The sequence below is a fragment of the Oryctolagus cuniculus genome, chromosome 7 (genome assembly GCF_964237555.1).
Source record: "Oryctolagus cuniculus chromosome 7, mOryCun1.1, whole genome shotgun sequence".
Taxonomy (NCBI): Eukaryota; Metazoa; Chordata; class Mammalia; order Lagomorpha; family Leporidae; genus Oryctolagus; species Oryctolagus cuniculus.
The window spans coordinates 152,871,703-152,939,102 of record NC_091438.1 but is presented as its reverse complement, the minus strand read 5'-3'; the positions used below and the strand labels follow the sequence as shown (position 1 = coordinate 152,939,102).

The window sequence follows — 67,400 nt, the reverse complement described above, 5'->3', positions numbered from 1 at the left end:
TGGGTAGGGGCAGCCGGAGCTGTCACCCAGAGACCCAGCTGGCCGTGTCTCCGTCTCCTCCGTCCCCGCAGGCCAGCTCACAGCGGGCCTCGTTGGTCCTCTTGTCACACCTTCTGTTTTCAGCCATGGCGCCCTCGCCCACCGGCTTCTCAGCTCCGGAATTGTCTGGGTTTGTTTTCCCAGAGGCCAAGGCCCTGGGCGCCTAGAGAGTGGGGGAGCGGGGACAGGGCTGGCTGTGAGTCCTGGCTCTGTGCCCTGCGCAAAGCCTCAGTTTCCGCATCTGTAAAGTGGGGCTAATGGTGCAGGTGAAGCCCCCTCCTTTGATAGCTTGGGACCAGAAGGGGTTCAGAGGGAGGGTTTTTCCAGTTTTTGGAATATTTGCATATGCATGATGAGATAGCTTGGGGTGGGACCCGAGTCTCGACCCCAACTCCATTTATGCCTCGCGGACACAGGGACGCTCAGGCTGAGGGCGACGACACGGTGTGGTCTGTTGTGACCCGGCCCGTGGGGTCAGCTCTGGCAGCGAGCCAGTGCTCAGAACGTTGGGGACTTGGGAGCCTTTGGGATTTTCAACCTGCTCATGCATCCGTCGGCTGCGGGAGCCCCCTTCATCTCCACTGCCCCCATTGTCACAGGAGCACCAGGGAGACCACGTGGTGCTGGCGCACAGTGTCGGGGTGTCGCCTGGGGCCATTCCTTCAGCCCCGGGGACCAGGCCGAGTCCCTGAGCAGCAGAGGCCGGGGCCCAGTCTGCAGCACTGCCGGTTCTAGGGCTTTGCGTTTTCAGTAGGGTCGGCCTGAGGGTGGCCGCTTCCCAGGTGACCAGTTGTCCCCACCGGTGGAGGAGCAGCTGGGTCCTCAGCTTCCTGTGTGTGACTGCTCGGCTGAGCTTGGCAAAGCCAGGGTGTGGGGGCTCAGCCACGCTGGCTGCTAGGCATGGCCCGGCTGGAGGGTCAGCGTGGTCCAGGAGAGGTTCCGATGCTTCCCTGACGCTCAAGGAGGTGGGAAATCTGGGTCCTCCTGGGCCTGACGCAGGCTCTCCTCCTGGGACACAGCTTCCCTGGTGGGGCCTGGGCCCTGGCCCGGAGGCTGGAGCTCAGCCTCCCATTGTCCCTCAGTTTCCCCTACAGAGAAATGGGGGCAAGACTTGCTCGTCCTGAGTGCACTGTGCACACCGCTCGCGTACAGCAGATGCAGACCGGGGGTGGGGGAGGCTGAGTCAGCCCCCTGAGGTCTCACGCCTACAGATGGGGGCGGGGTGGGGCTGCAATCTGTCCACCCCCGGGGCCCCCAGGCGCATCCGCCTGGCCCCAGCTGTGTCGCGTTGCTGCTCCCGATCAAGAGCCATCGGCAGCTGCCCATTACCTGGAGATGAAATAAAAACAAACTCATTAAAACCTGAGCCTAAATGGCCTCCCAAGGAGGCGCCGTGAGACAAGATTTCCCTCCAACAGGTGTCCTCCAGGAAGCCCGCCCGGCCGCCCCGGCCTCTCTCTCACCCCGCCCCATCCTCCCGTCTCCTGCACCCCAACTGACTTCACAGCCCTTCCCCGTCCTGGGCGGGGCAGTGTTCCAAGCCTTTCCTATCTGCCATCGCATGCGAGCCTAGTGATTGCCATGAGCTTGGCCAAAGGAGTGTCATTAACCCATTTCACAGATGGGATGACTGGGCCCAGGGAGGCTGAGTGACTCAGCCAAGGTCACCTGACCTGGAACCTGATTCCTGACTCGGCAAGCCCGGGGCTTCCGTGGCCCCAGCTGCACCTTGTCCGCCTTCACCTGAGGCCCTCTTTGGCCACGGCCCTGGGGAGGGGTCTCACTTCCATCCTCATCAGCCCCCACCCCCGCGTGCCTCTCACACAGGGAGGGCCAGGGGAGCTGGACTGTGCTACCCCCAACCCAGCGAGGGGCCCGCAGCCGAGGGGGGGTTCCCACCAGGGGGGCTGGCAGGGGTGTGCAGCCCTGGGTCCAGGACCCCAGGCCTGGGGAGCTGTAGGTGCAGCTGGGTGCTCCCTGGGGTAGCACCTCACCTGGGTCTGGCTCCCTGAGCCCGTCTCTCTGATGCCTGTCTCAGGCTCCCCATCTCTCCGTCTAAGTCTCCGTCCCTGACGGGGGCTGCCCACACCCCCAGGGCGGGGCAGGCCGGAGGAAATGACAGGTGTTTGAGAGCAGGGCGGCCAGATCCAAAAGCGATGACGGAGCGTTAGCAGAGCACGCGCCCTGGCTAACGTTGGGGCGGACTTAGGGCAGCACGACTGTCTGCTGTTGATGGGCGCGTCGGGTCCGGCAGTGCCTTCCGGATCTTTGCCTGCTGCATCCCACAGCCTTGCCTGGGAGAAGCCGGTGTGTGAGCCCCGTCCACCTGGCAAGGACTCCGGGCAGGGGCCGTGCACCTGAGCAGGACCAGCCAATGGAGCGGGTTTGTGCGGGGAAGGGCCTGCCTTCCTCCCAGGGGAGCTGGGGTGGGTGGCCACCTGTGCGAGCTTGGAGGCGTAATTTGGCCACTCGAGCCTCAGTTTCCCCATGTGTGCATAGGAGTAACGGCGCCTCCTCCTGGGTGGCACTGAGGAGCCCAGAGCGGAGGGGTGGGAAGGCTTGGCCAGGCCCACCTTGGCGGGGCCGGGGGGATGGGTGACCTGGGAGTTAGGGTTATTCTTGTTATTGTCCTGGGGAGGTGGCGGCGAGGGTGTGGACTCGGGAGCCAGAGGGCTGCTTGCCAGCTACGAGACCTCAGTCTCCCCATCTGTGAAACGGGAGACGACACGAGTGCCTGCCTCTGATGCTTACTGGGGGTGTCGCGTGGCACAAGACACTGAAACAGGGCTGGGCCGTGCTAGAGCCCTGCCAGCGTTGGCTTCCGTAACCCCCTGGGCCATGGGGGCGCTGCTTCCTCCAGGAAGCCTTCCGGGCCTCTCCCTACCTGGATCTCCATAGCCCAGAGCCCCATCCGGCAGCCGGCAGCAATGTTGAGCCTCAGTTCCCCAGTGGAAGTGGGGAGTGGGGGGGACGGGAGGTGCACCCGCACAAGGCCGACCGCACCCGCGAGCGCAGCAGGCCCCCTGCAGGCCAGCAGCAGCCGGGCAGGTTGGTTTGCACACAGGAGCCCAGAGTGGCGGTGCCAGGGCCAGATGACGTCACTGAGCCTGGCCAAGTTCCCCAGACGGTGGCGCAGAGCTGTGGGAAGGCGTGGGCTCCGCCCCTCGGAGACCTCGTGCAAAGCCGGCTCTGCTAGTTGAGGCTGTGTGACGCCGCGCCTGTGAGTAGACCTGTCTGAGCCTGTGATGGGGGACGATTGCGCTCGCCTGGCAGGCTTGTCGCAGGCGCCTGGCATACAGCGGGCAGCCCCTACACAAGTGCAGGGGGGACCCAGGCTGTCTTCTTCCTGCCATGGAGGCTCACGGGGGCACGTGGGGAGGGAACCGCACGGGGAACACCCTCGCTGCCCACTGCCGTTCCCTGAGCTCTTGGCACCAGCTCTGCCCCAGGAGGATAGGAGGCAGCTGGGTCCTGGCCGCCCGGGAGCTTCCGGCTCTGCTGGGAGGCCACAGCAGGGGACAGGTGAGTGGGTGCCAAGCCCTGGACCTGAGCATGTGGACACAGCTGTCTAGGAGCTTACCATGAGGCTCTCTGGGGCTGGGGTAGTCAGGGAAGGCTTCCTGGAGGAAGCAGGGCTTCAGCCAAAGCTCGGACATCTGCACCATCCTCCCACGCCTCCCGCTCTTCCCAGGTCGGTTCCCGAGGGCACAGAGACGTTCGAGGTGTACGGGACCCCCGGTGTGGACATCTACATCTCTCCCAGCGTGGAGAGGAGCCGGGAGCGCGCGGACACCGGGCGCTGGCACTTTGACGAGGGGCTGGAGATCATCGTGGTCATGAATTCCCCCAGCAACGACATCAATGACAGTCACGTGAGTGCTCCCGGCCTGGGGTGGGCGGGGCCGAGATGCAGCTCCCAGCATCCTCTCCTCTGGGGTGGGCGGGGCCGAGACCCAGCGCCCAGCGTCCTCTCCTCTGGGGTGGGCGGGGCCGAGACCCAGCGCCCAGCATCGTCTCCTCTGGGGTGTGGGCAGCACAGTGGGTGAGCTCCTGGCCCCGGAGCGGACTGCACACACACACACTCTGTGTCCCCGGCACACGGGCCTCTGTTTGCCTGTCTGACGTGGGGGTACTCATCACCCCTCCCTTGGGGTGGCATGCAGCGGACACGGCCAGTGCTCGCTCCTTCTCCCAGTCCCCAGAAGCCTTGTTGGGGGAGGAGCTGTGCCGGCCTCAGCGCCCGCATCTGCAGGCTGACAGTGGATTGGGAGGGGCCCCTTCTCCTCGCTGTCCCCCAACCTGCTCGCTGATGCTGATGCCGTCAGCGTGGGAGGAGATCATGGAAGACACGGGCGCGCTGAGCTTGGCATTGGGGCCCCGCCCAGCCCTTCCCCGGGCACTGGGTGGCCATTCCCCAACAGCCCTGGAGGCAGGAGCGGCTCCCCACTCCCCAGGTTCAGGGCCACACACTGGGCAGGAGAGCCGGCAACCTCCCTGACGCCTGGGGCAGCTCCCACCATCCCGCCACCTCTGTTCCCATCGAGCCCCTCCCCTGAGCACAGCTCAATGAGCCCATTTTACAGACAGAAGGAGTGTGGCTTACCTGCACTGCCATGATCTATGAGCAGCAGAGTTGGAATGAGGGTGAGGACAGGGTCCTGGAGCAGCCTGAGAGGCCCCCTCTGGGTCCCATCATAGGGTGCTCTGTGGACGCCTCCCCACCCTGAGTTAGTTCCTGGGCCCCACGGCCGCTGGGGTTGAAGAAGGCCCGAGTCCCCTCCCCCACCCTGCCTTGGGCCAGGGTCCAGGTCCCTGCGTGTCTGAGATGAGCACCGTGGCCGGGGCAGGAATTGCAGGACGGAGCACTTGTGGCTCCTGACTCCCGAGCTGAGATGAGGCCGTCGGGGAGGGGAGGGGCCCCTCCAGGGGAGCGCTGTGGCCGCTGGGGACACAGACAGGTCTGCCCCCCCCCCCCACATCTGCCTTGGCCGCAGGTCTCCAGGCTCTGGGCGGGGCAAAACCTGTGTCTCCTTCCGTCCTCACAGCCAGCAATCACCCCCCAGCCTCCAGCTGAGATTGGGGTCATAAAAGATGAGCCCCTCCCCCCCCACTGCCCGGGATATCCATGGGGGGTCCGGGATCTGAGCCCAGGCTGATTCCAGAGCGCACAGCCGCCGCCTGCCCACTGATAGTGGAGGCCGTGTTTGCCCGGGGGCACTGCCCGCAGGCCCAGCCCTTCACACGTATCGTGTCTAAGCCGCCCTGTGGTCCTCAGAGGCAGCGGCTCTGTGGTCCCCAATTTGCATATTGAAAACTGAGGCATCTCAGAGAGGTGAAGGTCCTTGGCCAAGGTCACCGAGCCCAGAGCAGCCAGGCCTGCCTGAACCCACAGATAAGAACAGTGGCTGGGACGGTGCCCCTCAACCCTGCCTAGTAGAACTCCCCATTTCACAGATGGCAAAACTGAGGCTCACGCAGTCGGTTATCAGCAGCGCTGGGACCCAGGCTCCACAGAATCCCTCACGATGAGGTTCCATTATACAGATGGGCCTATTGAGGCAGGGAAGTTATAAACGGCACAGAGAAAGCTAAAGGAAGAGCTGGGTTGGTGTGCAGAAGTTCCTGAGACCCTCGCCCTCCCACCTACCACCCTCCCAGGCCTGTATTTTGGGGTGGGGGCTCTCGGCTCCCACTGGCCTGATGACCCTCTCTCTGCAGGTCCAGATCTCCTACCACTCCAGCCACGAGCCTCGGCCCCTGGCCTACGCGGTGCTCTACCTCACCTGCGTGGGTAAGTGAGCGACCTGGCGGGGGTGTGGCCAACAGGCCTCTGCCGGGCACACGGGGAGCTGGTTGGGAATGACACTGAACCAGGGTGCGTTACGAAAGTCAGCCGGTTTTATTGTAAAAATTAGAGAAATGCACACTTAAAAAATTCCAAGAGTACACATTGAAAAGTCAACCTCTTCTTGTCCAACCCAAGGCCTCTGGTCCCCCAAAGCCAGCATCTTTCTAGAGACGAGCTGGGCGTGCACACACACACACACACACACCTGTGTACACCTGGGACTGCCCCTTGCTTTTCCCAGCTTAAACACTGCTGATTCTCCACAAATGGATGTACAAAGTTTGTGCAAGCTGATTCCGATGCTGGAGCAATGGGGCAGGGAGCAGCGGGTGCCTGTGGGTAAGGCACGGCAGGCTCTGGCCGAGGACGTGCTGATAACGCACGAACAGGAGGGGGATTTACACAGGGCAAGGGAAATCGTGAGAAAGACGCAAGTGGAAAGCTTGGAAATAAAAATCATAGTAACAGAGATGGACAATGCTTCCGATGAGTTCATCGATAGACTGAACGTGTTGAGGAAGGAACAGGTGAACTTGAGGATAAGTTGGTAGAAGTTTCCCAGGCTGGGGTTGCCTTCGGCGCACTGGGTCAGACTTGGGACTTGGTGAAGGCGCTTGCTCGGCACCTGTGCACAGGACAGAGAGAACCCCAAGAAATGGGAACAAAGACCAAAACGCGGAAATGGGCAAACCTTGAAGGTGTAAGTTTGTGGGTGAGAGGACCTCTGTGGTCCGACTCCACAGAAGCTGGACGGACTGAGTGACGCCGAGGGCGTGGGGCTAGGAGCTCCCGCAGGAGGCAGGCGTGGGCTGCAGGGGCTCCAGCCATTAGCACCGAGGCCCGGGTGCTTTATCTCCAGGAAGAAGTTTTAGCAGCAGAGCAGCCGGGATCCAGGGAGCGTGTACTTTAAATTCTGACACGTTGCCCAATGGCTCTGCACCGAGAGTTCCGAGTTGTGCAGCTGCCAGCAGCCTGGGGAGCCCCGGCCAGCACTGTGTGCGGTCGGTATTCGCTGGTTTTGCCAGGTGATTAGGTCGACGTCTCACGTTGGCTTCCATTTGCCTTTCTTTAGTTAGTAGTGACATTGGGTATCCCTCCCGACCCCTTCACCCCCACCTTGCAGGAACACAGACACACCCATGCATGCGCGCACGCGCACACACACACACACCCTCCCGACCCCTTCACCCCCACCTTGCAGGAACACAGACACACCCATGCACACACACACACACACACACACCCTCCCAACCCCTTCACCCCCACCTTGCAGGAACACAGACACACCCATGCATGTGCACACACACACCCTCCCGACCCCTTCACCCCTACCTTGCAGGAACACAGACACACCCACGCACGCGCACACACACACACACCCCCTCCCGACCACTTCACCCCCACCTTGCAGGAACACAGACACACCCATGCACACACACACACACACACACTTCTGATGGATGATTGCCAGGCAGACCCTGGCAGCCATCACACAAGTCAGGAAACAGAAGTGACCTCCCCGCCATGCCCCTCTGAGCCTCCCTCCCACCTCCCCCGGAGGTAAGGGCTGCTCTGTGGGTAGAAGGTCGCCATGGGTGCAGTGTGCAGGTGGGGGAGCCATCAGGTACTGGGGGGCGGGGCCTCTTCCACAGGATCAGGTACTGGGGGCGGGGCCTCTTCTGCAGGTTTGGAAACTGTTTCAAATTCTTCTCCCTTCCTCCTCCCCTCCCCTGCTCCTGCAGGGACTCAGGGGAAGCTGTGTTGTCTGTGCAGGAAGACGGGGTTTGACCAATCAAAGGCTCCATTTGTGCCGCAAAGTCTCTCCCAGCTTCTGCTGAGCGACTTGAAGAAGGGGGTGAGGGTGGGGCTCACGGAGTGTGAGGACTCGCGGAAGCGGGGCTTGGAGGCCTCACGGCCAGGCGGGGCAGAGCGCAGATTCACACCCATGTCCTGGTGGTCGCACTGTCTCACACAGAGGGCCGCTTCACACCCACCAAGGTCGTCCCGGGAGTCCTGAGCTCCCAGCAAGGTGCCACAGACAGCGAGGGCTGTCAGTGTGCAGGAGAGGAGGGGCTCCAGGAAGACTTCCTGGAGGAGGCAGCATTTGGTCTGGGCCTCTGCTCTGACCCTCCTTCCCCCTCCAAGGCCTAGTTCCCATCCCAGGGATCGAGGTCACGGGCACACCCATCTCCAGGCTGTGTCTTCTTAGAAATGTGTTGTTGGTGCCCGGCCCCTGGTGGGCACTGCAACATGGCCTCTCGGGCTCCGGTGAGCCACACAGGGGCGCCCACTGCCTCCTTCTTGCAGACATCTCTCTGGATTGCGACCTGAACTGTGAGGGCAGGCAGGACGGGAACTTCGTGGACAAGGTAGGCAGCCCCTGCCCGGGGCCCAGGACCAGGGAACGGCGTGTGGCGCTGCTGTCGGGTGGGTTGGAAGAGGCAAGGTCATTACGGGTAGCCCCCTGCCACCTGACTGGTGCTGAGGTCAGGGCACACAAGCGAGAACTGGGCATGGCCGGGGTCATCTGTGACCAGGAGAAAAATCTCCACCAGAGACAAGCAGGCACAGAGGCACGCAGGCCTGGGCACAGCTCTGGGTCAAGCATTGCCAAACTTTTCCTATAAACTAGACGGGAGTTTAGGCATCGTGGGCCCGCCTGTGTAGTCTGAAAGCAGCCAGGGTCAGTACACAAGCTGATGGACGTGGCCGTGTTCCAATAAAACTTTATTGACAAAAACAAGCAGTGGGCCAGATGTGGCCCGCAGGCCATGATGTGCAGAGCCCCTGCCAAGTATGAAGCTTCCAGAACTTTGGGCTGCACGGCGGTGGCACTGATGCACTGAGAATTCGGGGGGACGGTCAGGTTGGGCTGGGCGAGCGGGGAAGCTTCTGGAAGGCAGTGCGCTGGAGCTGGGCTCTGCAGGGATGAAGACGGGGGGCGTTCCAGGTGGAGCGGGAGGAAGGAGTGGGTGGGAGGCAGAGAAACAGGACGTGGGCTGGAGGCATAGCCCAGCCAGCCACTAAAGGCAGCTCTGTGGTCTGGTGGTGTGGCCAGAGGGGGCCGTTGCCATTTCTGGAGCGGGGGTCCCTCCATGACAGGGTCCCCCCCAGGGGGTAAGACAAAGGCTCAACAGGCGGGGGGAGGGGCGCAGGTCTGGGCGGGGCCCCAGCACCTGCCCTGTTGTGCCGTCGGCAGCGGCAGTGGGTCTGGGGGCCCAGTGGACATGGGGCCATCCTGCTGGTGAACTGTGACCGCGACGACCTGAGCTGCGATGTCCGGGACAACTCTGACCAGCACGTGCGCTGCCTGGAAGGTGAGGGGGCCGGCACGGGGGTCCCTGGGCGTCCAGGGCCCCTGCTCAATTATGGCACGGGGGCTCCAACCCACAGATGGGGCCCAGGAGGCAGTGCTGGGGTCCGCAGTCCCGCCCTGGGCCGCACCTTGATGTTGCATAGAATCCATCTCAGGCTGGCCGCTGGCCCTCCCCGGCCACCCCAGGGCCAGCGGGCACTCGTGCTAGGGTGGAAGCTGGAAACGGTGGCTTCACCACCCCCCTCCTCCAGGACAGCAGAGGGCACTCCCGTTGCCAGGCCCCTGCATAACCCTCCAAGTTGGAGGGTATCCTCACCCCAATTCAGCAATGGGATGCTGAGGGTCAGAGGTCAGGACACCTCCAAGGTGCCCAGCCTTTCTGTGAGGCCCCAGCCTCTGCTGAGAGCACCCGCAGCATAGGGAGGCAGCCACGTCCCGGGGTGCTTAGCTGCTCCCATGGGACCCTCATGCACAGCCGCCTGGAGCATGGGGCTTCATGGTTTGCTCCATTTGGGGTCCAGTGCCTGCTGAGCTGGGCAGGGGGACCAGGTGCCAGGGGACAGGGCCCCCCAAGTCGCCAGCCCCCGTGTGGCTTCGCAGACCTGGAAGACATGTCCGTGATGGTCCTGCGGACCCAGGGCCCTGCGGCTCTCTTTGATGACCACAAGCTTGTCCTGCACACCTCCAGCTCGGACGCCGAGCGGGCCCGGGTCTTCCACCTCTGTGGTGAGTCGGGGCCTCCTTGCCTTGGGCAGCTCTGTGCGGGCTCCAGGGGCTGCCTTGGGGGTCCCAGGAAGAGCAGCCGGCAGTGGGCGGGGGGCGCTTTGGGACCCATCGGCTGGCTTCCCCTGCACGGCACCTGGCCTGGGGTTGTTTTCTCGGTGGGTGAATTTTAAAAACATAGTCTAAGCTCGCCCTGAAATTCTCAGCGTCGACAATGTTGGCTCCACCCATGCACAAGCGTCAGGAGCCCCCGGGCCAGAGCACGGTCCTCACTCGGCGGAGTCCGCCTTCCGGCTGCAGCCGCCCTGGGTCTCCTCCCCGCAGGCTTCGGGCTGTGTCTCCCAGGAACAAAAATGACTGTTGGTTTACAAAGTTGGCGCCAGAATCACAAAAATGCAAATGAGCAGCTAAATAACCCCTTGAAATAGCCTGTATAGATAAATGATATTTACTTATGTGTGTAGTTTTCCCCCCCAAAGATGTATTTATTTATTTATTTATTTGGAAGTCAGAATTACAGAGAGAGGGAGAGAGAGAAAGGTCTTCCATCCACTGGTTCACTTCCCAGATGGCTGCAATGGCTACAACTGGGCCAGGCCAAAGTCAGGAGCTTGGAGCATCTTCCGGGCCTCCCATGTGGGTGCAGGGACCCAAGCACTTGGGCCATCCTCTACTGCTTTCCCAGGCGCATTAGCAGGGAGCTGGATCGGAAGTGGAGCAGCCGGGACTCGAACCGGCGCATGGGATGCTGGCTCTGCAGGCGGTGGTTTCACCCGCTGAGCCACAGTGCCGGCCCCCGCCGGTGCACATGGTCTTGTAGACAAACTAGCCAGAAGCAGAAGCTCTGGGCTAGGGGCAAACGCTGTTTGGATGCCACTAAACCCTCCAAAAAGAGCTGAGCGCCAGTGTCGGCAAGGTCAGCCACACCCACTGGCCACGCCCATGCCGGCTGCCTCCCAGCTGTGGCCACTCTGGGCATTGCACACCCCTCTTGCCTTTGCCAGGGGCAGGTGCTAGGAAGGCATCATCACACCCACGTGCGGTGAGGCTGCGCATGCTCCCCGGGGCCTGCCTGGGAGTCACCGCCCCCTCGTCCCCCACCCCCGCCCCAGGTCCTGAAGACTCCTGCAAGGCCTACAGGTGCGTGCTGGGCCAGGACAAGGTGTCGTACGAGGTGCGGCGCTTCCACGGGGACGAGGAGCGCTTCTTCGTGGAGGGCCTCTGCTTCCCCGACGCCGGCTTCCCGGGGCTGCTCTCCTTCCACGTCACCCTGCTGGACGACTCCAACGAGGTGGGCGCCGGCGGGGCGGAGCGGCGGGGCAGGGGGCGGGGCAGGGGGCGGCCCTGCTGGACGACTCCAACGAGGTAGGCGCCGGCGGGGCGGAGCAGCGGGGCAGGGGGCGGGGAGGGCCCCGTGGCAATGCAAGGGAGGACCCAGACCTCCGGCCCCGCTGGCTGAGAAGCAAGGGGCCTCCCCACCCCCACCCTAGGCCCCTGGGCTCCACGTCCAGTGCTCCCTCTCCCGGTTCCCACCCCACCCCCCGCAGGACTTCTCCCAGTCCCCCATCTTCACCGACACCGTGGTGTTCCGCGTGGCCCCGTGGATCATGACGCCCAGCACCCAGCCGCCCCTGGAGGTGTACGTGTGCCGGTGAGCCTGGGGGCCGTGGGCATCCCTCCCGGGTCCCTCCACCGCCTCCCCGCCCCGGCTCTGTCCTCAGCCGCTCTCCCTGGCCTCGCCCGCAGGGTGGGGAACAACACGTGCTTTGTGGAGGCGGTGGCTGAGCTGGCCCAGAAAGCCGGCTGCAAGCTGACCATCTGCCCGCAGGCCGAGAACCACAACGACCGCTGGATCCAGGTAGCCATGGTTACGGGGCAGGGGCCCGCCGGGCGCCACCCCGGAGAGGGAGGCTGGCCTGCCCTGGCCGGGGCTCCTTAGAGATACCCAGGAAGGCCTACCCAGGTGGTGCTCCCGGCTCCTAAGCCGGCCACGCCCGGGCCACGCCCACAGGGCCGTCTGTGGACAGTGCTGAGGCTGGCGGGCCCTGATGCGGTGAGCTGCTATCCCATGGCAGAGGTGGCCAGGGTGCCGGCAGCACCAGGAGGCCCCGGAGGAGCTGGCGTCCCCTCCACTTCAAGCCCCCACGAATGCCCCCGGGGAGGAAGGGCCCGGGCCTGGACCAGACTCGGCAGGTGGGAGGGTGGTTCCCGCCGTCCATCAAACACTTCCCGCAGGTCGTGTGGCTCTGGGGGCCCCTGCAGGCACTCTCAGGGGAGCAGGTGCCCAGGGATGAAGCGCCCCACCACCAGGCTGCACAGGGCGGTGGACCAGCAGGTGCACAGGCCCGGGGCAGGAGGCAGGAGAGAGGAATGTTCTCCCTGGCCAGGGCTGGGGTGGGTGCAGAGGTGGGAGACCTTGAACGCCAAGCTAGGGAGCTTTCGTTCTGGCTGGAGACTAGACCAGCGAGGGGGGTCGGGACAGGACGCCGGAGCAAGACGGGCTGGGTTTGGGTCCTGCTCACTGGCTATGTGCCCTCGGACAAACACCTGGACCTCTCCGTTCCTCGCTGTCATCTGTCACCTGGACGTGACAGCGCCTCCGCATGGGCACATCCTGGGGAAGAGCTGGGTGCAACCTGCAGGAACTGGGGGGCCTCTCACTGCTGTGCCCTCCATCAGTGTGGGGCTATCTTGCCTCACAAACCAGGGCAGTCACCCCTGACCTGCCCCGACCTCTCGTGACCACGGGTGGAGGGAGAGGGACTGGCCAGTGCCCTGCAGTCTCTTTGTCCCACTCAGACCACTCGAGGTCCCCTCTACATCCATCCTGCCCTGGCCCAGCAGGGGGACACCCCAAGGTCACGGCCATGTTCTTACACTTGGCTCTGTCTCGCTGTGTGACCCCAGGCAAGCGCCTCGGCTCTCTGAGCCTGCAGCCCCTCCCCCAGCCAGCAGGCCTCTGACCCCTGTCCGCCCCCTCCGAGGGCTCAGCCGGCCTGCGCCAGCCGGGGGTGGCCTGACTGCCCGCGTCCCTGCCTTCCCCGCAGGACGAGATGGAGCTGGGCTACGTGGAGGCGCCGCACAAGACCTTCCCCGTGGTCTTTGACTCGCCGCGGAACGGGGAGCTGCAGGACTTCCCTTACAAGAGGATCCTGGTGAGCGCAGGCCGGGTGTGGGCGGCAGGGCCCCGCCCGGGGCCTGGCTCTGCAGGGGCGAGGGTGCGGGTGCCACGGCGTCCGCGGGAGGTGCGGCTTACACTGGTGGCAAGGAGCTCCCCGCGCTGCCTCGGGCCGTGCTCACACTGCGCAGGATCCGTTGTTCTGGAACATTCCAGGGTGGCCAGGCCGGGGCAGCCTGTGTTCTCACGCACTGGGTCCCTGGGCGGGAGGAAAGCACCCAGGCCCCGGGCTCGCCTCTGTGTGACGTGGCTGCGTCACTTCCGCTCTCGGAGGTGCAGCCCCAGGCTCCCCGTGTTTGTGAAGGTTTTCGGGGCTCCAGGGCCACAGGGAGGGGCCGGTCCTGTCGGTGATAAACGGAGCGCGATAGAGAGGCGGAGGGGCTGCTGGCCAGGACCCCGCTGAGCAGAGCGGGGAGACCTCTTCCGTGCCCTAGAGACGGGACCCCTGTCAGCCTCAGCTCTGTCTGGCCCTCGATGGCAGGGGGCGGGGGAGGCCCAGGCTGGGGCTGGGTGGGGGAGGAGCCTGTGGCCCCGTGGCCCCGGGCACAAGTCACTGCACAAGTCCAGCTGGCTGCCGTGGGGCTGGACTTGGCCGCGCAGGGAGGGGGTGCCGTGGTCTCAAGCTCCGTATCTGCTGAGGGGAGCAGGGGCCCCCAGAGCCCTGCCTGTCTCCCTGCGCCCTGGGGTGCAAGCATGGCCCGAGGGGTCCAACCTCCGGCCTCTGCACGCATGGGACGGTGACCAGGTCTGTCCACCTGAGCAATGGGTGGCCACACCCGTCCTGTCTTGAAGGAGCTCAGAGCCCAGCAAGTGGCTTCCAGCTCTGCCTTGTGCCCCACCCCCATCTGACTCCGCCTCAACTGACACTGCCCCCATCTGACTCTGCCCCATCTGACTCCGGCCCCCAGGGTCCCGATTTTGGCTACGTGACTCGGGAGCCCCGAGACAGGTCAGTGAGCGGCCTGGACTCCTTCGGGAACCTGGAGGTCAGCCCCCCGGTGGTGGCCAACGGGAAAGAGTACCCCCTGGGGCGGATCCTCATCGGGGGCAACCTGCCTGGGTGAGCAAAGAGCGGCGAGGGGGTGGGCGGTGGGAGGGTGCTGGTGATGGGGGGGAGGGACCACGCACCCCTCGAAGGGAACCAGAAAGAGGAAGCAGTGGAACCAAGGCCCTGGGTGTTGGGGGCCGGGTGTTTGACACCCACGTGGGGGGTGTCTGACGCTCATGGAGGCCGACCAGCCCTTTCATTTCATCTGATTCTGAAACTAAGGAGACGAGGCTGGTCACAGGCTCTGTCAGCCCACAGTAATAGAGATAAATTCAATCCCTAGCGGTCCTGGGAGAAGCGCCCCCAAGTCAAGGCTTGTTCATACTAGCATGTAAATGACTGACCCCAGATCTGTTCCAGAGGGCAGGAGAAGGGAGGCATAAGACAAAGAAAGTGAGGCACAGTCGCACAGAGAGTAGTGAGCTCCGGGTCGTGTGGCACGTGGCCTGGCTCTGGGCTGTGCGGCATGTGGCCTGGCTCCGGGCTGTGCGGCACGTGGCCCCTGGCTCCAGATTGTACAGCACGTGGCCTGGCTCGGGTTGTGTGGCACGTGGCCTGGCTCCGGGCTGTGTGGCACGTGGCCTGGCTTCAGGCTGTGTGGCACATGGCCCTGGCTCCAGGTCGTGCGACACATGGCCTGGCTCCGGGCTGTGTGGCACATGGCCCTGGCTCCGGGTTGTGTGGCACGTGGCCCCTGGCTCTAGATTGTACAGCACGTGGCCTGGCTCTGGGCTGTGCGGCACGTGGCCCTGGAGCGCCGGGGGAGGGTGATGATGTCATGGTGGTGGCTGCTGTGGAGTGGCCGGGGCAGCGAGCCACGCGGTGCCACAACGCTGTTAGAACCAGACTCAGCGCCCATCCGGAGCGCACCTGTGGGACTCAGAATGCCCCTGCGGGTTGCCTTCCCGGCGCACAGCAGCAGCCCGGGCTTTGCCAGCGAGGTTCGCCCTCTGACCCTGCGCTCCCCAGGTCGAGCGGCCGCAGGGTCACGCAGGTGGTGCGGAACTTCCTGCACGCGCAGAAGGTGCAGCCGCCGCTGGAGCTCTTTGTGGACTGGCTGGCTGTGGGCCACGTGGACGAGTTTCTGAGCTTCGTCCCCGCCCCTGATGGCAAGGTGAGGGGTTGGGGGCTGCGCCTGGGGAGGGGCGGGGACCCCTGGGCGGGCCAGGCCGGAGCTCAGCCGACCCCTCCTCTGCACACAGGGCTTCCGGATGCTCCTGGCCAGCCCAAGCACCTGCTTCAAACTCTTCCAGGAAAAGCGCAAGTGGGGCCACGGCAGGGCCCTCCTGTTCGAGGGGGTCATCGGTGGGTAACGGCCCCGGCCTCCTCACGGCTCGCCCGCCCCTCCCCTAAGACCGACCGTGGCTTCAGAGAGGGAGGCCCAATTTCATTTTTTGGAGAGCAGAGAGAGCGCGCGCACTCCCATCGACCACTGGCTCACTCGTCAAGTGCCCCCGACAGCTGGGGTGGGCCAAGCTGGGAGGCAGGAGCTCCATCCGGGTCTCCCACGCAGGCGGCAGGAACCCGGTGCCTGCCGGGCGCGCATCAGCAGGAAGCGGAGCCAGGTCTCGAAGCTGGGTGTGCAACACAGGTGCTCTGATGGGGCCTGCGGGCGTCTAAATCCGCAGGTTGCACGCCGGCCCCCGGCTGGGCAGCTTTAGAGCAGGGCTGCCCCCCCCCAGCTCCGCGTGGGGCTCCTCACTCCTGCCCCTGCACGCCAGCCTTCCCCACCACCGCTGCCTGGGCCTGAGGCAAAGCAAGGCGAGGGCAGGCGTGGGCGGGCATGGACGGTGTGGGGACACGGCGGGCTGCGGGGGTGTCCCCAGGACCTGCTCAGGAGGCTCCGAGCTTGGGGTTTAGCGCCCTGTGGTCCCGGTCTTGAGATCCTAGTGTAGTGACTGTGTTTCATTAGTGAGCGCTGATGGATGGGGCGGGGGGTTGCCTGCTGGGGGCGCGCAGCCTCTGTCTCCACCCCTACACCCTACGGGAGCCCCGAGCAGCCCCCCACCCTCAGCAGGGGCCCGGACACTGGCAGGGCTGGGGTGGGGCCCCTGGGTGGGGCCTGGCATCTCACCCAGCCCTGCAGGGGCATTGGCCGAGCAGCTGGGGAGCGAAGAGCTGCTTGCTCACCCCGCCAAGGTGCCCAGCACATCCGGGCATGGGTGGATGCTTGGGGCAGGAGCCTGGGCTGGGAGCGGGGCTGTGCCCACGCACCAGGACCCTCCCCCACACCTGTCTCAGAGTCCAAGGGAGCCCCGATGTCCAAGAGAACCGAAACACCATGATTGGGTTAAGAAAGAAACAACCACTACCTGCATTTGCATACTTGGGGGTGGTGCTTCTGGTCCGGGTGGGATTCTGAGCAGAGGGCTGGCCGGCTGCACTCACGCTCACTCCCTTTCCTGCCCTCCCCCAGGGCCCTTCCTCTCTGTTGGGGACCCCAGGGGTCTCTGGTCTGGAAGAGATTTTCTTAGTCCCATGGGAGGCAGACAGGAAAATACCAACACTCCCCGGGTTTCCAGCTTCCCAGGGCCCCTCGCTGTGTTTGCTGAGGTCCCTGTGCCTCTCACCACACAGGAGCCTGGCAGGGCAGTGGGGGAGCGCAGCTCCCGAAGGGACCACGTCTGATCTTGAAAACTCTCCGATCCGAGTCTGATGTGCCGGCGGGAGTGGGGGGAAGGATCCTTGGCCTTCCTGGGAGAGCCACGTCTGCAGGCAGGGGGGTCCCGGGTGCAGGCCCGGCAACGTTATCCCAAGCTGCCGGGCTAGGGGGCGAGCAGGGGCCTCCCAGGGGGCCACAGGCAGAGGCTAGGCCCAGGCCACGGCTGTGACGTCACGCGGGCTCCGAGGCCAGTGTTCCCGATCAGGTACAGGTGCACCTGCCCCATGCTGTGTGTCTCATGCATGCTGCACTGCCTCTCTGGTCCTCGCTGAGCCTATGAGGGTCTCTGTCCTCACCCTCCCTGCTCCCTTCATACCTTAGCATGGGACACTCAGAGGCCCAAGCAAGAGTGTGTGCAGCTGGGACCGGACCCACCTGTGTGCCTGGAGTGTGCACACGGCCTGGGGAGCCTTGGCCTTGGCCTGGTCAGGGCCTGGCCATGGGATGTGCTTCATGTATGGCCAACGTGAGCCGCTGGCTCATGTCTCCCTTCCTGGACAGCCCCGCCTCTGGGGGAGCCCTGCAGGCTGGCTGGGGAGCCCCCTGCCATGCAGTCATCCCCTGCTGGTGTAGGAACCCCAGGCCCCCACCCCCTGCTGCACACCCCCACACTTGCACAGCGGCCCAGCTGAGCTCTGACAGGCGATGCCCAGGGAGGTGAGAGGCTGTGACCTTGGCCTCCGCCTGTCTGCCGCCCAGAGCAGGTGACCTCCATCTGCCTTCTCTCCGCCCCATCCCCTCTTGTGTCTCTCTCGCTCCTGCACAGGCGACAGGCGGGTCAAGACCATCTCCATAAACCAGGTCCTCTCCAATGACAACCTCATCAGCTTCAACAAGTTTGTGCAGGTACAGGGGCCGGGGGCTGCGGACAGAGGGGCTCGGTCCCCTCCTTGAGCCAGAGGAAGTGAGTGTGTGAGCCTCACGTGTGGGGGAAGACAGAGGCCAAGGGCGATGAGCCACAGGTTGGGGGGGTGGTCTACAAGGAGCCCTGTCCCGGTGGCCGAGGGACGGGTCAGGAAGCCCGTGGGCTGTCCACACTCGCACGCCTGAGCTCTGGGCGGAGGATGGGACAGGGTGCGACTGGGCAGCAGTCAGCCACGGGGCTGGAGCACCCACGCGGGGCCCTTGGGTGTCCCCAACTCTGCCCCCCGCCCCCGCCAGAGCTGCATTGACTGGAACCGCGAGGTGCTGAAGCGGGAGCTGGGCCTGGCCGAGCGTGACATCATCGACATCCCGCAGCTCTTCAAGCCCGAGAAGAAAAAGGCCGTGGCCTTCTTCCCTGACCTGGTGAGGCCGCGCCCGGGCCGCGGCGCCTGGGGGAAGGCACTCGGGCCGCTGGGCTGCAGGGGGTGGCGGGGGCAGCAGGGCTTGTGTGGCGCCCAGCAGGAGGGCTTCTCTTCTCCTTGGCTGACCACCAGGGGCCAGGCCTGGCTCGCGGCTGCCAGGGAAGCGAGCCACTTGACCTTGGTGGCCTCAGCTGGGGCACAGGGGCCCCTTCTCCCTTCCTCCCAGCTGGTGGCGGCCTGCCCCCCTCACTTAGCTCCGGGTGCCCTGTGGGGGCTCGGAGACGAGAGAGGTTGGCCCTTGATCTCCAGGAGCTCCCGGTCCACTCTGTGGGAGGGGAGGGCTCTCACCTCTCAGGGGACCATAAAGTGGGGTGGGACAATGTGTGTCCAGCCTCAGAGATAAGACTGGGGATCCAGGAAGGCTTCGTGGAAGAAGTGGCCTTTGATTGAGCCTTGAGGACTGTGCTGGTGCCTCTAAACCTTGTGCTTGCCTCTGAAATGTGTGGGCAGCTGGGACTGCGTCCGGGGGTCCTGCTGCACACGGCAGGGGTCGCCTGGCTTCGCCCCACATCCAGAGGAACTCAGCTCACCCCCCCGACACCCGGGGTGGGGTCGGGGGTGGGGGAGCCTTCACGCCACCCTTCCTTCCCCTTTCAGGCCGGCTTGGCTCTCTCCTTCCTTCCTGTCCCCTGGGGCCACTTTGTGATTGGTTGTGGGCCCCCAGCAACTTGTGCAAGGGTTCAGGCTCTGGTGTTGGCAGGAAGCAGAGGCCACCCAAGCTGGCTTCGGCCAGGGGGAGATTGGAGGATGCCGGAAGCGGAGGCCGGGGCGGCTCAGCAAGGCCTCTGGGGGGGCAGAACCCGCTCTGGTCTCTGTGTCCGCATTGCTCCCTTCTCCCGCGCTCCCCCCGCAGTTTGCCTTTCGTGGCTGCTCTGTCCCTGGGCACACGAGTGACCGTGGCTGTACCTGCCAGATCCCGAGGCTCCCAGGGTCAGCTTCCCGTTCCCCAGAGGGACAATCTGATTGGTCCGATTTGGGTCCGCTGGCCGCCCTGGTCCAATCAGCTGCAGCCCAGCAGGTTGGGATTCCATGGCGCAGACAGGGCGCCGGCAGAGAAAGTCCTGGTGAGCTCTGCAGGGGCTCCCAGGCTCTAGAGCTCCTCCGGCCCCCGCCGAGCGGCACAGGGCGAGCAGGGCAAGCAGCGACTTCCAAGGTCGGGGCTGGGGGCTTGCAGGTGCAGCTCTGCCTCCCTCCTGCCACAGGTGAACCTGCTGGTGCTGGGCAAGCACCTGGGCATCCCCAAGCCCTTCGGCCCCATCATCAACGGCCGCTGCTGCCTGGAGGAGAAGGTGCGGTCCCTGCTGGAGCCGCTGGGCCTGCGCTGCACCTTCATCGACGACTTCACCCCGTACCACATGCTGCACGGCGAGGTGCACTGCGGCACCAACGTGCGCCGACAGCCCTTGGCCTTCAAGTGGTGGCGCATGGAGCCCTGAGCCCACCCCTGGGGCTGACGGACACGGAGGCAGGCTCCCGGACGGCACGCATCGAGAGACCCCCACCCTGCACCCACACAGCCCCGTGTGGGACGCGCAGGGCCGTCCTCGCTCAGAACCCCCTTCCCCAGAAGAGTCCGTGCCTCGCCTGCCTCCCATCTGGTTCTCAGACCCCCAACGCCCCTGGCCTCCCCATAAAAAGGACCTCGTGTCTGTGGCCTCTCCCGTGGCTCCACGTGACCCACGGGGACTCCCCAGACACCCCCGCCCCCACTGGCAAGTCCTCCATGTGGGGACACGCTCAACTTTGGGGTCAGAGGGCATCCATCCATGCATCTCCCCAGCCATGCTGGCCTGTGGGTCCTGACAGGCAGCACCACGACCCCGCTGTGGTGTGATTGCCCCCTGCTCTGCAGGGGAGGGACCTCGAAGCGAGATCGCTGCACACAGACAGGAGCGCGCCTGCCTAACGCTGCCCCACAGGAAAGGACCTGGGGGTCCGTTAGGTCCACGTGCGGCCGCGGTTCCCACGGCCAAGCTCCTGACTGATGCTGAGCCCCGCACCCCCACCTGCACCTGGCACGAGCCTTCCGCAGACACGTGACCCAGGCCGGCAGTCACCGCTCAGCCTGACAGACGCCCCGTCTCTGACCTGCAGAAGCCAGCTTGGAGCTCCTTGGAGCTGGAGGGGCGAGGGGAGTTTTTGGAGACTGGGGGGGGGGGGCTGTGGACGAGGGGGGAAAGCATCTTCCATAAGGTGCGGGGTGCGGGGCGGGCCCCGGGGAGCAGGGCCAGGGAGGCTGCGGTGGCCGTGGTGCCTGCCTGTGCGGGACCTGGTCCGGGGCCCTCTGCAGAGCTCTGCCCCATGGGAGAGGGGGCCCGGAGGGGCCCATGAAACAGCACAGATCTGGGAAGAGCCACTCTGCGTGCAGGGGAGTGGGGAGCCGGGAGGGGGCTGGTTCTCTCGAGCTGTGCGTCCGCCCCTCGTGGTTCTGTGAGTGTCCAGCTGCGTTTCCATTGACGGCGAATAAAGCGACAGCACCAAGTGCGTGGTCTGGGTCTGGTTCTGCCTCCTCCCTGGGTCGAGGGCAGGCAGGCAGGACTGAGGGGTTTCCTGCCCATGCCCCCCGAGGATGCGGGGCGGAGAAGCCCACATCAGGCAACAGGGCGCAGGGTTGCCCCATCTCGGTCACGGGTGGAGCGAGGACTGCCCTGCCCCTGCCCCAGATGGCTCTGAGCAAGCGCAGGGGGCAGGGGGGGCGGTGGACAATGGGGAGCCCTGCTGGGGTGCCCTTAGCTGCACCCTGCTTCCCACCCACAAGGAGCAGGTTCATCCCTCTGTCCACCGACTCACGGCCCCCGTAGTCTCTCCCGAGATCCAAAACACAGGAACGTTCCAGCTGGTCTGGGAGGGGGTTGGAGAAGTGCCCCACTCCCTCCCCAGGCTGCCTTCTCTCTGTTTACATGGTGAATTCAGGACAGTGCCACTCACCTGCCCAGACTTCGACAAAAATAACCCTCCCACCACTGAGGGGGGCCGGGAGAAATGAGCGACTTGGGCGGAAGGTTTGGGGTGGCCGTGACTCTCAGCCGGGCCTCGCGGGCTCTGGGCTGGGGGGGGACCCAGCCCCGGGACGAGCAGAGCAAGAGGGGTCTCCAGCGGCAGGGGGTTGCTTCCTCATAATCACAAATTGCCAGGAAGTCGGTGGCTTCAGCCGACACCCGTGGATCGGGCTGTAGTCTGGGGGCCAGAGCCTGGCATGGGTCTCGAGGTGAGAGAGGGGCTCTGTGGGGTGGCGCTCCAGGAGACAGTCCGCTGCTTGCGCTTCCCACACTGGGGGCTCTTCCCTCCTCTGCCTCTGACCCTCCTCCTCCCTCCTCCATTTGCAGGCGGCCTTAGGATGACCTTGGGCCCCATGGGGGGAGCCAGGCCGTCCATGCTCTCTAGGGCAGCTGCAGGGAAGTCGCGCCCCGGCCGTAAGGGGACGCACGCCCAGGGCCTGGGACTGGCACGCGGGCAGCTCCAGGGACTGCTGCTCCCTGACCACAGCTGGCCAGGCCCCGGCAGCCTCGCTGAGGGACACCACGCAGGGACCCTGTGACATGCAGCGGGGGCCCCTGCCGAACCGGAGAAGGGGTCCTCCCTCCAGCGCTGCTGGTCGGTGCCGCACCCTTGGGGGCGCTGGGCTGACCCTGGGAAGCAGGGGTGCAGCCTTAGTGGTTCCTCAAAGTCCTAGGGGCTTCCCCCAAGCCTGGGGCCGAGGGGGTCTCAGGCCCAGGACCCCTAGCTTCTTGTGGGGGTACTCTCACCCCTCTGGCTCCTCCTACACCACAAGTGGACTTGACCAGGCCTGCGGAGACTGGGAGATGCCCCGTGGACCGTCCCCTCTCCTCACTGGCTGCCTGGAACCCCTGGGAGCTGGACCCTGGGATCCGGAACAGGTAAAACTCAGCTCTCAGCCCTCAGTTTCCTTCTCTGTAAAATGGGCACAGCAACTGCCTGCCTCATGGAGCCGACTTGCTGGGAATGAGTCAGTGCTCACTGCGCTGTGACCCCGCCTGCCCTCTCCCCCGCCCTCTCCCCATGGTTCTGGGAGGGCACTGGGGGTCAGGGAAGGGAGGGCTGCCCCTCCCCTCTGGCTCGCATCCGGGCTGTCCCGGGCGAGGCTCCGGCCCAGACAGACAGCCAGGCGCTCGGAGCCCTGACTCACGATCAGGAATAAGTAACCGCAGGGCTCCCAACCCCGTGGCCTCCTGTGCCTCTCGCAGCCCCGGAGGGTGGGAGCGGCTGCTGGGGGCCGCGAAGGAATTCCAGATGGCAGGACAGAGTCAGCGGGAGCCCCCGCTCCCTGCACAGCCAGCCTGGTCGTCGCAGGCCCCTCCAGTGGGACGCCATCTTGCTCGCTCCGCCTCGCCAGCAGGCACCTGCCGGCATCGCCCTCACTTTATAGGCCGGAAACCGAGGCGCAAGAAAAAGATGGAACTTGCCTGGCTGTTCAGGGGGCAGACAGGTGGGAGCAGAGACACGAGACCCCCAGGCCCGCCAATGGTTCTCACCCCAGCCGTGCACTGGGAACTGGCCGGCAGATGTTAAAATCTAGGAGACCAGGCCCCGCCCTCTGAGACTCTGCCTGACACTGGGACATTGCACAGGCTGCCCAGTAGTCCTTAAAAGAAAAAAAAAGTGAATCTTTTTTTAAAGTTTTTAAAAAAATCTTTATTCATTTATTTGAAAGGCAGAGCTACAGGGACAGAGAGAGAGGGGTCTTCCATCTGCTGGTTCAGTCCCCGATTGGCTGCAACAACCGGGTTGGGCCAGACTAAAGCCAGAAGCCAGGAGAGTGTTCCGGTCTCCAACGTGAGTGCAGGGCCCAAGGACTTGGCATCTTCTGCTTTCCCAGGTGCATTGGCAGGAGCTGGATCAGAGGTGGAGCAGCCGGGACTCGAACCAGCGCCAGTGGGTTTTAAACACAGCGCACGCGAGATTTCCCAGCAGCGCAAAGCACTGGTTCCTGGGCCCCCTCCAGCCAGGGCTCCCGAGCCAAATCCCTGGGCCTGGGGCTCCGTCTGTTACAAGCGCCCAGCTGGTTCTGCACCCTGTCCATGGTGGAGGATGGATGCCTGCCGCCCAGGCTGGGCCACTCCAGCCCTTGGACTCTTGGGCCATGCATGAAAAGGGAATGAACAGGACGTAAGCCCGACTGACCGGGAGGTGGCGTGGAGCGAGAGAGAACACGAAGCAGTGTGCCACAGATGACGTCCGCGTGGCCACTGAGCACGGAGCCAGCTAATTAATCTTTTTTAAAAGTTAAAATTACCTGTGCTTTGGACAAAATACCATGGCTACACTCAGAAATCAAAGAACAAGTTCAGGGTCAGCATCCCATATGGTTGAAGGTTCGAGTCCTGGCTGCTCCACTTCTGATCCAGCTCTCTGCTATGGCCTGGGAAAGCAGTGGAAGATGGCCCAAGTGCTTGGGCTCCTGCACCCGCGTGGGAAACCTGGAAGAAGTTCCTGGCTCCCGGCTTCAGATCAGTGCAGCTCTGGCAATACTGCCAACTGGGGAGAGAACCAGCAGATGGAAGACTCTCTCTCTCTCTCTCTCTCTCTCTCTCTCTCTCTCTTTCTCTCTCTGCCCCTCCTTCTCTCTCTGTGTAACTGACTTTCAAGTAAATAAATAAATCCTTTAAGAATTTAAGAATTCATTTAAGAATGAACAGGTACAAGTTGAAGTTTTACTGAGAGTGTCAGGGACAAGATGGCCTGTGTTACAGCAGAGACCACCCCCAGAGACGCGTCCACCCGGAGCCCAGAGCCCAGCATGTGAAGTGGTCAGCGAAGAAACTGGGCACTAAGTACCCCGTGAAGTACTTCACGTGATGGCGAGGGGCTGGGAGCCACAGGGAACTGCCCCAGATGGTCACCAGTCACCGGGAGGCTTCCCGGAGGCAGCGTCTCAGCCCAGTCACAGTGAAGGGTGAAGGAGGGGAAGGCACTGGGGCACACGGAGCACCAAAGGCCCAAGTGGGACCGGCTGCCTGCGCTCTGAACCCCACCGAGGGCTCCAGGGTGGGGCGCAGAGCTGGAGGGGGCGGCCCATCAAGGGGTGGTCCCTGCCTCTGGGGTGTGGGAGCCAGGGCGAGGCCCCGGTAGTCTGCACGTACAGAATTCTGTTCTCCACCCCCGGAAGTGCTCATGTGGGGCTTGGGGACAAGGGGACCCGTCAGACGGCGGCGGAGCAGTGCGGCCAGGGAGAAGCGGCTGTGTCCCATGCACTGTGTGACACAGGAAGCCACAGGCTCCCTGATGGTTTGGAGGCGGAGCCCAGGGACACAGCACCCAGACTTCCAGATGTATTTGATATCAATCTATGATGAAGTCGATCATGGATACAAAGATGCTGTATAATGTCTCTGTTTTTAAAGATTTATTTATTTATTTGAAAGTCAGAGTTACACATAGAGAGAGAAGAGAGGCACAGAGAGAGAGAGGGGTCGTCCATCCGCAGGTTCACTCCCCAATTGGCTGCAGTGGCCGGAGCTGCGCCGATCCGAAGCCAGGAGTCAGGAGCTTCCTCCGGGTCTCCTAAGCAGGTGCAGGGGCCCAAGGACCTGGGCCATCTTCTCCTGCTACGCCACAGCGCCGGCCTCTGTATGTTTCTGGATGATCTGCAGACTCGTTCTGAAACGAAAACGCATGTAGTCAGCATCGTCCAGCAGAACTCAGGCCTCCCTGCCCGGCGTCCGTGCTAAGAGGAGGATCCGCGGTGACGCCTCCCAGCCCTCTCCCGTCGGGGCGCCGGGCTGCTTTCATTTTCTGCGGTAACCAACAACGCTGACATCATGATCCTTGGAGGGCTCTGAGACTCGTGGATCTCTCTAGAATGCATCCCTGGGAGGCTCTGGCTTTAACGGTGGGAATGGTGGTGCCAGGGTGCGGCGGGTAGGGGGAGGGGAAGGACCAGTTGGGGAGGAAGCGGTCTCTCCAGTGGCCAGCCGCTCCAGCAGACGGACAGAAAGCTGTGCGATGGCCGGCAGAGTAAAAGCGTGTTTCCGTGGACGGTCTGAGGCGGCTCGGGTCTGGACAGCACGTGCGGGTGGTGGGATGGGGGGAGGGTTCCCCCGGAGGGCCCCCCAAGTCGCGCAGGGACCCAAGCTCTGCTTCTTCCAAGTGTGGCTTCACGGTCATCCAGGCGTTGACTTTGGAGACAGTGAACCTGCCTCTTAGCCCTGGGCCAGAAGGCAGCATCTGGGTGCGGGGGGCTCCGGGAGTGTGGTCCTGGGCCCAGCAGCCACCCCGTCCCCCTCCCCCTTCCCGTGTCAAATCCACAGTGCGGATGAGCAGCAAGGGGTCTTCCGCGGCCCCGGGGCGAGGCACCCAGGGTGCGGGCGTCAGTTCCCACTTGCATTTCGTTCCTGTGCTCCACGGGTGTCACCGCTGGGGGGGCTCCGAGTCGCCCTCCCTGGCACAGCAGAGCCGGCCCCGCCCCCGCAGGCTCCTCTAGGTCTGCCCCTCCCCCCGGGGCTCCCAGGTGCTGCATCTGCCTGTGACCCGGTGATGGGCAGTTTCCTGGAGAGACGGGAGTGAGGCATTGCTCAGCGAGAGCCGGGAAGAACGTTCCCGCGGCGGGCGCTGGCTGGTGCAGGTGTGTGGGGTGGGGATGAAGCCACGTGGGTCTGCCCACGGCAGATGATTGACAGCACTGCCAATGGGTCTGGAGCCAGGGGCCAACTCTGAGGCACACGCCATGGAATTCATGAGATGTTTACCGCCCAGGCACCACGTGGCATGACCGTGGCTCAGAGCCGCTCACGCCGCTGGGGCAGGTGTGCTTCCGGGCTTGGCTCCTTGCCGGCTGTGTGACTCTGGCGAATGACTTAAGCTCTCTGAACTTTGTGCTCCTGGTTGGTGGGACGGGAGAAAGTGTGCATCCCAGGGTGCGGTCCTGCCGTGAAGGGGCACAGACTATCCAAGGAGCTGCTGGGCCCAGTGCCAGGCACCCAGCAAACCGGAGCGGGGTGACCGGCCCAGAGCACCAAGGGCAGCTCTGTTTGGATCCGTGGTCTTGGGTTTTCCACATGGCCACCCACGGAGACTTTTGCCTACCTTTTCTCTTTGCTTGAGGTTGTTCGTTACTTGAACGGCAGAGTGACAAAGAGGGAGAGAGCGAGACCTTCCATCCACGGGCTCAAGCCTCCAAATGGCTACAATGGCCAGGGCTGGTCCAGAACTCCATCCGGGTCTCCCACGTGGGTGCAGGGGCCCAAGCACTCGGGCCGTCTTCCGCTGCCTCCCCAGGCGCATCAGCAGGGAGCTGGGTGGGAAGTGGAGCAGCCGGGACTCAGGTCCTCAGCCCACAGCGCCAGCCCCTTCTTGCCCACTTTTTCTGGACGATAAACCTTTGTCTGAGCTGCAGCTGGACGCATGAGAGGTCGGGCTGCAGAGGAGCCCTGCTTGATTGACAAGGCAGGTGTGTGGGTGTCCCCTGGTTGCCCCTGTGGTGTGCCAGCCGCCGCTCCCCTGAGACTCAGGCTGAGACAAGCAGGGGCAAGCGTCCATCAGGCCTGGGGCGGGAGAAGGGCTGGGCTCTCTGTGCCCCGAGGGTGTCGCCGGCACCCGAGGCTCAGGCGCCCCAGGATTCCAGCCCTGACACCCCTGCAGGGGCGCAGGGAAACCCCCCACGGAGCCACGACCCCGAAGCGGAGCTGCCTGGGAAGAGCTGGGGCCGGCGTTAGGGAGATCGGGGTCCTTTTCTGGAACCTTCTTGGGTCTGCAAATGCGAGTCAGCAGCCTGGGAGGCTGCAGGTCGTGTGAATTATCTGCTTCTCACTCAGAAATGACAGCTGCCAGGGGCGGTTCCCAGGGCCCGGTGAGCAGGGAGATGGGCGGGGCGGCACCGGTCAGAAAGAAGCTCTGACCTGCGGATCCCCGCCCCAGAGGGCGCTGGGCAGCGGTGCAGCCATCAGATTTATTTACTTTCAGCTCGCTGCATTTTGATTCCGTTGACACATTCCTGAAGGGAGTTGAGCAGCACACTGGTGTTAAACAGCAGAATAAAGACGCATATGACCACGAGGATCAAACCACTGCACGTGGTGGAGCTCGGAACTACACTCTGAGCTTCCCAGCAGCCGATGTGAGGAGGGAAAGAGTCGGTGCCCCAGTTCTCCCGCCAGAGGGCAGGCAGCCAAGGTGATTCCCACCGTACAGGGGCCTGTAGAGGGACCCAGACCCTCAGCACCCTCGGCCACCTTGCTGGGAAACCCGTGAGAGACTTCCCACGGCTGAGCCTGTCTGCTCACCTGTAGGAGGGGAGCGAGGCTTCCCTCTGGGTCCGGTGAGGACAGAAGCCGTGCCTGGCAGACCGTGGCACCCGGCCAGTGCTGATTCTTGCGTTTCCGTCAGGTACCCTGTCCACCCTTCTCCAGGCAGCTGGTGGGCCTCGCGCCTGTTTCACAAGGACACAAAGCTCCCTACGAGTGTCTGGCCCAGGGGCTGACCCTGGGAGAGAGCAGGGGCGGAGCCTGCTTCTGCGAAGCTCACCGCCGAGCAGGGAAGCGAGGCAAAGCAACACACAGAGCTGGGCCGGGACAAAGCCAGTGTCCGGAGCTCCTTCCAGGTCTCCCACGTGGGTGCAGGGACCATCCTCCACTGCTTTCCCAGGCCACAGCAGAGAGCTGGATCAGAAGTGGAGCAGCTGGGACTCCAACCAGAGCCCCTATGGGATGCCGGCACTGCAGGCGGCGGCTTTACCTGCTATGCCACAGCTCCGTTCCCTAGCCAATAGTCATTTAAAAGGGGGTGGGGCTGAGAATGGGAAGCGGTGTTTTTAACCTGATGAAGAGATCCCTGCGGCCGGAGATGGCATTGGTGCGATCGCTTTCAAAACCAGTCTCTTGCTAAACCAGTCTCTTGCTACGCAGCAAAGTTGAAACCAGCCGAAGGCTGTGCCAGAAATTCTGCTCCTGGGGGCGGGGGTGGGTGACCTCCAGACGCTGGGGAAGCCGTGCTGGGGAGGCGTGAATCCGCAGAGCCGCCCTGGTGGGCTCATCCAGAACAGATGCCAACGCCCCTCACTCCCAGCAGCGGCCACAGCCCAGTTCTGGATCACGGGGGCGGGGGATGTCAGCAAGGAGCAACCACTCACGGCCTGTGGCCCCCCACGTCGCCAGGACGAACCTCACACAAACTCGGTGCTGAGTGAAAGAAGCCTCAAGGGGGCAGAGAGCCTCCGGGGAGGGTGGGTGCGGGGTGCAGCCTGTAAACCTCCCCTGGGGATGCCTGCGTGACCGCTCCGAGCGCTGGGTCCAGTCCTGGCTCGGCCCCTGATCCCGGCATCCCGCTAACACACCCCCTGCAAGGCAGCAGGTGCGGCTCGGGTGGCTGGGTCCCTGGCACCCAGACTCAGCCCAGCCCCGTCCCAGACAGCGCAGGCTCTGGGGAGTGAACAAGTGGAAGGGAGATCTCTCTCTCTCTCTCTCTCTCTCTCTGCCTCTCAAATAAGTTAATCAGTAGGTTGTGAACAGAGTTTTCATTTACACGAAGACCACAAATGGGCAAAACTAAACAATAAAGTACTCCAAACACAGCCTGGCCCTGTCCCCAGCCCCGAGTCCTGCCCCCGGATGACGTCCCCACAGGCACCTGGTGCAGGTGGCCAGGGCAGTCCCGGAGGGCAGCTCGGGTGTCCGGCCGGCAGGACCCCAAGTACCCCGTGGGTCCTGGGGAGCCCTGAGCACACCCCTGCTTTCCCCGCGGCGGGCTGGCGTCTGAGCCACCAACATCCGGGGAGCAGCGACGACCCGTTCAGGCACTGGGGGTGCAGCCGAGACAGACACAGCCTGCTCCCAGGGCCAGCAGGGGCAGACACTGAAGGTCGCTGTGGCCGGATCAGAACGCTCCGCCAGGGACTGCAGAGAGGCCCTGCAAGCAGACGTGCGCCCAGGGAACGCCTCTCAGCCGGCTGAGGACGCCGAAAACTTGGTAGCTGCTGCCGCGTCCACCAATAGGGAGCAACTGCACGATGCCGCCGCCAGAGCGCCCACCAATAGGGAGCAGCCATGCAAGGATGCTGCCTGAGCGCCCACCAATAGGGAGCAGCCGTGCAATGACACAGTCAGAGCACCCACCAATAGGGAGCAGCCGCGCGATGACACAGCCAGAGCCCCAGGTGCATGTGGGTCCGCACTAGCGCTGGGTCCAGCTGCCTTTTCTTCCACTGCCCTTGGCTCCTGCCCATCAAAGCCTATTGCCAAGTGTGTGTCTACCCATGGTGCACCTGCTCTCCGTGTGTGTGTGTGTGTGTGTGTGTTTTACATACCTGGGTTTTCGCTGCCCCCGGAGAACAGCAGATAATGACAGATCCTGCCTTGTCTCCTCTCGTGGGTGCTCGCTCTGGGTCTCGGCGGAGGCCTTGGGGCTCATCCCTTGGCCGCCATCCCTCTCCATCCACCCTCAGTCCCTAGGGGAACTGGAGGTGTTGACTTCTAGTCACTTCCTGCCTGGTCTTGTCTCCTGATTTCCAGACTCTGTGTCCCGCGGCCCTCCAGGGCATCTCGGCACTGACTCACGCTTGCCCCAGCTGGAACCCAACTCCCACTCCCCTCGCGGCCGCCACTGCCCCTCCCGCAGCCCCAGGCTCAGCTGGGGCAGCTCTGTCCCTCCTGGGGCGCAGGCTCCTGGACTCCTCTCTTTCCCTTCCACCTCCCCCACCCTGGATCCAGCCCGTCTTCACATCCTGGGGGGCTACACCATCCCCAAATGTCCAGAACCTGCCGCTTCTCACCTCCCCCACGGCCCCACCCCGGCCCGACCCCCGTCATCCCTCACCTGCACCCTCCCTGGTCACACAGCAGTCCCGGCGTTCTGCCCGCACACGCCGTGGCTGCTCCGTGGCTGCACACACAGGCACACAGACAGAAAGACCTCTCTACTGCTGCTCCACACTCCAAAAGCCCCCCACAGCAGGGCCGGGGCCAGGCCAACGCTGGGGGCCGGGAACTCCGTCCAGGTCTCCCAGGGGGTGGCAGGCGCCCAAACATTTGAGCCATCACTGCTCCAGAATCTGCACCCGCAGGAAGCCGGAGTCAGGAGCCAGAGCTGGGATTCGAACCCAGGAACGCAGATGTGGGAAGCAGGCGTCTGAGCGCTCGGGCCCTCCCAGCTCTGGCTCCTGACTCGGGCTTCCTGCCACTGTCCACTGGAGACTCCCAGCGGCCCCAACGCACACAGCCAGAGAACTTGGGCTTCTTGGACCTACTGTGTGCAGGAAGGCCTGTGGACCTATCAGGGCATCAGGCAACAGGAAACAAGCAAGCCCCGGCTGAGCTAGGGCAGGTGGGTGAGGTCCTGGCCCCCTGCTGTGGGGCTGTGGGACCCTGGGTGTTGTTTACCCTCTCTGAGCCTTGCTGGCCTCGTCTATGGCAGGAGCACGGGGTGAGGGCCCAGCCCACAGGCACACCGGCGAGCACCAGGACCCGGACCCGAGCCTGCCCGGTCTCACGGTCCCGCTCGTATGAATGAGCAGATTCTTCTCTTCACGCCAAAACAAACAAAAACACAAACAGGATCTGCAACCCGCAAACACTCGGTGCTCATCCCGGAGGGCCAGGCACGCCTCCCCCGGGGCTCCCCGTCTGGACCTGCCCTGTCCTCAAGACGCCCAGCGCTGTGACCCAGAGAGGGCCCTGAGGCAGGCGGGGCGGGGCACACGCCAGAGGCCCCGGCGCTCAGTAGCCGGGCACCTCGGACAGGTTACTCTGCCTCGCTGAGTCCCGATGTTTCCCTCTGTAAAGTGGGTCGCAACAGCACCACCTGCATACTTGGCACTGGGATGACTCTGCCGCAGGGACAGGCAGCTCGTGGCCCTCACACTCTGGCGCCAGGCACCTTTGGTTTAAATTCTGGCTCTGCCACTTTCTAGCTGTGTGACCGCTCTGTGCCTCAGTCTCTCCCTCTGTGAAGTGGGTATAACTGACCACGGCGAGCTGCTGGGAGGACGGAATGGGGGAGGGGCTCACGGCAAGGAGCTGGTGCGTGTGAAGCGCACCGGGGCCCCGCACAGGGAAAAGACCCAGAATGCTGTGCGGTCGCGTGCAGCCCAGCCGGGAGACGGGTCCCACGCCTGGCCGGTGTCGGCCTGCGAGGCCACGGCCATGGCCTCGGCCTGGGCTGTGACCTCTCCCCGCCTGTCTTGCCTTCTTTCCTCTGACACCGCTTGGCGTAATCAGGCACAGGTGCACGGGATCCAGGTGTTCATGGCCCAAGGCAGGGGCGGGGGGCAAGAGGACTGAGCCCACCCCTGTGGCCAGGCCCTCCGGGCCCGCAGCCTATCCCAGGGGCACCCATCGGGGCTCCCAGGGGAAGCCCCAGGGCAGAGGGGGACTGGGAGCCCGCAGGACCCGAGTGGGGAGGGGCTGGGCGGCCGCCGGCACACCACAGGTGCTGACTCACGGCCTCCGCTGGGCGGTATAAAGCCACCAACCCACGGGCGAACGCAGCCGCGAGGACGATGGCCCAGGGGACGGTGATCCGCGTGGCCCCGGAGCAGCCCACCCATGCCGTGTGTGTGCTGGGCACCGCCACTCAGCTCGACGTCCTGGGGTGAGACGGGGCCTCCGGGATTTGGGGCCGGGCGTGATGCTGCATGAGCCGGTGCTGCCAGCCTGGAGCATTCTCCTGGCTCCGGCTACGGCACAGCTGGAGAGATAAGGCCAGTGCAGCCCTGGGAGGTGCCGGCTCCCGGCAGTGGGTTCTCGGTCATGGGCAGATGCAGCTCCGCAGGGGGCCTTACCACACGTGAGCCGTTGCTGGGGAGTAGTCAGAGCTACGCCCCTCTTGCTGTTGAGACAATGGAAACTTAGGGTCACACAGCAGTGGTACCCCAAAAGCAAGACTGGGACCTGGGCTTCCCACCCAAACCTGGTTCACAATGTGTCTGTTACCCCACATCTCTCCGTAGCTGAGGGAGACACGAGACAGGCGCTGGCATGGGAGAGACTGAGGAGGAAACTCTGGCGCTCTGGGTGACCTTGGGCAACTGACTCAGTTTTCCCATCTCTGAAATGGGAACAATTCCTACTTTATAGGGGGTTCAATGAGAAAAAAAAAGTGAAAATGTTTGAGTACGTAGCTCAGGGCTGGGCGCATCCCCGCTAATTGTTCATTCATTCATTCATTAATTCATTCAGAAGTGCCAGTTGAGTACCTACTGGGTGCCAACCCTGTGCCAGGCTCTGGGTTGCCCAAGTCAGAGGAGGAACTCCTGGGAGTGCGTGTGGCCACCGCTGCTGTCCTTGCTGGCTTCCGTGGCCGTGCTGGCTCCCCCCATCCCAGGTCGGGCACTGTGGGCCACATGGTACCCGCGGGGGTGCCCGGGGCCTTGTCTTTAGCAGCGTGCAGTCAGCAGTGTCTGCTACCCCAGGGCTGGGGCGGGGGGGGGGGGGGACTGAGCCAGAGAAGGAAGAAGCCCTGAGGCTGCAGGAGGGGACGGAGGGGCCAGAGCTAGCCCGGGCCCCCGACGGCGTGCCCAGGCTAGCCCTCCGTTCAGTCCTGCCAGGTCCAGGTCACTGCTGCTTTGTCAGGACAGGGAGTGGGGGGGAAGTTGGGCAAGGAGGCACCGGAAGGGTGGGGCTCCCCGAGGTCTCGGCCGCCCCAGAACCCTTCCTCCTCCCCCGGGGCCCGGTATTGAGCGCTGTCACTGTCCCCCCGCACCTCCCGTCACAGCGGCTGACGGGGCAGGCGATGCTGCCATTCCCGCCGGACAGGAGGGGACACTGAGCCTTGGTGAGGCGAGGGGACCGACCGGAAGCCACAGAGCCCGCACGTGGGGGAAGCAGGACTCAGACCCGGCGGCCTGGCCCCAGGGCCCTCCTGTGTCCCTGGCCAGCCCTTCCACCACTCCCGACCACTCCTAACGCGGCCCCAGCCAGTGCCCCGCGCGCTCCCGGGCTGCTGTCACTCTTCCCAAAGGCGCGGGGCGGGGGGGGGGCAGGCCACACCCCCTCTGCACGGCCTCCGACATCCCCCACGTGTGCCCCTGCCTTGCCCGGCCATTCTCTGCCCCCCCAGGGCTGGTTTCCCAGCAGCAGGAGCAGACGGTGGGGTAGGGGCACTGCCCCCAGAGCTGCTCTGACCAGCTGCGTCCGTTCCCAGCTCTGCTCGGCCGCTCCCCGCGTGGGAACATGCGCACAACGGCCTGCTGACCTGGGAGCAAGATCCACCCGGCCAGGGCTCAGGGAGGCCTCGTGCCCACGGCTGGGTGTGGATTCTAACCCTTGTAGAGGCTCTGCAAGGCAAACAGCATCAGCATACCCATTACAGGGATGAGTAAACCGAGGCAAAACACCTGCCAACATCAAACTAAGACGGGCTTCAGACTCACCTGCGTCCCCCAGCGCGGTGACAGCTCCCGGCCGGGCAGAGTTCCTCCAGCCCCCACAGCACGGGGGACACAGCACAGAGGCCGGCGGGCCCTCCCCTTCCGCCCAGTCGCTCCCCAACAGGAGACTGCGCAGTGTAATCCCAGGAGCGTGGACAGGTCTGCTAGGGTCTGTGGGGCTCAGTTTACCCATCTCTGAAATGGGGGAATCAACACCCGCTGCTGAGTGTGGTCGAGATTGGGTTCCAGGGTCTGGTAGAGCAGTGCGGTTTCCGGGCAAGGCTGCGGGAGTGGCCGTGGCCGCCGACACACATGGGGCGCCTCCTGCTGGCAGTCGTGGGTCCCGAGACAGCAGGTGCCTGGGCCGAGGAAGGATGTTGGAGGCTGGCAACAGAGAGGAAGCCGGGCTGTGACACAGGGGTGCCCCCGCCCGGGAGAAACCCCCAGCCCAGGTTTAAGAGCCGGGCACCAGGCAAAACGGCCAAAGGAGAGATCTCAGGGCTCAGAGTCACTCTCCCGGGCGGCTGCCTCCCCGCCGGGCCCCGCCCCCTGAGCCTCAGTCTCCCCTCCTGGCCCAGGCGTGGGGGCGGGGGGGTGCACTGGAGATTCCGGCCACTCGCTCCACCCCTCTCAAGGAAGCCCAGCAGACTTGGAACGTTGGCGCGTGTGCTGTGGCCTTGTGGTCCCCAGGCTCACTCTTCCCACTGTTCCGGGAGCCCCTGGTTCATTCCCCTGTTGCAGGAAACGCAGGGCGTGTCCCCGTGGGCCGTGGCGCCGGAGAGGCCTGCCCGGCACCAGCTCTGTCCCGGCACTGGGCTTTGTGAGACCAGTGGCACGGCACCAAGGCAGTGAGCTTCCAGGCTTTGGCAGGGAACAAGGGCCTCTCTCAAGTCCGTCTGGCCGGGCGGCTGCGTGATATTCGGAGGCACCTGAGCAGAAAGGCGCTGGGTTTGCGAAGGCGACCCTGGCCCGCAGGCCCCGCCCCGGGCACAGGCTGGGCAGCCCCTCCGTTGGAAGTGACTGTCCCTGTCCCAGCAGCGTCCTGCGTGGGCCCTCGGAGCCTCACAGCCACCAGGAGACCTGAGACGTCCACATCATTCCCGGGTGCCGAGCAGGGAGGGTCGTGGCTAGGTCAAGGTCACACAGCTTGTGGGCAGCAGCTCAAGGTCATTGCCACTCCCCATCCTGGGAGAGGCTGCAGGACCGTGTCCCCTGAGGGTGGGACCAGGGGCACCTGCAGTGACGTGGGCCCCTGGGTGGGTCTCGTTGCTGTGCCTGCAGGGGAGGGGGATTTGCACTCTCTGCCAGTGCTGGTGCTGGCCGTCTCCCTGAGCCCGGGAAGCAGGGGACCACCCTCAGTGTGGGCACCAGGCTGGAGGCAGGTGGGAAGACCCCGGCCTGTGCTGAGGGGACAGGAGGGCACACATGCTGCTGCAGAAGGAATTGGGGGACCCCAGACCCTCCAGCTTGCCTGTGTCCCCAGCACAAGGTGACATGGGGGGGGGTGTGAGCACCTGCTGATGGACTGATCCAGTGGCAGGGTGGGGGTGGGGGGCTGTGCCTAGCACATAGTAGCTGTTCTTTAAGTGTTTGTTGAGTGAATGAAAGACCGCTAAACTTAAGCATAGGGTCTTGTTGACCTTTGAACTCCATTAGTGCTGGGCACATACAAGGTGCTCAGTTATCTTGAGAGGGAGGGGGGAGGCATAGCGGGGGGAGTGGTGGCGAGAGAGAGAGAGAGAGAGAGAGAGCAAGATCGAGCACACCACTAACCCTCACAAGGGCGTGGTCTTGTCCTGTTCCGTGGTCCTGCTGGAAGAAGCCTCCCCGGCCTTCTCTGGTTAAACAGCCCCATTCCGGGGCGTGGGGTGGATTCAACAGGGGCGGGAGGGGAGAGGAGAGAACTTTCCAGAGCCCCGAGTCCGCTGGGAGCCACGCCCCTTGCCCATGTGTTGCCCGGTAACCTCTTGCTTTAAAACCCTGGGGCCATGGCTGCCTTCCCATCGGCCCCCACCCTCTGACCTCAGAGCCCGCGGGCGCTGCACCTGTCAGCTGCACCGGGCGGTGCCCTGGCCTGCAGCCCTGCCCCCATTCAAACAGCCTGGCCCACCCACATGGTTCCCCGGCAGGGCCCCTCCCTCACCCTGCTGGCTCCCTGCCCGCTGCCCACGCAGGCGCATTTCAGCTGGGGCCTTGTCCGCAGAGGCGGGGTCTGGCTGGGCCCCTGCCCCATGGCTGCTGCGCTGTGCGGCTGACGGGGGACAGAGCCTCGGTGTGCTGTCTGTATCGTGGGGGAGGGACGCCCGCGCCGGGAAGGCTCAGCCAGACGCCGGGAGCACAGGGCCGGGCACACAGTAGGTCTCAGCCCGCATCTCTCCAGCCTCAGTTTCTGCATCTGTAGAAGGGGCTGGCAGAACAGCTGCGGCACAGTCGTCCCGGGGACACAGGTGGAGACATGTGCGAAGCCCTTAACACCAGGCCTGGTGCCGAGCAGCGATGGTGGCCAAGGAGGCTGTGCCGCACCACACAGCGCCCCACGGCGGGACTCAGCAGGGGTCTGAATCAGGACCCCGCCTCTTCCCCGCTGCTCCTGGGACATCCCCAGCAGCCCAAACTCGCCTCCTCCCGCTTCCCGAGCTTCGAGTTTATTCCACGCGGGACACACTTGGGCTGTGCCGCTCCCCCCTGCAGAACCTCCCGCAGCTCCCGGTTACCCGCCAACTGAACCCCAACTGCGGCCGAGCTCCTGGCCCCACCCCCACCTTCCAGCTGTGTCACCTCTGGGCTTCCTCCTCTCCGCCCACCTGTGTGGCTCCCCCTGGTGGGGACAAAACGTCACGACGAGGCACAGATGCCCACTCACACTTCTCTCAGCTTCCCCTCCAAGTCAGGGAAATTCAAGAACTCCCATTAGCATCTTGTCCGGCGGCCCTGTGCACCCCCGCGGGTGTGTCAGGGTCACCTGGGCAGCGTGTCACAGCCCAGATCGCCGGGCGCCACCCCTATAGGTCTGCGGGGAGCCCGAGAGTCTGCGTTTCCAACACATTCCCAGGCGAGGCTGAGGCTGCTACTCTGAGGACCTTACTTTGGGGGCCACTGGTCCTTGGGGAAGAGCCCGATGCGGGCCCCAGCCAGGGGTGTGCAGCGTCACAGCGCGGGGTGCAGAGAAAGGGGCAGTGAGGCCGCGGGGGAGCTGGTGCCAGCCACTGCTTCTCCAAGCCTCGGTTTTCCCAGCTGCAAAATGGGACTCCCAGCGCCCCACCCCAGGGCGATGTGCAAATGCAGGCGAACGGGCCGTGCTGACAAAGGTGACCAGCTGACCGCCCGCTGTGGGTTTCCCTGCGAAGGCAGCGGGCAAGGCTGTCAGGATGGGCGAAGGCGCCGAGCCCACGGTGGCCCGGGGGGCGACCAGACGCGCAGACGCTGAGTTTCCAGAGGGAGAGCGCTCTGTGATGGACGGCTGGAGCCATCGTGATTCAACTCCACGGCGTTTGTGCTTGAGCTGTGACAACGTTTGTGTATTTTCATGACATGGCACAAACGGGCTGCTGACCTTTATTTTTTCTGAATATTTTGAATGTTTATGTATTTATTTGAAATGCAGAACAGAGAGAGAGGGAGAGAGAAAGAAAGATCTTCCATTCACTGGTTCACTCCCCAGATGGCCACAACAGCCAGGGCTGAGGCAGACGCAAGCCAGGAGCACCATCCGGGTCTCCCACATGGGTGCAGGGGCCCAAGCACTTGGGTTATCCTCTGCTGCTTTCCCAGGCGCATTAGCAGGGAGCTGGATTGGAAACGGAGCAGCCGGGACTCAAACCGGCGCTCCAGTGAGAGGTGTGGCCTCGCAAGTGGCGGCCCTAGAGCAGGTCACGTGCTTTTCCTTGGGCAGAGTCTGCTTTGGGTTCGGGGGTTTATGGTTCCTGTCTTCCAAGCAGGGTTTTGTCTGAGGTCCCGAGATGGAGGGTGGGTTAATTACTCCCCACCCTGTCAAATTGTCACAAATTAGGGACTGCGGACAACACAAACCGAGTCCCTTGTGGTTCCCTGGTCAGAAACCCAAGCCTGGGTCTCCTACTGCGGCAGCGCACCACCTCGGAGGTCTCCCGCGGCCTGGGGTTTGCACCTGTGGGAAGGGGCGGCGCCCACTGGGGAGAGCAGGTGGGCCAGGCCCTCTCCCATGGGGCCGCTGCCCTCCCTCCCCCGTCTCGCCCGCAGCTCTGCCCCCGAGGACTGCACGGCCTTTGGCATCAGTGCCTCCCCAGGGGTGCTCGTGGACGTGGCCCACGGCCCCCCAGCCAAGAAGAAACCCAGCGGCTCCGCTAAGTGGCCCCTGGAGCCGGGGCTGGAGGTGACGGTGCGCATGACGGCCGTCAGCACTTTCACAGACGACCACAAGGTGAGTGTGGCAGCCGTGGGGGCCCCGGCCACAGCGTCCTCGCCGACACCCACCTGGGGCTGCCCGGAGCCCATGGAGGCCAAGGTCTTGGCGAAGTTCATCCACACAGCACGTGTTTAAGGAGCACGTGCCCAGGCGAGGTCCTCGTGGGGCCAGGGCTGATGAGCGTGTGTGTGTGCACGTGCATGTGCACGTGCGTGTGCACACGTGTGTGTACATGCGTGTGCACACGTGTGTGTACATGTGTGTGCACGTGTGTGTGAGAGATAATTCAGGTGCAGGCAGATGGCCCCAGGGCACTCTGTCCTGCATCGAACTTGAACCTCCCCCAGCTCTCAGGGCCTTGGCAGGGCCAGGCTCGCACTGGAGACTCCAGGGGCCCTGGGTCCTTGGCCCCGGCCCGCCTCCTGGTGGCTCCAGCGTTCCGTGACCTGCGGCTGTGTCGCTGGGTCACGGTGGTGGCCAGGCGGGAAGCACAAGGCAGAGACAGGGAGCAGAGTTGATGGAAGCCTGCGGTCCCGGGGCTGGGGGAGGGGCCGTGGACAGCACGTGCCCCCCCCTTCCCGGCTGGGGGCTTCTGTCCCCGAGCCTTGAGAGCGTTGACGGGTGACATGGCCATGAGGCTCATGAAGGGTGTTTGATTGACACCTGGGCGGGGCATACTTCGGGCTCTCTGCTTGTGGCTACAAACCAGACTTTCCGGGCTGGTGCGCTCCCACGGTACCAGGATACTCCAGCCACAAGTTGAACTGCAAAGCGGGCAGTGCTGGGCGGTCCCGGTGGACAGCAGGGCCCTGGGTTTCACCCTTGGAGGGGGTCTCGGGGCCTCTCCCCAGTCGCTCTTGTGGGATCTTCTGCCTGGCAGCTGCATCCCGCCTCCCCTCCCCGAGTAGCCCCCTCCCCACTCTGCCACGAGCACCCTCGCCCACCTGCACCGAGCAGGATGACCAGCTCATTTCCAGGTCCTTAACCCAAGTAAGGTCGCAGTCACAGGGGTCAGGGACAGGAATGGGTCTGTCACCATCCAGCCTGCCACACTGCCTTTGGCCAGAGATGGGGTCTGGCTGGGGGGGGAGCTCCCAGAGAGCGGGGCCAACAGCCACCTGCTCCTCTAAGGCCACACAGGCTCCTCCCTGGAGGCACGAAGTTGTCACCCACTGCGGTGCAGTCAGGGAAAACTTCCTGGAAGAAGTGGCAATCGGAAGGCGGGGCAGCCCTGTGCCCACCCTGGATGAGGAGACGGGAGACCCAGGCCGGGGAAACAGGAAGTTCTGTGTGGGGAGAAAGGGAGGTCAGGGACACAGGAGCTGCGACAGTAGGTTTGGTAACAGGGGCCCATTTCCCAGTGTCCTCGGCAGGGAGCGAGGCCCAGGGGCTTCTGGAAGACCCCGCTGCTGGCAGTGGTGGAGACTGAAGGTGGGGAGAGCAGAGAGGTGGCCATGCCCCGGAGAGCCCCCGCCCCCCACCAACCTGCTCCCGAACGCCCAGTGGACCTGGCCTTGCCCGGAACCCGGGTCCTTCCGCTCGCTACGGCTGCTCCTGGGCTTGTCCCCCTGCTGTTGAGCCCTGCTGCCACCCCCGGGGTCTCACTGACCCACCCCCACGCAGAGGGCTCCTTCCAGCTCCGCCCCCCGGGGAGCCTCCTCTCCAGCATCAGTCACTCGAGCTGTCTGCCCCGCCCCCGCCAGCCCACAGCCTGGGACTGCTCTAGCCCACCCTGCCGTCCCCGCGGCCCCTCCGGAGCAGACACAGAGCAGGGGCCAGTGGGTGTTTGTTGACTGACTCAGAGAAGTCATTAGCGGTCTCCTGCTGACCTACAGGTGCGCATCTCCTACTACGGATCCAAGCCGACACCGGTCCAAGCTCTGCTCTACCTCACCGGGGTCGGTAAGTGACCCCCAGGGCCCTCTCCCCAAGAAGCCGCAGTTAGGGTCTTTACACGGAGCGGGGGGAGGACAGCTCCGGGCCACTCATGCACGGTGGCCAACAGGTGCTCCGTCCCCGCCAGCGAGCCCCCGAGGCAGGCGGCCAGTGTGGGGGGCATCGGTGGGGCTTCCCGGGGCAGCTTCCGGTCTGTTTCTCTGACCAGGGAGGGCGTGTGGATTATCAACGTCTGAGCCTCTACACCTTTGCGACACCTCAAGTATTTACAACCAGAGCAGGTGACGGGGCAGGCGCCCCTTGGGAGACCCACATCCCACATCAGAGCGCCGGTCCAGGCCCGGCTGCTCCACCTCCAGTCCAGCTCTGGCCGATGCGCCTGGGAGGGAAGCGGGTGATGGCTGCGGTGCCTGGGCCCCGCGACCCGCATGGGAGACCCAGGTGGCGCTCCTGGCTCCTGGCCGTGGCGAGCATCTGAGGAGTGAACCAGCGGATGGGAGATCCCTCTCTCCCCTCCCTCCCTCTCTCTCTCTCTCTCTCCCCCTCTTCTCTCTCTCTTTCTCTCTCTCTCCCTTTCTTTCCCTCTCCCCCTCCCTCTATCTCCCTTTCTCTCTCTCTCTCCCTTTCACTCCCTCTCCCCCCCGCCTCTCTCTCTCCCTTTCTCTCTCTCTCCCCCCTTCTCTCTCTCTCTCTCCCCCTCTTCTCTCTCTCTTTCTCTCTTTCTCCCTTTCTTTCCCTCTCCCCCTCCCTCTCTCTCCCTTTCTCTCTCTCTCCCTTTCCCTCTCTCTCTCCCTCCCCCCCCCCTCCGCCTTTCAAGATGATGCAAATGAAGGACTAATTCTTGCAAAGTGGGTGAAGTTCAGCCCGAGTCTCCTGCCGGTCCCTACCCGGGTGTGCGCGCATGCGCAGCACAGAACCGCTCCGCGTTCCGCGGTCACATTTCAACAACTACAGCATCACAGCATCACTGCATCACTGCAGGGGCTGCACATTTAGTCCTTCCAGCAACGTAACGGAACTGGTGCGGTTATGATCCCATTTTCCATATGGGAAGAACGAGGCATGACAGGGAAACAGACCTGCCCAAGGCCACGCAGCTGGTTAGTGAAGAACCTGGAAGCCCCGGCCGCCCTCTGCTGCTCTGATACAGGGTCACCCGGGACAGATCATGGCAAATGGAATTTTTTTTTTGGACAGGCAGAGTTAGACAGAGAGAGAGAGAGAGAGAGAGAGAGAGAGAGAGAGAGAAAGGTCTTCCTTCCGTTGGTTCACCCCCCAAATGGCCACTACTGCCGGTGCGCTGTGCTGATCCGAAGCCAGGAGCCAGGTGCTTCCTCCTTGTCTCCCATGCGGGTGCAGGGCCCAAGGACCTGGGCCATCCTCCACTGCCTTCCCGGGCCACAGCAGAGAGCTGGTCTGGAAGAGGAGCAACCGGGACAGAACCAGCACCCGACCGGGACTAGAACTAGAACTAGAACTAGAACCTGGGGTGCCGGCTCCGCAGGCGGAGGATTAGCCTAGTGAGCCGTGGCGCTGGCCAGCAAATAGAATTGAAAGTTTCTTTTGGTATCAGAAATGTCTGGAATGCAGAGTCACTTCACACAGGCATTTTCCACGGATTCTCCGCAAGCCCCTTGCCCGTGGCCATGGTGTCTGAGAGGCCATCAGGGTCCATCTGATGTGGGCCAGGGTCACAGGGCTAAGCCGTGGGGCGCAGGGGCCTGGGTTGTGGGAATGGCGCATTCTGATGAGGGAGGATTGACATGTGACACCGGCCTTGTCAGCCGGGCGGGGCTGGCATGGCCACCACCAGGCCAGGGCTGCAGGGGGAGGGGCTAAAATCCTTCCAAGCTCCACTCGGAACCCCCACTCGGGGGCGGGGGCAGGGACCAGGCACGCAGGGTCCAGCTGATGGCACAGTGGCCCCAGGAGCTCTGCTGTGCTGAGTGGCAGCCAGGCTGTGGGGACAGGGGCAGGCGGGGCGGGGGTGGGGTTCATGAAACTTCCTCTCCTCTGACGGACAGGGAGAGGGGTCCCCACCCTGGGGAAAGGGCCTGGCCGTCTGGGGCCAGGGTGGATGCCCCCGCCCCGTCTGCTCACCAACCTTCTCCCCTTCCTTGGTGGGATTTCAGAACTGTCCCTGCGCGCCGACGTCTCCCGCACAGGCAAAGCGAAGCCCACCAGAGCCGCGAGAGGCCAGGTACCAAACCATCTCCTCAGAACCCGCAAGGGGCCTGGGCGCTCCGCTGGGCTCGCCCAGCGCACCCCCTTGTGGCAACGGGGTGAAAGGCGGCATCCCCTGTTAATTGTAAAGAAATACAATTTAGGGAGAAAACAGAAAATTCGCACCTCCGGCACCGTGTGGGTTTAGTAATTTCCCATCTCTTTCTCAGGGTCGCACTGCCATCGACTGTGGGTTCAGGGCAGGCGCTGTCCCGCGCCACGGGGACTTTAGCCCAGTTAATGCCCCGCACAGAGCATTTGTGGCACCCCTGCCCTCTGGCCCAGAACGACCCTCATCCCCACTCCCCACCCCCGCCTAACAACTGGGGGGGAGAGGTGAGAACCCGGGGTGGTGCCTATGGAAGTGAGCGACGGTGCGGGAGGGGGAGCGGTAGGAGCTGGGGGCGGGGAGACCGTGGCCCGGGCTGCAGACGGGACACAGCCACCGCTCACCTGCAGTCCTCGAGGGCGTTGGAGAGCGTCCCTGAAGCCCCAGGGTTAGGCTGGCGTGCGGTGTGCACTGCCGGGAGCTCTGTTCTGAGAATCAGGCCGGTCAAGTCCGGCTTACTGCCCTGGGCCCCCTGTCTGCATTTTGGGTGGATCTGTTTGGAGGCAGCACAAATCCACCCTGAGAGCCGGTGAGCTGCTGAGCTGGAGGGGGAGGGGCTGCGGCCGGGTCCTCAGTGCGCCCGTCTCCCCCGTGCCCGCAGAGCTCCTGGACGTGGGGCCCTCGCGGGCAGGGCGCCATCTTGCTGGTGAACTGTGACAGAGACCACCCGACGGCGTCCTGCAGGGACTGCGAGGATGAGGACGTGTGGGATCATGGAGGTAAAGGCTCGGCCTGAAGTCGGGCTGAGTGAACCTGTGCGGGTGATAGGTGAGGCGGTGGGCCAAGGTCCAGAGAAGGCAGATGACCCGCCCAAGGTCACACAGCAGTCGGGGAAGCGCCGCGGCTGCGTCTCCTGACGTCTCCCACGGGCGCCTTCTTCCATGCCCTGGCCGCTGCCAAAACCAAACTTCCGGTCTTGGGTCAAGCTGAGAACCCGCCACGTAGCCCGCGCCCCGAGCCCTTCCGGAGGACTGACTCCTCTGACCTTCGACACCAGCTGCACAGACGGGGAAACCGAGGCACGGGGCGGGCCGGCAATTCTCCCCAGGTGTCAGCAGACCTCGGACCCGAGCCCCGGGCCTCCTGGGGTCTCAGGCCGCCTCCTTCTCGCCCCAGACCTGAAGGACATGTCCCTGGTGACCCTGAGCACAACGACCCCCAAGAACTTCTCCGCCACCCACCAGCTGGTGCTCCACGTGGCCAAGTCTGAGATGGACAAAGTGAGGGTGTTCCAGGCCACCCGTGAGTCGCCCCGGGCTCCTCCCCTTCCTGCCCCAGCCATGGGGGGCCGCCTCTCCAAACACCTGCTCCGAGAGGAATTCCTGAGCACCTACTGTGTGCCAGGCTCCAAGAACAAGGGGCAAGCAGCGAGCAAGACAGAAACACCTCTGTCCGCTTCCTTGAGAAGGGAGACGCTTGTCACTGTTCTCTCGCAATCAATCTCTCTCTCTCTCTCTCTCTCTCTCTCTCTCTCTCAGCCTCACACACACCTCTTGCTCATAGAGACTTTTGAATGCAAGGAGACTGCATGTGTCATGCAGGCACTTGTTCTGGAACATTCTGCCAATCAGAGACAGCTGTAACTGGCAGCTCAGGAGTGCCTGCTGCTGAGCTCCGGGCACAGGCGTGGAGCCACGAACCTGCCGGGGCCGCGTGGGGGGCTGGGAGGGAAGATGGATAAAGGCGTGGCGTGGTGTGGAGGGGGGGGCCGGGAGAGGGTGGTCAGGGCAGGCTTCCCCCACGAGGAGGCCTCCGGGCGGACGCAGGCGCAGGAGCGGCCTGACGCTCACCCCGGGGAGGGGACAGAGCTGCAAGGCCCTGAGCAAGGCAGGAGGCCGGTGAGATTGGAGCCCAGTGTGCAAGGGCCAACCTGGTGGGCGAGGGTGGAGAGAGAGGACGGGATGGGGGTGCAGATCAGGCGGGTACGGACCATGGCCACCACGCCGAGGGAGGTGGGAGAGGCCATGGTGGAGTTTCTGCAGAGCCAGGGCTCACTCCAACTCCAGACTCCATGACAGAGTCTCCCCTTCTTGCCTCAGTCCAGGCATCCCCTCCTCCAGGAAGCCCTCGGGGCTTCCTGTATCACTGCATGGGCAGTCTGTGTTCCGCTCTACCTACCTGTGTGCTCCGCAGGGCAGGGTGGGAATCTGACCCCGGGTTTCCCCTACTCCTACCCGAGGTCTCTCCTGAGCCCTGGCGGGAACAGGTGCTCCAGAATGAATGAATGAAAAATTGATGTGCACTGGACTTCCTATAAAGTTAGGAATGGCTCTGGCGCTCCCGACCCTGGACCCCCAGCCAGGGGAGCGATGTCCCAGCTGCGGCTTTGGTCCTGGGGGAGGCTCCAGCTGGATTGTGCTATGAGGGCCCTTGGAGATGACACGGGGTGCCCAGCATGGGGACAAGGAGGAGGCCCCGGCACCAGGCCTGTGGGCCTGAGCCTCGCCGGTTCTTCCCCAGGCAGCCAGCCGCTGTCCAGGTACCGGGCGGTCCTGGGGCCCCAGCAGCCGTCTCACGTCCTGGAGCTGCCCGCCGGCCAGCACCACACCGACTTCTACGCCGAGGGCCTCTCCTTCCCCGACGCCGGCTTCCCGGGGCTCATTTCTCTCTGCGTCTCCCTGCTGGACACGTCCAACCCGGTAGGCCAAGCCTGCAGCCCAGATCGGGGGCCGGGCTGGGGAGGCGGGCGGTGCTGCCCCCCACCCCGTGCTGTGACACCCCCCTGCCCCGCCCCTCCCACGCAGGAGCTCCCTGCAGCCCTGGTTTTCCAAGACCGCGTGACCTTCCGCGTGGCCCCCTGGATCATGACCCCCAACACCCAGCCGCCTCAGGAGGTGTACGTGTGCAGGTGAGGCCCCGGAGCCCAGCTGGGAGCTCACGCGCAGGAACGGGAGAGTCTTGGTCCTGACCTTGACCCACTGAGGGCCTCCGGCTTGCTTGGGACCCTGCTGGCCAGGACGCAGGCCGGAAGCCGGTGAGGCTGGGCTGCCACCCCAGGGCTGTCCCTGTGGCCTAGCCGGGCCGGTGCCCTCCCAGCAAGGTTCCTGCTGATGAGTGTCGCTCCCCTTCTTCATGGAGGAACGACACTAAACCCTGCCTAGGCTTCATATCCGAGTCACGGCACCATTATGTCGCTCCCCGTCTTCGTGGAGGAACGACACAGGACCCTGCGCTGTTCTTTTGTCTGCTCGGCCCTTCCTGGGTTTGCTGCTGGTTCTTCCCGGGTTGGCTACCGACCCTTCCACCTCCGTGGAAGGGTGGTTCCCCCTGGCCACTTTCCCCACTTCCGCGGGGGAGCGGCACACCGCCGGCCGGCTCTCTCGGGGGCTGCACAGGTGTTCCTTCAGATGTTCCCCTTAGATGTTCCTGGTGCATGTTGTCTCTCTCCTCCTTTATAGTCCTCCTCCACCAATCCCAACTCTGCTACCCACACGCCGAGCACGCTGCTCTCCTCCAATCAGGAGCAAGATCAGCTCCTGCAGCTCAATCAAATTGGCGAGAGGCAGCTGCGTAGAAGTTGTTACTCCCTTCTCAGCGCCATATTGTGGGAGAGCAGATGCACAGAATAAGTCTTAATTCCAGTAACCTAGTCTAGTCCGAGTTGCTCCCCACAGATGAGGGCTTAGCGAAATGGGACCAACCCAGCAGGGGGCTCTGTTCAGGCTGAAGCTGCCTCCAGAGCGCCTGCGCGGGCCCCTAACCCCCCCACCCCCCACCCTGGGGCCCGAACTCTAAAATCCAGAGCCCCAAGGAGCCGCTTGTCCTCTCTCCCTAGGGTTTTGGAAAATGAGGACTTCCTGAAGTCGGTGACAGCGCTGGCCAAGAAAGCCAGGTGCAAGCTGACCGTGTGCCCCGAGGAGCAGAACATGGACGACCAGTGGATGCAGGTGTGCGCCCCGCCCCCCCCCCCAGGTCAGCCGCGATGCCAGCTCACAGCCCCCGTGGGGACGCCGCCCTTTCTTTAAAAAAAATTATCATTTATTTATTTAATTTTGAAGACAGGTGACACACACACACACACACACACACACACAGGTCTTCCATCTGCTGGCTCACTCCCCAAATGGCCACAGTGGCTGGGTCTGGGTCAGGTGGAACCCAGGAGCCAGGAGCTTCTTCCGGGTCTCCCACGCAGGTGCAGGGGCCCGAGCACTCGCGCCATCTTCCGCTGCTTTCCCAGGCCACAGCAGAGGGCTGGATGGGCAGCGGAGCAGGTGCCTGAGGCAAGCAGCGGCTCTGCCCCTCCCTCTTCTTCCCAGAGCCTCCGTCACCTGCCCTCCCGCCTCCCTGTCCCTCCACCCTCATGCTGGGCTGAGCTGTGTGAAGTGGCCGCTGAGCCCTTGTCTCTGACCCACAAGGACGGAAATCCCCGATGGCTCCATGTAGCCCTGGTTCAGAATCGCGTTCAGGTCCAGTCCCACCCCCGCCCGCCTGTGGAGGGGACAGGATTCACACTCGGTTCCTGTCTGAAGCTCCCCTGTACCCACTTCCCACCACAGGGGTTGGCCCCTCGGGGGGAGCAGGAGGGGGCGCTGCCCTCGCTGGCCTCCCAGCCTTGGCCTTGCAGCCCTCCCCCCAGGACATCTGGGTCCCCACAGACCCCCCCACCTGCTAACACTGCCCACTGCCCAGCCTCCTGGCTCTCAAGGACAGGGCCGGGTCTCCCTCCCTGCGGGCCCCGGCACCAGCAGGAGCAGGAGTGAAAGTGCGCAGCAAGCTCCCGGCTGCCCCCCCCCCACAGGCTCTGCTTGCTGGGGTCAAGGGTCTCTTGCCCGCAAGGGTGAGAGCCTGGAGGGCTCTCCGACCCCGTCCCGGTGCCGTGGGCTGAGCCTCCTGCCCGGTCTCCCCCTCCCTCCCTCTCTCCATGCAGGACGAGATGGAGATCGGCTACACCCAGGCCCCACACAAGGCGCTGCCCGTGGTCTTTGACTCCCCGAGGGACAGGGGCCTGAAGGAGTTCCCCATCAAAATCGTGATGGTACCTGCCGGGGCGGGTGTGGGAGGGACACAGCCTGATGGAAATAACACACATGCACACGTGCGCGCACACGCACAGGCACAGGCACACAGGCACACACATCCTGCGCACCTGTGGATGGGGAGGTGGGACACAGCCTGCTGGAAATAACACACATGCACACACGCGCGCACACGCACACACAGACACACACACACATCCCACACACCTGGGGATGGGGGGACACAGCCTGCCGGAAATAACACACACACACACACACACACGCATGCACACACACTCACACACCCCATGCACCTGGGGGCGGGGGGCACAGCCTGCTGGAAATAACACACACACTCAAACACACACATACACGCAGACACGCACACACGTACCCCACGCACCTGAGGGCAGGGGGGACACAGCCTGCTGGAAATAACGCACACACACACACACGCACACGCATGCACACACTCACACACCCCATGCACCTGGGGGCGGGGGGCACAGCCTGCTGGAAATAACGCACACACACACACACACACGCACTCACACATACGAACACACCCTGTGCACCTGGGGGGGGGACACAGCCTGCCAGAAATAACACACTCACATGCACACACACACACACGCACACACACACACACGCATGCACACACACTCACACACCCCATGCACCTGGGGGCGGGGGGGCACAGCCTGCTGGAAATAACACACACACACACACTCACCCTGCGCACCTGGGGGGACACAGCCTGCCAGAAATAACACACTCACACGCACACACACACACACGCACACACACACGCTGAGCGGCTCCGGAGGGCGGGGTTCCGGCTCAGCGGGGCCCTGCAGGTGGAATTTGCTGTTCTGTTGTTACCTTGATGAGATCCGTCTCTTCCCAAAGCACCTGCCACCCACGCGCTGGGCGTGTCCTCGAACAACTCCACGCAGGGGGAGGTGGGTGGGGCTGGGGCATCCTGGGCCGCGGGGGTGGGACAGGACAGGACCCTCTCTCTCCAGCCAGCTGGAGGCCCTGTCTTTCAGGTGGGCTTGGCCTGCAGGGGCTGCGTGGGGAGGGAGGTGGGGTTTCAGGATCTGTGGTCACTTGCTAGGTGACTTTGTCAGCCCAAGTCTCTAGATGTCGGGGTGGGAAGTGACGTATCGCTGAGTCGTGCTTGGCTGGCCTGGCGGGTCCATGCACACTCAGCACAGACGGTTGTTGTTGTTGTTGTTGTTATTATTATTAGCTGTGCTTCCTGAGCACGCCTTCTGTGTCATGCACTGACTCACTGTAATTTGACCACCTTTTACGGAGATGCTATCAACAGGCCCATTTTGTAGATGGAAAAACTAAGGCTCAGCATGGAAAAGCTGGAATTCACACGGGGCAGTCTAGCTCAGGCTGCATAAGGTGCCCCCGCCTGCCTCCCTGCTTTCCCAGGAAGAGCCACGCTGGCTCTCGGCGTCCTGGGGCAGTGGAGGAAGGGGTGCAGGATCGAGGTTTGTAGGCGGAGCAGCTTTCCCAGGTCTGCACCCCAGGGCAGGCGAGGCAGCCCCGCCCACACGCGGGCTCGGAGCGAAGCTTTGGTTTAACTCAACAACTTGTCCGAGTCTCACCTTCTCCAGCCCAGCCCGGTGCTGAATCGTGGAGGCACAGAGACTCTGCCGAGTCGGGGCGGGGGGTGGGAGGGGAGGTCAGGTTCACCCTGGATCAAGAGCAGGGTGAGGGCCCGGACACCTGCCTCCAGGAGTTTGCTCCCTTCTCGCTGGTTTCACCCCCCCCCCCCTTCAGAGGCTGTGTTACTGTGTCACCGTATCACCTACTTTGTATCTTTTTTTTTAAGATTTTATTTATGTATTCGAGAGGAAGAGTTACAGACACAAAGAGGGAGAGACAGAGAGAGAGAGGTCTTCCATTTGCTAGTTCCCTCCCCAGATGGCCACAGAGGCCAGGGCTGGGCCAGGCAGAAGCCAGGAGCCAGGAGCTTCCTCTGGGTGTCCCACATGGGTACAGGGGCCCAAGGGCTTGGGCCATCTTCCACTGCTTTCCCAGGCGCATTAGCAGGGAGCTGGATCAGAAGTGGGGCTGCCGGGACAAGCACTGACGCCCATACAGGATGCCAGTGTCACCGGCGGTGGCTTTACCTGCTACACCACAACGCCGGCCCTGGCCTCCTGTCGTCACAGCGCTGTGGGAGGTGATAGCGAGTGCTTGGTGAAAGAGTAGGGGGAATCTGAGGGGCTTGCAGTACCCGACGGGGGACAGGGGAGGGAGAATTAGGGAACAGTCGGGTGGGCCTCGGCGACAGGCTGACACTGCGGCAAGAGCTTGGCGGAGGCCAGGAGCTGGCTGCGCAGTTCTGGGCAGGCTGCGCCATCAGTGCAAAGGCCCTGAGGTGGGAGCCTCTGTACAGGGGCAGAGCGAGTGGGTGGAAGAGCAGGAGAGGTGAGGGTTCGGGCGGTGTGGGAAAGGGATGGATTTTTTTTTTTTTTTGGTATTTCTCCTTTCTTATTTCTATAAACAAAACGGATTTCATATATGCAGTTTTAAGGCCATAATGATGCTCCCCACCCACATTCCCTCCTTGCTTCTTGTTGGTTTTCCTTTTACTTTTGTGCTAACCCACTTCTAATGTACTTTCTTTTCTTTTTTTTTTTTTTTTTTTTTTTTTTTTTTTTTTTTTTGACAGGCAGAGTGGACAGTGAGAGAGAGAGACAGAGAGAAAGGTCTTCCTTTGCCGTTGGTTCACCCTCCAATGGCCGCCGCGGCCGGCGCGCTGCGGCCGGCGCACCGCGCTGATCCGATGGCAGGAGCCAGGAGCCAGGTGCTTTTCCTGGTCTCCCATGGGGTGCAGGGCCCAAGCACCTGGGCCATCCTCCACTGCACTCCCTGGCCACAGCAGAGGGCTGGCCTGGAAGAGGGGCAACCGGGACAGAATCCGGCGCCCCGACCGGGACTAGAACCCGGTGTGCCGGCGCCGCTAGGCGGAGGATTAGCCTAGTGAGCCACGGCGCCGGCTTCTAATGTACTTTCTAGTCACAAACTCAATCCTCCACTGCATAAAAAACTCAACAAGTAGCAAGGCGAAAAGCCACTGTTGCCAGGGGTCTGGGCGAGGGCTGGCAACAGTAACCAGACCTCCGGCCTCACTCACCCACCGCCATTGCGTTTCCTGAACTCTGAGTTTTGTCCTTTGTGGGAGGAGACCGGGGGTCGGAGAGTGATTGCAGGTCTCCCGGGGCGAACGTCCGGGCCCTGGTTGTGGGGGCCCCACGTGGAGGGACAGCCCCTCCCGATCGGCCATTGCACTGTGAAAGCCTCCCAGGGTCCCCAGGCTTGGGCCACGTCCGTCCGGTCGCTGGCGGTGCTGGACGACGGGGACCCAGCTCAGCTGCAGGCTTCCCCTGGGCTTCTACTTCAGCCGCAGTTCATGCATTTGCTTTTTCTGTGTAAGGTGTGCTGACTCCATGCATTTCACAAATGCAACTTGAGGCACGTGCCCACCCTCCCCCACCCCGTCTTCCTCCTCCCTCTCCTCATCCCATTCTTATATTTTGCTAAGATGTATTTTCAGTTTATACACGCAAGATTAACTCTATACTAAGTAAATAGTTCAACAAACAGTATGGCGGGGAGGGGAACCTGTTTTTTGACCAGTGCCGAGCCATCGCATCTCAAAGTGTCAGTTTCACTTCTGTAGCTACTTTCAGGGGCTCTGAGTTATCACAGGTCAGGGAGAACATATGGTGCTTGTCCTTTAGGGACTGGCTTATCTCACTAAGGCTGGTGTTGTCCAGCATCCATTTTGTTGCAAATGACAGTATTTCTTTTTTTATTTTAATCGCTTTGTGGTATTCCACGGGGTACGTATCCCATCATTTCTTCATCCAGTCTTCAGCTGGTAGATGTTCAGGTTGATTCCACAGCTTGGCCGTTGTGAACTGAGCTGCGTGAGGGGCAGATCTGGTGGACCTGCCGGCCCCTCTAAGGCCATCAGTTAGCACCTGAGATACCAGGAGTCACCGCAGGGTCTCACTCAGCAGAAGGCTGAGATCTGTCCAGGGGAGCAGCCGGCAGGGGCCGGGGCAGAGCGGGCGGCGTCTCAGCAGAAGATGGGGCAATGCGGGGAGCAGGGCGTCTGGGCAGGTTCCTGGGCAGAGCCCCTAGCAGTTCCTGGCCACTGTGAGAGACAAATGAGGCAGAGGTTACTGCCAGGCTGTGACCGGGATGGGGGTGGGGCTGGGGGTCGGCAGGTGTACTGGGGTGGGAGAAGACAGGTGGACCTCATGTGTGTGTCTAACCTTTGGGAGAGAGGGAGCCCCACATGTGAGGACTGTCCCCGCGTGGGAGAGCGGCCAAGGGCAGACAGTGGGCTGAGGATGTGGGCCGACTCGGGGGCTGCCCAGACAGGGAAACCAGGTGGGCACCTCGCCCGCCGGGCCGCAGAGGCTGGAGGGTGCGCCAGGAAGATGGAGGGAGAGGCCCCGGCCAAGACTAGAGATGAGAATCCCCCGGGGTGGGTGGGTGGGGTGAGCAGGACAGCTCCCCCCATCCCACTGCCCCCCGCCCCGTGCGCCAGTGAAGCAGGTTCCAGCCCTTGGCCTGCACAGCTGTGGAACCCTGGCGTGGCGGGGGAGGGGAGGAGGCACTGGTTACTGCAGCCAGAGCCCAGAGCTCCCCTCCGGAAGCCCCTGCTGGCACACTCAGGGGTCAGCCAGCGTCCCGGGCCCTACAGAGGCCGCCACTGCCCCGAGCTCAGCTTCTCCCCTGCAGAGCAAGGCTGGGGCAGGCGGGGGCCTCGAGGGAGGCAGGTCCTTTTCCTACCCGCTGACTGGCCTCACCGTCGCCAGCAGTGACGCGGCCAGTGGACCCTGGCGGCCGACCCCCACCGAACGCCTCCTACGGCCGCCTCCACCCCAAATATTCCCCCGGGAATATTTGCTCCAACTCCCAGCACTTCAAAACACTCGTGGAAAAATGGAATGAAAAGATAAGCTTATTTGGGTGTAAAAAAAAAATAAAGATCCGAGCATACTTCTTTTTTCCACGAACTTCCTGAAGACCCTCGTACGTCTCCATCTCAGGGACCAAACTTCGGCTATGTGACACGTGGGGCCGCAGAGGAGGTCACGGGGCTGGACTCCTTCGGGAACCTGGAAGTGAGTCCCCCGGTCACGGTGGGGAAGAAGGATTACCCGCTGGGCAGGATTCTCGTTGGGAGCAGCAGCTTCCCCAGGTAAGGGGGCAGGGCCGGGGCCGGGGGGCGGGCCCGCAGGGAGGGCGCAGGGGGCTTCTGGGAGTTGGAGGGGAACCCGAATGCGGCCCTGTAGACCTGAGTCCCACGTCCAGCTCCGTGGCTCACCGCTCGGCCAGCAGTGTGTACTGGGCCAGGCGCCAGGATCGCAGCCCTGCACGGAGACAAGGCCCCGCCACAGCGCTAGTGGGCGAGGCAGGTGGCAGAAACAATTGAAAGATGATTTCACACAGAGAGGAAAACAAGGAGGGGGCAGAGCTAGGGTAGCGGGGGTGGGAGGGAGCCCTCTCGGGGGGAGGGGCGCTTGAGCTGAGGCTGCGATGGGAAGGGCATGGCTGCGTGGAAATCTGGTGCAGCGTAGGCCTGGTGTGGGAAACAGCGTGTGCAAAGGCCCTGCGGCAGGGAGGAGCTTGCTGTGCTGGGCAGGCCAGGGTGCCTAACGCAGAATAAGCAAGAGGAAGAGCAAGGGGGTAGCGCACACAGGGCCGGGTCTGAGAAAGAGGCTCAGGGAGATGCAGGGAGGTCCCCAAGGTCCCCAGGGCCCCAGAGGTAAGAAGGAGTCACCGGCCCAACCCCGCGGTGCATCACCAGCGTTCGGTGACTCAACAGGCAGCAGTTTCTGAGGCTGCGCTCTGGCTGTCCGCCTTAGGGGAGGGGCCAAGCCTTGGTTCCCCTCCAGGAGCCTGGAATGACAAGTCCTTTTTTTTTTTTTTTTTTTTTTTTTTTTTTGACAGGCAGAATTAGACAGTGAGAGAGAGAGAGACAGAGAGAAAGGTCTTCCATCCGCTGGTTCACCCCCCAAATGGCCGCTACAGCTGGCGCTGCGCCGATCCGAAGCCAGGAGCTAGGTGCTTCCTCCTGGTCTCCCATGCGGGCACAGGGACCAAGGACTTGACAGTTTCTTTCTTTTTTTTTTTTTTTTGATAGGCAGAGTGGACAGTGAGAGAGAGAGACAGAGAGAGAAAGGTCTTCCTTTGCCGTTGGTTCACCCTCCAATGGCCGCCGCTGCAGCCGGCGCACCACGCTGATCCGATGGCAGGAGCCAGGATCCAGGTGCTTTTCCTGGTCTCCCATGGGGTGCAGGGCCCAAGCACCTGGGCCATCCTCCACTGCACTCCCTGGCCATAGCAGAGAGCTGGCCTGGAAGAGGGGCAACCGGGACAGAATCCGGCGCCCCGACCGGGACTAGAACCCGGTATGCCGGCGCCGCAAGGTGGAGGATTAGCCTATTGAGCCACGGCACCGGCTGACAGTTTCTTTTTTTAAGATGTATTTGTTTATTTGAAAGACAGAGTTAGAGAGAAGACAGAGAGAGGTCTTCCACCTGCTGGTTCACTCCCCACATGGCTGCAACAGCCAGGACTGGGTCAGGCTGAAGCCAGGAGCCAGGAGCTCCATCTGGGTCTCCCATGTGGGTGCAGGGGCCCGAGCACGTGGGCCGTCCTCCGCTGCCTTCCCAGGCCACAGCAGGGAGCTGACGGGAGGTGGAGGGCACTCTCCCCAGTAACACGCCTTCCCCTGCCCCCGCAGCGACGAGAGCCGGGAGATGCACCGGGCCCTGTGGGACTTCCTGTGCGCCCAGCAGGTGCAGGCCCCTGTGAAGCTCTATTCAGACTGGCTGGCCGTGGGCCACGTGGACGAGTTCCTGAGCTTTGTCCCTGCGCTGGACAGGAAGGTGCCACGCGCCAGCCACGCCTCCTCGCTGGGTCCCCCTGCACAGCTCCGTGCTCTCCCTGGGGAGGGGGCGTGCCTGACTCAGCAGAGGGGATGGGGGAGGTGCTGCCCCTCCCTGGGAGCCCCAGTGGCAAAGCTGACCTCTGACCCTTGCGTTTCTGCCTGCAGGGCTTCCGGCTGCTCCTGGCCAGCCCCCGGGCCTGCTACAGACTCTTCCAGGAGCTGCAGCGGGAGGGCCACGGGGAGGCGCTGCTCTTCCAGGGCCTCAAGAGTGAGTGGCCAGGCCGCCTGCTTCTGTCCGCCCCCTCCTCTGCCTCCTGCCGCCAGGCAGCAGCCTCCGGGCAACGATGTGGGCTGAGCACGCGGGCAGTGTCGCTCCCAGCCAGGCAACAAAGCAACCAGGACACGGGGCCCAGGGGTGGGGGTCCTGGAGGAAGTGAGCCCCAAGCAGGGGCCTGAAGGCCGAGCTGTCACCGGCCAGCAGGTGGAGTAGTTTGGGGAGGCGACAGAAGCCCCTGGGTCTAAGGACCCCGGGGCCACCCGGAGGGCTGGACAGTGATTAGGTTGATTTTCCCAATTAAGTCCGTTTAAAATATTTTGAAAAATCATCATAGACTGTCTTACCCTACCACGGTGCAGCACATTAGCAGTAAATTCTGCGTGTACCTCTATGCCCATGCCTGTTGTCCAGCCCGAGAGAAACATTGTCAATGAGCAATCACACCGCTAAAATGTGACGTTAACGGCATCTGCCCCGCGGGTGCTAGGCGTCACCTGGATGTTAGGGATGGCTACCGCCGCCTTTTAAAAAATGGTGTTTTCGTGCTATGTCCATTCTCTCCATAACTCTGCTTAATCTGCAAGGAAGACAGACAGGGATCTTCCATCTGCTGGTTCACTCCCCTAGAGCCCCGGACAGCCAGGGCTGGGCCAAGGCTGAAGCTGGGAGCGGGGATTCTGTCCAGAGAACTCGCGCCGCCACCTGCTGCCTCCCCAGGCGCAGAAGTGGAGCTGCGCCCACACCCAGGCACCGCGCTCGGGGAGGCCAGGCCGGCATCCTGAACCAGATGCCCGCCCCTGCCCCCATGTTCTGGACGGGGACACTGAGGCCCCGCTGCACCTGCTGGGACTGGGAACGGCCCTCTGAGGTCACTGGCTTTGGCTTTTTTTCTTTTTCTCCAACAGGAAAAAAACAGCAGCAAATAAAGGAGATTTTGTCCAACAAGAAACTGAGGGAGCACAACGCCTACGTGGAGGTACCGCAGTGAGCCCGGGGGTCACCGTGGCCCAGGGGAGACAGAGGCGCAGAAGCAGGGGGGCGGAGGGAGGGGAGGAGGTTTACAGGGTCCCCCAGAGCCCCAGAAACACGGCTCAGTCCCTGGGAGCCCCGCAGCTGCCGCCACTGCCTTCCTGACCCCGGCCCTCGACCACCCTCGGCCCAGGGCCTCGCCCCCCGCCCCCCTGCAGCCCCCTACCCACCGCCCCTCCCGCCCCCAGAAGTGCATCGACTGGAACCGCGAGGTGCTGAGGCGGGAGCTGGGCCTGGCCGAGGGCGACATCGTGGACATCCCGCAGCTCTTCAGGCTCGTGGGGGGCAGCAGGGAGCGCCTCAAGGCCGCCGCCTTCTTCCCCAACATGGTGAGGGGGGCGCCCTAGACGCCGGGGGTCTCCCGGTCACGCACTGCTCAGGGGTGGTTCCGGCACAAGAACCCTGGACCGGCGGGGACAGGGTTCAGAGCTTCCGGGCCGGGGTGGCTGCCACTCGTGAAGGGCTAGAGTCGCCCTTGGCCGCGACAGGTGCGAGGAAGGGCATGCACGTGGGGCCCTCGGCTGGGCGGCCCCGGGGGACCTCTGCAAGGAGAAGGTGGTACCACCCCTTCCCCGGCTGGGTGGGACCCCAGCTGCAGGAGCACAGATGTGAGGGTCACACCCCCCCACCCCCAGTGCCCAGCCCGGTCACAGCCCCCATCCCTCTCCCGTCTCCTCTGAGAACACCCGAGGGCCCTTCGGCCGCCGCCTCCCCCAGCGCTGGGCTTGCAGCCCCAGACCAGCCAGCAGCCCCTAATGTGGCAGTTTGCAGACTGGGTTCCCCAGGGCTCCGGGGTGCCTAGGCGGTGCCTCAAATCCGGGGCTCAGGTTGTCTGTGTTCCATGCATGGAAGCCCTGCAGAGGGTCCTGTATAGGATGGGGGTCCCATGGCCCTCTCCTGCCCGGGCTGAGCCTAGCGCCGGCCGCGTATCACCTGCAGCACGGATCTATCCACGTGTATGATTTGTGCAAACATTACCGGGTTTTCCAAGAGGTCTTAGGAAACCTTCAGTCTAATAAATGCTTTCGGCCGAAATAAAACAAACAAATAAATAAATAAGTAAATAAAGGGTCCCTGGGCTAAAAGAAGAGGAGAGCCCCTCCCCCACCCTTTGAACTCCCTTGGCCCCAGGCATCTCGGTCCCCTCTGGTTTGGCCGAGCCAGGCTTCTGGTGCAGGAACGGAAGTGGGTGCTGACGGCTAGGGGAGGGCTCCTGGAATGACCCACGGGCCAGGCCGAGGGCTGGCTCTGAGCCGCCGGCGAGGCCCCTGCAGGGAGCCTGAGCCAAGACCCGCTGGCTCCCCGGTGGTCGTGGAACAGGCAGGGGAGTGAACCACGGGAGCCTCTCAGCTCGGGCCGAGCCGCCACGGAGAACGAGACGCCCTAAGGACTCGGGAGGGCGACCCTGCACTGACTGTGTCCCTGGGCACGCCGGCTCTTGTTTACTGTTGCCATGGAAACCAGAGTTTGGGGATGCATGGCAGCTTCGCAGCGGGGCTGGCATCTGAGTTGGGCTTGACCAGAAGGTGGTCAGCGGGGGAGAGACTTGGCACCAGTCCTAGAACAGCGGGCTGGCCCTTTTCCCATGCAAGACTCAGTTTCCCCATCCACACAGGTCGGGGGGGGGGGGGGATGCGCGGACCACACCCCAGGCTGCGGCCTCCCTCCCGCCGCAGGTGAACCTGCTGGTGCTGGGCAAGCACCTGGGCATCCCCAAGCCCTTCGGCCCCATCATCAACGGCCGCTGCTGCCTGGAGGAGAAGGTGCGGTCCCTGCTGGAGCCGCTGGGCCTGCGCTGCACCTTCATCGACGACTTCTACTCCTACCACGTCCGGCACGGCGAGGTGCACTGCGGCACCAACGTGCGCCGGAAGCCCTTCGCCTTCAAGTGGTGGCGCATGGAGCCCTGAACGCGGGGCTCGCCAGGCGCCCTCCTGCCCCTGCCGCCCGAGGTGGCCGGCGCCCTGTGGCGTGGCGCAGCTGGAGCCCCCCGGGGCGGCTCACTTCCCTTCTCCTGGCTCCAGCCCCGAGCCCCCCCCCCCAGGTTCCCACGAGGGTCCCCGCGTCGCAGACTCAGCTGTGCTTGGAGGAGCTGCAGGGAAGCTGTCCGTCCCTGTGTGCGCCACGGCCACCCGTCGCTCCTGTCACTCACCACGAGCTCGCTTGGCACCGCAGAATTGCCAGGGTCTCGGAGCCAGCGTTACCGAGTGTGCCTTTCGCTCCCAGGCCTAGCGCCGGTGGATAGAGTCTCTCGTGAGGGGCTGGCATTGGACCTAGCAGTGAAGGTGGCTGAGTCCTACATCAGAGTACGTGGGCTCCGCTGCTGGTCCACGTCCTGCCTGCAGCCCCTGGGAGGCGCTGGTGACGGCTGAAGCTACCCACGTGGGAGACCCGGATGGAGCTCCCGGCTCCTGGTTTCAGCCCCAGCTGGGTTCAGTGCTGTTGCATTTAGGGCATAAGCCAGCAGATGGGTGCATCTTCTTTCTCTCAAATAACATTTTTAAAATATATTTTTTTAAATCTTGCATAAGGGGGTCTAGCACTGTGGTGTACTAGGTTAAGCCTCTGCCTGTGGCACCAGCATCCCATATGGACAGCGGTTTGAGACCCAGCTGCTCCACTTCCGATCCAGCTCTCTGCTGTGGCCTGGGGAAACAGTAGAAGATGGCCCAAGTCCTTGGGCCCCTGCGCCCGCATGGGAGACCCGGAAGAAGCTCCTGGCTCCTGGCTTCGGATCGGTGCAGCTCCAGCCATTGTGGCCATCTGGGGAGTGAACCAGCGGATGGAAGACCTCTCCCTGTCTCTGTCTTTCACTGTATGTAATTGTGCCTTTGAAATAAATAAATAAAATATTTTAAAAATATCGAACGTGGTCCTGGTTGGTTCTGAGCTCCCTACAGAAACTCAAGAAGGGAAGAGGGGCCCAGAACCCGTCTTTGAAATCCTTTCCCTGACAGCCCCACCGAGGCTTCGCCCGCGTTAATGTGGCTGTGTCAGCACGATGCACTGTTCTGTATTTGTCAGAATAAAGATAAAACACAGGCAGCCGACTGGTGGGCAGGTGCCTGGGCCTCAGGTCGCTCAGCGTACCTGGTGGGGCGGGAGGCGGCGGTGGCAAAGCCCTGAGGCCAGAGATGCGGCCTGGGAACCTTCTCCCAGTCAGGAGCTCCTTTGAGAAAAGCACAGCCCACGGCCAGCGCCAGGGCACGGAGGGGTCGACGTCAGACATTCTCTGCCCCGCTCCCTATGGGCTCCACTCTGCCAGCAGAAAGCATCCCAAAATGGGCCTTGTCTGGTCCATGAGCCCTGGCTTCGTGAGCCCCAGCTCTGTGAGCCCCCGCGCCGTGAGCCCCCCAAAGCAGGGCCTGGCGCCCGCGGGGGGCCACAGGCTGCTGTGTGTTTGTTGAACTCCACCCACCAGAAAGTCCCAAAACTGCAGGTATTGCAACACCTGAAGCTTTCTGAGTTGCCAAGAAAACACTCAAAATTTTTCAGATTTGGGATTTTCACATTAGGGATACTCGACAATCAAGTCCATGCCAATATTCCAAACTCTAAAAAAAAAAAAAAAAAAAAAAAAAAAAAAAAAAAAACACACACACACACAGATTGGAAACACCTGTGGTCCCAAGCGCAGACGCTCAGCCTGCGAGTTGCCTTCTCGGTGTCCCTTTTGTCATTGTCCCGAAAGTCCTAGTGCGGCAAACAGAACTCGGGGACTCAGGACCTGAGAGCAGCCCGGGGCCCCGCAGTCAGAGACGCTCAGAGAACACCCAGAGACACGGCGGTGCCCATGTCGGTCCCACAGCACGGACGCTTCTGGAAAAGATGGGAACAAACCACCCTGTCCTCACACAACGCCACAGTCAGCAAAATAGCGTGGAACTGACACAGAGACAAACGCACCTGTGGGGTAGAATAGAGCCGAGAAACAACCCCCAGGATGTGGTCGGGGTGGCCAGCGAGGGCGCCAGCAGAGGGCAGTCTGTCAGCAGACAGCGCGGAGAAACCGGACACCCACGCGATGAAGAGTGAACTTGAACCTTCACCTTGTACCATGCATGAAACTGACAAAAATGGATCAGAGACCCAAAACCATCAAACTGCTAGAAGAAGGCACACAGGGGCTTCACGGGCCTGGTGCTGTGGGCAGCAGGTAAAGCCAGCACCTGCAGCACCGGCATCCCACATGGGCGCTGGATCAAGTCCCGGCTGCTCCACTTCCCATCTAGCTCCCTGCTAAAGCACCTGGGAAGGCGGCAGAGAATGGCCCCAGTGCTCGGGCCCCAGCACTCGCGTGGGAGACCTGGGGGAAGACCCTGGTTCTTGGCTTCAGCCTGGCCCAGCCCTGGCTACTGCAGCCATTTGGGGAGTGAACCAGCGGACGGAAGACTCTCTCTCTCTCTCTCTCTCTCTCTCTGTGCCTTTCCTTCTCTGTAACTCTTTCGAATAAATACATAAATCTTTACCAAATTAAAGAAGCTTCTTGACATTGGACTTGGCAAGGATCCCTGGGCTCTGACACTCGACGCACAGGCACCAAAAGCAGAAGGGGCAAATGGGACTCCGCACATCCGGCTTCCACGTGCAGGACACGATCGACAGAGCTCAGTGGTCCCCGTGGGACAGGGAGAAGCTTCTGCGAGTCACACATCTGGCAAGGGCTTCAGAGAACAGAGGAAGAACTCCTGTGACCCGTTCACAACGCAATAACCCAATTAGGGGCCGGCGCTGTGGCTCACTTGATTAATCAATCCTCTGCCTGCATCCCATATGGGCGTCAGTTCTAGTCCCGGCTGCTCCTCTTCCAGGCCAGCTCTCTGCTGTGGCCCGGGAGTGCAGTGGAGGATGGCCAAGTGCTTGGGCCCTGCACCCCATGGGAGACCAGGAGAAGCACCTGGCTCCTGGCTTCGGATTGGCACAGCGCCAGCCGTGATGGCCATTTCGGGGGTGAACCAATGGAAGGAAGACCTCTCTGTCTCTCTCTCTCTCTCTGCCTAACTCTGCCTGTCAAAAAAAAAAAAAAATTAAAAATGGGCAGAGGGCCTAAACAGACATTTTTCCAAAGGTGATTCACCAACGACCAACAGTTCCTACGAGAAGCTGCTCCACATCTCTACTCATCAGGGAAACAGCCGGAAGCCGCAGCCGGGTGCACCTGACGCCTCTTAGTGTGGCCGCAAAGGGGCCTGCTCCGCGGTGCAGTGGCTAAGCAGCCTGGCCTACACTATGAGTGCCGGCAGCTGCTCCACTTCTGATCCGGCTCCCTGCTGATGGCCTGAGAAAGCAGCAGAAGATGGCCCAAGTGCTTGGACCCTGCACCCACCTGGGGGACCCAGAAGGAGCTCCAGGCTTCTGGCTTCGGCCTGGCCCAGCCTTGGCCATTGCAGCCGTTTGGGGAGTGAGCCAGCAGATAGAGTCCACCCTCCTAACTCTGCCTTTCAAATAAATAAATAAATCTTTAAAAAGAAACACATAAAAAACTATGCATGAATTTCAAAACTTTTTTGCAGCTAAATAGACTTACCTTCTGAATGCCTCTCTCCATGAACACTTTGAAGTCCCCGGTGTGTTTCCTGACTTCGGGGAGATTCAGGGGGCGGCGGGGCCACGCCCCCTCCAGGGGCTGGGGGGAGCCCACTCCTGGCCTGCCCGGCTATTCCTCCAGCCTCTGCCTCCCTGCTGGTGGCACCTTCTCCGTGGGTCAAACCTCCCCCACCTCGCCCTAACAAGGACCTGTGTGGGGCCATCTGCGGCCGGTCTGGGGATCCCAGACCCAAGAGCGGCGAGCAGACTTCACCAGCTGCCCACAGCCGTGGGGGCGGGTGGAGAGGGAAGACAGCTGCCCTAAGAGGGCGGGTTTTCGGCCTCGCGGCTGGGACACCCACGTCCCACATCCGAGAGCCGGGGTTCGATTCTCAGCTCCCCGCCGCTGCATCCCTGGGAGGGCTCCGGTAACGGCTCATGTGCGTGGGTCCCTGCCGCCCATGTAGGAGACCTGGACGTGCTCCTGGCTCCCGGCGTCGGCCCCCGCCCCGTCCTGGCCATCGTGGGCATCTAGAGGGGAGTTCTCTCTCATGAGCACAAGCCCCTCGGTTCAGCCGGAGAGCCCCCTGGAGCCCCTGGGTGTTACTGGCTTGGGGTGGGGGAGGTCATTCTTTCCACGAGTATTTGTTGAGCCGCTGCTGCATCCCAGGCTGTCTCAGTGGTGAACAGGAGGCCCCCAGGGCGGGGAGCAGGGCCCACTCTGGGTCTCTCCACGTCCCTTCTGTGCCCTGCTGGGCCAGGGGCTGAGCTGGGAGTTCCGTCCTCCCGCTGTGCTCACAGCCCTGGCACAGGCAGGGCTGCCCGAGGGAGACCCCTGCCCAGACAGACCCAGCCCCCTCCAGCCTCCCCCTGGCTGTGTGTGGGGAGGGGGGGAGAGGAGGGAGAGACCGTCCACACATGCGTCCCTGGAGCAGACAGCTGCTGAGAGCCTCCTGCTGAGTTTCACCGCTTCCATTCGCTGAAGGGTTTTTTTTTTTTTTTTTTTTAATAATTTTTTGACAGGCAGAGTAGACAGTGAGGGAGAGAGAGAGAGAAAGGTCTTCCTTTGCCGTTGGTTCACCCTCCAATGGCTGCTGCGGCCGGCGCACTGCGCTGATCCGATGGCAGGAGCCAGGTGCTTCTCCTGGTCTCCCATGGGGTGCAGGGCCCAAGCACTTGGGCCGTCCTCCACTGCACTCCCTGGCCACAGCAGAGAGCTGGCCTGGGACAGAATCCGGTGCCCCGACCGGGACTAGAACCTGGTGTGCCGGCGCCACAGGCGGAGGATTAGCTTAGTGAGCCATGGCGCCGGCCCGCAGAAGGGTCTTACCAGGCAATCCTCTGCCTCTGAGAGAAACAGAAACAGCTGACCTTGACCATGAAGCCGAGAACTTCACACCTCCAAGAGGGCGGTTTGGGGAACTTAACAAGCCCAGCTGACCTCACGGCCCCGGCCAATGCCCAACCAACACCCCCTGTGCTTGTGGCGCGCAGGTAACCTGGAACCGGGAACAACGCTCCCCTACGAGCCGGCCCAGCCCCAGGCAAAGTGCTCGGCCGCGAAAAAGGGAGGGAAGATTTCTACTGCTACCGAGAGGACCCCTCTCCACCTTGTGCCGCGAAGTGAGAAGTGCGAGGGGTGGGAACTCACACGGGCGCGCTTGCCCGGCTACCCAGACATCTGGGAAGACAGAGAGACTGTGGACACAGGAGGCTGAGGACAGGGCAGGAGGGAGCCTCTGTGTGTGCCCTTTTTGGAATTTGGAACCACGTGAGTGTGGCACTGGCTCAAAGATAAGCATAAGGGGCTGGCGCTGTGGCGTAGCCGGTTAAGACGCTGCCTGCAGTGCCGACATCCCGTATGGGCGCTGGTTCGAGCCCTGGCTGCTCCATTTCTGATCCTGCTCCCTGCTAAGGCGCCTGGGAAAGCAGTGGAGGATGGCCCAAGTCCTTGGCCCCTGCACCCACTGACTCCTGGCTACAGCCTGGCCCCTGTGTGGCTGTTGTGGCCATTTGGGGAATGAACCAGGGGATGGAAGATCTGTTCTCTCTCTCTCTCTCTGACTCTGCCTTTCAAATAAATAAATGTCTTGAAAAATTAATTTAAAAATTAGGAAACAAGTATAAGCATAACCCAAACTTAAGACACAAAATGAACAGTCTGAGGTGAACTGGGCGAGTTCCTCGCACAGGAAGCAGTCCTGTTTCTTCTCTCGTTGGTGGCTGAGTTAGACGTCCGTGTGCAGTACAGCGTGAGACATGACCTGTGTGTACGGGAGGCTCAGCAAGCTCACACACGTCGTCACTTCATCAATTCATTCTCCCCTGGTGAGACTGTTAAAAACCTACTTTAGGTTGGCTGGTGCCGCGGCTCATTAGGCTAATCCTCTGCCTGCGGCGCCGGCACACTGGTTTCTAGTCTCGGTCGGGGCGCCGGATTCTGTCCCGGTTGCCCCTCTTCCAGGCCAGCTCTCTGCTGTGGCCCGGGAGTGCAGTGGAGGATGGCCCAGGTGCTTGGGCCCTGCACCCCATGGGAGACCAGGAAAAGTACCTGGCTCCTGGCTTTGGATCAGTGCGGCGCGCCGGCCGCAGCGGCCATTGGGGGTGAACCAACGGAAAAAAGGAAGACCTTTCTCTCTGTTTCTCTCTCTCACTGTCCACTCTGCCTGTCAAAAAAAAAGAAAAAAGAAAAAAAAAACCCTACTTTAGGGAGGTTTTAGTGCGGCAGTTAAGACAGCTCTTGGGACACCCACGTCCCATATCAGAGGCCTGGGTTCGATCCAGGCCTGGTTCTGCTCCCACTTTAAGATTCCTGATGGTGTGCGCCCTGGGAGGCAGCAGGTGACGGCTCAAGTACTCGGGTCCTTACCCCCCACAGAGGGGACCTGGCCAGATTTCCTGGCTCCTGGCTTCGGCCTGACCCACACCTAGTTTTGAGGGCATCTGGGGAGTAAAGCAGTGGCTAGAAGGTCTCTCTCCCTCTCTCTGGTACATAAAAGAATCAATAACTTTTTAAAAAACCTACTTTAGAAAATTTTAACTGTCCAGTACATGATAAGAACTCCTATTTATGTGTTCCATGGGCTCAGCAGAGAGGGAGAGCAGCGGTGAGCCAGGGGCCAGGCAGGGCCCAATTCCTTCCTCCGCCTGCACCTGCTCCACCCGCCTCCCGACACAGCTGCGAGCCGGGCGCTCACCTCAATCACCTGAGGGTGAGACGCAGGTTCCTGGACCACGCCCCACACCTGTTAGTGGCTTCCCGCTCCCCGCAGCATCCACCATGGAGCTCACCCTCACCAGTCCAGCCCCGAGCCAGGCTCCCCACGACCATTTCCAGGAGACACGAGCCCTAGGGCCATCACTCCGGGGAGTGGACCAGGGAGGTGCCCAGCTTCCCAGAGCCCCTCTTGCCCCCCAGCGAAGGCCTCAGGCTCCCGGATCTGCAGGTTCTGCACCGCCCCCAGCCACCAGGAAAGCTCAATGCGGGAATCCGCCCCACCTGGGCAGCTCCCGCCCCTTAACAAGGGGGCGGACTGGAGCAGCCCTGACCCCATAACAGGGAGGGCAGAGCGAGGCGGGAGCCCGGGTCAGCTGCAGGGGTGTCAGCCTGGAGGGCCGGGCCATGTCTTTCCAGAACACCCTCCGCCTGTCCCCGGACAGCCCTGTTCACGCCATTTGTGTGCTGGGCACAGAAATCAATCTGGACCTCAGTAGGTGAGGTGCTGGGGGCTGCGCTTGGGTTGGCTGGGGTCGGGCCCCACCCCAGGCAGGGAAGTTGCGCTCAGGGACCCCTGGGCCCGGGGACTGGGGGTCTCTTCTCTGTGTCCCAGTCCTGCCCCACTCGAGGTGCCTGGTTTGGGCGCCCCTGCAGGACCCTGCCCTCTCCTCCTTCTCGGGGGGGAGGAGGGGACTGAGACCGGCCCTGGGGGGCAGCAGGGAGGGTCTGGCGTGGAGGGACTCACTCTCGCAGCCCCCCAACCCTAGGCTTCCTCAAGGTCACGGCTGGTGCCCATCTGCTTTTCCCTGGAGGCTCAGACAAACGTCTCCTCCCTCCTGGGAGCTTGAAGGGACCCCCATGAGGATGGCGTCTGGGCCGGAGCTTGTGGGAAAGAGGACGGGGGTCCCACCGGGGGTGGGGGAGGAGCAAGGCTGGAGTAGGGCCCCAAACCGCCCTGGCCCCGGCACTGAAGGAGAACGCAGGCCAGGGCCATCCCCCCGCCCCCGCGCCAGCCGCTCTAAAGGCTGAGGGCGTAAGCCTTGTGCGCCCCAACGTGTGTCTCCCTGCCGGGCAAACCAGGGCTGCGCCGGACAACTGCGAGTTTTTCACCGTCAGTGGCTCCCAGAGGGTCCTGGTCAACGTGTGTGACGTGGTCATCACCGAGAAGGAGGCGGCCACCATCTGGCAGCCCCTGTCCGACAGCACGCACGTGCTGGTGCAGATGGTGTCGCCCAGCCCCGCCGTGGACGAGGACAAGGTACAAGGCAGGGGGAGGGGTTCCTAGCGTGGCTGACAGGATCTCCTCCACGGGAACTGAGGGCCGTGGGTCTGCGACAAGCGTGGAGCCAGGCCGCTCTTACTGCTCTACAACACACCTGTGAGGTGGGCGCTGCGTCTCACAGATGAGGCCCCGGGTTGGGGGGTGGCAGGGGAGAGGCCGCCGGGGCTGGTAGCAGCAGGAGGGGATTCAAGTGGAGCGGGGCTGACCTGCACGGCTCCCCTTCCCGCTGCTCTTAGTGTGGCTGAAGGCATTCGCTTTGATTCACCAGACCGAGCACAGCGCAGCCACACCTCAGTGCCTACTACAGCCGCTGGCAGCTGGGACTCGGTCCAGGTCTCCCACGTGGGAGGCAGGAACCCAACCTTGAGCCATGACCTGCTGCCTCGCGGGGACTGCACTAGTGGGATGCCGGGGCGGTATGGAACCCAGGCACCTGGTACCTCCTGCAGGGCAGCCGCGCAGGAGGCTGCCGGCTTCCCGGCTAAGGCAGCCGTTTCTGGCTGTGGGGGCTCTCGTGAGACTTGAGACCTGACGTCTATTAACTGCGTGCTGCATACCAGATCTCTTGAGTTGCATTCCAAGGAGTTGGCATCTACCTCCAACTTCCATATGGAGAAACCGAGGCATGGGGTGCCATAGCGTGGCCCCAACAGCATAACTGGAGATGGGCACCTCCAGGATTTGAGCCTGTGTTCTTTCCCCTGGATGAGCCGTCGCCCTGTGAGCACCTGTGCCCCCTGACAAAACAGGCAGCTGGTCGCATCGTGGGCAAGGTGCCAGCCTCGTGCTCCCGCGGCAGGAGCAGACCCAGCCTTTGCTGCCGACTTGAGCCCTCAGGGCCCCCACAACACCCAGAACCCAGGCCGCACCCCGGTTCAGACGGACCCTCTGGGAGGTGGAGGCGTGGCCTCAGCTCTGCAGGTGATTCCAAGGTGGAGCCCGGGTGAGAACACCTGAGGCAGCTCCAGGCTGGGGGCGGGGGTGCTCGTGGTGCAGAACCTGCAGCCGTTGTCTGCTGGCCACTGTGCCCTAGGCTGCGATGACCGATGGCCGATGGCAACGCTCCAAGCCCAGGGCAGGCACCTCTCCAAGGGGACCCAGAACTGAGCATCTCGGAGCCAACACCTGAGCCCAGACCGCCCGAGGGCCGCGCTCAGCCATGATCAGCCCAGGGCTCGGCCTCCAGCACCAGGAGCGGCTAACGATGGCCTGGGATGCTCAGCCTTTGAAACAGGTCACATGAGCACAGCCCTAACTCATGCCTGGGCCCCTGGCTCATGGCCAAGCCCTCAAGGTCAGGGCCAATGGCTGGAGGAGAGGCCTCTGTCAAGCAGAGGCTGATGTGGGACCCAGGGAAGACTGAGTCCACCTCCCGTCCATCTTCATTTTGAGTGAGCGGCTTGTCCCCACTGCCCACCTCCTGGGGTTAACAGATGGGATCCCAGGAGGGTGTGGCCCTGGCGCCCAGCAGCCTGGGTCCCCACACCCGGCCTGGGTGGCACAGGGCCAGTCTCTCACCACCCCCACCCCCGCCCTCAGGGCTGCTGGTTCCCCTGGTTGGGTGGGAAGGGGTGGCAGGGCTTGTGTGAGGTTCTAAGTGCCTGGGGGAGCTGCTCCCCTCCAGGGCCACGAGTGCTGTGGCCCCTGTGCCAGCTCGCGGCTGAGACATCAAGCTATCCTTCAAACCCAAGGTTGCACGCCTGGGCCTAGGCGCGTGGCCAGGACTCTGTTCCTGCCCTCTGCCCTCCGATGCCCCCCTGGATCTGGGCGCTGTCTCCGCAGGTCTTGGTCTCTTATTATCGGCCTAAGGAGGAGGAGCCGGCGGCCACGGCTGTGCTGTACCTCACTGGCATCGGTGAGTGTGGTTCCTGCCAGGAGCCTGGGGCCCAGCCCACAGCTGGAGAGCAGGGGTGAGCTTTGCAAGAGCAAGGAGATGTCCCCTACAGTCCTAAAGGAAGGTCCCCACCCCTACATCCCCGCTCAGTGCTGTCTTTCCCGACCTCACCCAGGGCCAGGAAATTCCTCGTGTGCCTGTCGGCTCCCCACCTGTCATGTCCGGTACCTACGCTCTGCCTCTTCCTGTTAC

At 63.1% G+C, this 67,400-nt stretch overlaps 3 protein-coding genes and 1 long non-coding RNA gene across 4 annotated transcripts in view; 3 read left to right on the top strand and 1 right to left on the bottom strand.

Moving 5' to 3' along the window:
• Window positions 1-20,642, top strand: part of PADI3 (peptidyl arginine deiminase 3) — a 25,410-nt gene extending 4,768 nt beyond the window's left edge. The window contains exons 2-16 of the mRNA XM_017339320.3: window positions 3,731-3,911; window positions 5,758-5,830; window positions 8,195-8,256; window positions 9,087-9,204; window positions 9,804-9,929; window positions 11,039-11,217; window positions 11,474-11,577; window positions 11,673-11,784; window positions 12,974-13,081; window positions 14,013-14,164; window positions 15,122-15,266; window positions 15,355-15,457; window positions 17,581-17,660; window positions 17,976-18,101; window positions 19,363-20,642. Of these exons, the coding sequence (XP_017194809.2) occupies window positions 3,731-3,911; window positions 5,758-5,830; window positions 8,195-8,256; window positions 9,087-9,204; window positions 9,804-9,929; window positions 11,039-11,217; window positions 11,474-11,577; window positions 11,673-11,784; window positions 12,974-13,081; window positions 14,013-14,164; window positions 15,122-15,266; window positions 15,355-15,457; window positions 17,581-17,660; window positions 17,976-18,101; window positions 19,363-19,596 (1,903 nt within the window). The 3' untranslated portion in view covers window positions 19,597-20,642. The remainder of the gene's footprint in view (window positions 1-3,730; window positions 3,912-5,757; window positions 5,831-8,194; window positions 8,257-9,086; window positions 9,205-9,803; window positions 9,930-11,038; window positions 11,218-11,473; window positions 11,578-11,672; window positions 11,785-12,973; window positions 13,082-14,012; window positions 14,165-15,121; window positions 15,267-15,354; window positions 15,458-17,580; window positions 17,661-17,975; window positions 18,102-19,362) is intronic.
• A 3,869-nt stretch (window positions 20,643-24,511) lies between these two features.
• On the bottom strand, window positions 24,512-29,651 carry LOC138850438 (uncharacterized). The gene is made up of 2 exons (XR_011390192.1): window positions 27,400-29,651; window positions 24,512-26,411 (listed from the first exon to the last, which is right to left on the bottom strand). It is a non-coding gene; the product is annotated as an uncharacterized lncRNA (long non-coding RNA).
• A 1,919-nt stretch (window positions 29,652-31,570) lies between these two features.
• PADI4 (peptidyl arginine deiminase 4) lies at window positions 31,571-58,152 on the top strand. Its single transcript, XM_070077042.1, has 16 exons — window positions 31,571-31,699; window positions 37,695-37,875; window positions 39,696-39,762; window positions 41,889-41,956; window positions 42,690-42,807; window positions 43,205-43,330; window positions 44,549-44,727; window positions 44,833-44,936; window positions 45,864-45,975; window positions 46,959-47,066; window positions 52,137-52,288; window positions 53,837-53,981; window positions 54,149-54,251; window positions 55,166-55,236; window positions 55,478-55,618; window positions 56,966-58,152. The coding sequence occupies exons 1-16, from the start codon at window positions 31,608-31,610 to the stop codon at window positions 57,197-57,199; spliced, it is 2,001 nt and encodes a 666-aa protein (XP_069933143.1). The 5' UTR covers window positions 31,571-31,607; the 3' UTR covers window positions 57,200-58,152.
• A 6,248-nt stretch (window positions 58,153-64,400) lies between these two features.
• The window catches only part of PADI6 (peptidyl arginine deiminase 6), a 17,540-nt gene continuing 14,540 nt past the window's right edge, over window positions 64,401-67,400 (top strand). Inside the window, exons 1-3 of the mRNA XM_008251559.4 lie at window positions 64,401-64,529; window positions 65,113-65,290; window positions 67,097-67,169. Of these exons, the coding sequence (XP_008249781.2) occupies window positions 64,438-64,529; window positions 65,113-65,290; window positions 67,097-67,169 (343 nt within the window). The 5' untranslated portion in view covers window positions 64,401-64,437. The remainder of the gene's footprint in view (window positions 64,530-65,112; window positions 65,291-67,096; window positions 67,170-67,400) is intronic.

Coding starts and splice junctions, on each gene's coding strand:
- PADI4 (XM_070077042.1), top strand. CDS start 31,608: ATGGCCCAGGGGACGGTGATCCGCGTGGCCCCGGAGCAGCCCACCCAT. Junction 41,957..42,689: donor CCAGAGCCGCGAGAGGCCAG/GTACCAAACCAT, acceptor CCGTGCCCGCAG/AGCTCCTGGACGTGGGGCCC. Junction 47,067..52,136: donor TCCCCATCAAAATCGTGATG/GTACCTGCCGGG, acceptor TCTCCATCTCAG/GGACCAAACTTCGGCTATGT.